Source organism: Dermacentor silvarum, chromosome 2 (genome assembly GCF_013339745.2).
Source record: "Dermacentor silvarum isolate Dsil-2018 chromosome 2, BIME_Dsil_1.4, whole genome shotgun sequence".
NCBI classification, from domain to species: Eukaryota; Metazoa; Arthropoda; class Arachnida; order Ixodida; family Ixodidae; genus Dermacentor; species Dermacentor silvarum.
This window is the reverse complement of record NC_051155.1, coordinates 257,528,348-257,600,178: the sequence shown is the minus strand read 5'-3', so window position 1 is coordinate 257,600,178 and position 71,831 is coordinate 257,528,348. Positions and strand designations below refer to the sequence as shown.

Genomic DNA, 71,831 nt, shown 5'->3' with positions numbered 1-71,831 from the left:
AAGGACACGTGCACAAAGTACTTATTTCCGACTTGAGTATGGAGTGCTGTTTCCTGAAAGCAGAAGTGACACCGTCGCAGAGGACGACCGCCAAGCCCTACGAGGCATGGGCTCTTGTTTGTGGAGACGGCAGCGTCCACACGGCGCATTCCACGTGCATGGCTGGGTGAGTTGGCTTTTTTATGAACATATCTTGCTTGCTATTTACGCTCAGTTATGAGCATTCATTCCTGTCATCTCGATAAGTTTGCATCTGCAACGCGTACAGCGCCGTGTTGGCCTATCGCGTTCGCATCGATGGAGCTTTCCAGCAAGCTGGAGGTTCAGGTCCAGCGAATCAAGCAACATAAATTATAGTGCATGTGTTATGACCGGCAACTATGCTTGTTGGATTACGTTGTAGCTCAGTGTGGTTTGAGCAGTGTCGACAGCGAAAATAATCAAACGATCGCTATCATATTGCGGCACATGTGCGCTCGCGCCATCGATAGGAAAGCAGCGACTGTGTGCTGGCACATACGTCAACTGCGCGTTTGTTTTGGCTTGCCTATCTGAAAAGTGTAGGGCATTGCACGGATGCCTTGCTGTAACATCGATTCTAAACCGTTAGTGAAGCAATTCGAAAAGCCTGCAGTGATAATTCTGAAATTTTCTTCTGTGGAGCCCAATTCGAATTTCCTATTTTCCTTTAGACAAGTGGTCATGGTTTTCTTTGTAAAAATTGCTATGAATGCACAATTTGTTGTTTCCTTGTAGACTTGGAGAAGTCTGCGCACATGTGGCCGCACTGCTTTTTAAGGTGGAGCTGCTCGTTTCGTCTGGGTTTGCGAGTGGAACAACAAGTTTCGAGAGAGTGTAAGCCACTTTGTTGTTTTCGTTTCTATGATTTTTTTTCAGTCTGGAAGGAATTTTAAACAAAATCGGCCTTTATGTTTGTATGTACGATAAAATAAGTACCGTAAAAACACGAATATTGGTCGTACTTTTTTTCAAAATATTGTGGCAAAATGTCGACCCCCGTCTTATATACCGGTCATTTTTTACGGGTTTATACCAGTTTCTTTCATTTTTTTAGATTTTTAAAGTTTCCTATATTCCTTTTTTATCAGCAATGTTATGCACACGTGCACTAGCAGAAGTTTTTAATGGCACATATGTGCATTTTTTCACCATACAAAGTGCATGTAATAAAACTAAATTCGCATATAAATCCTTAATATAATCTTTCCCCACAAAATTCAGACTGTCACACGATTGTCAATCCAAACGAAACAGTTGGTGTCAGATCCCCAAGAAAAAGCAGAAAATCCTATTTCCCTACAGTTTCAATAATGCATCTTGAAGAAATTATATGTAGGACTGTTTTCTCGCAGCACATTCCCACATGTAAATACAGTAGTGAACAAAAAGATATATTTGGCATTTAGGACCTGTGAGTTAATGTGCTCGGTGCATTATGCCAGATGGAGAGCCTAGAGCCTTGCAACATGCACAGCCATGGTACTTTCTTCGCACCGCATAGCCTACCTGCCGTGTGCATAATTTGCGTATTCCAAGAACGTATTACAATGAAGCCGTAGTATCAACCAGTAGTGAAAATATGCGAGCGCTGGTGAGGTACATTTAAGTGACAGGTCGATAGGGTGGCTGAGCAAAAGGTTTGGCATGCTGCTACACGTTTATTAGATAACAAAAAGTTTAGGAAGGGGGCAGCAGTGAGCATTGTGGAATCAATGCCGTGGGAAGTGGAGCTTTATGGCACCTTTAATAACACTCTATCCATCTCAGTGGTGCAGCCAGAAGGAGAGTTCGATAACATTTTGCTTATTGATAGTGCCAGTGCCATAAAACTCTTTTGTTGATACCATGGTGCTCACTGTTTCCCTTTCACGAGCTTTTGTGCGAGTGGATGCATGTGCATCTTCTTTTCTCTCGTCATTTGATCTTGTTATATATTAAACTTGAGTAGTAGCATGCCAAATCTGTTGCTTGGCTATTCTATCCATCATTACGCCGCTTCTGCTCAGCGGCCAAGGCCAATCTCGACCACATAATGTGGGGATGCCCTCAACACTCATTGCCCCCTCCCCTTAATAATTTAATTACTAGTGAGGAGCAGTGGGGGGCTGCCTTGCGCAGCTCCAGGCCCGACGTTCAGGAGGCCATCCTGGGGTGGGCTGAGAGGGTAGCGGAGGACTACCTCGAGTAGACCCCTTCCCCCCTCTACCCCGCTGCCCCTTTCCTTGTAAAAAGGATAAATAAAGTTGTTACTACTACTACTACTATCCATCATTAAAATGTACCTCGCAAGCGCTAACATATTATTACGATAACATCGAAAGATGTTGAAGAGACGAGCCGCCGCGCGAAAGACGACGAAGTGTGTCTGTGCTCTTGGTGCGAGCGATTGTGGGCCTGGCTGTCTGGCTTCTGTGTAAATAGCCTGTAAATAGCCTCTTTCGTCTGTGTCCTTCCACGCGTAACATTCTGGTGGAGGATAGCGATCCCCGTCCTCACCACGGAACTCCGAAGTGGTCGGTACATCGAGCTTGTCACCATGCCCCCCGGTGACGAGACCGCCTCTGCAACGGCTTCGGCTCGCCCGACTACGCCTATCGTCACGGTTGCCCAACATCGCGACCCTGGTGTGTTCTCTGGCCTGGAGGGACAGGATGTTGACGAGTGGATCAAGCTCTATGAACACGCCAGTGCTAATAACAGGTGGGACCCAACGATTATGGTCGCCAATGTCATCTTTTATCTCGGCGGCACCCTACGCGTGTGGCACCAAACGCATGACGACGAGTTCACCAGTTGGGACACTTTCAAAGAACAGCTTCGGGAACTGTTCGGCGACCCTCTTAGGCGCAAGGTTGCCGCGAGGAAGGCTCTTGCGTCTCGTGTGCAGACCTCTACAGAGCCGTATGTTTCATACATCCTCGACGTCTTGGCTCTATGCCGCAAAGCTGACGATAATATGTCCGAAGCAGATAAAGTGGCCCATGTGCTAAAAGGCATTGCCGACGACGCTTTCAATTTGCTTGTTTTCGGCAACGTCTCGACTGTCGACGCCATCATAAAAGAATGCCGTCGCCTTGAACACGCTAAGAGCCGCCGTATCACACCCCACATCACGCGGCTACCCAACACTGCTGCTACGTCGACATGTGAGGGTCGACCGCGTCAGGCCACCACCTGTGACGACGTAACCCGAATTGTTCGTCGCGAGCTCGAGGCTGCCTGTTCCTCAGCTTTCTCCACGACGCCTCCTGATCCGCCAGCTACCACGATTGCGATGATTCAGGCCGTCGTCAGACAGGAATTTGAAAACATGGGTCTGAACTCCGTGTGTTCAACGTCTCAACCTAGCGTTCCCCAGTTCTCTAGTGGCCCTCCTCGCCCTCGGCAGTCCCTTTCTGCCACATCTCGCCGCAACCCGTCCGAATGGCGTACCCCTGATGACAGGCCGATCTGCTTCCACTGCTGTCGCATCGGCCACGTCACTCGTCACTGCCGCAACCGATGGCCACCTCCTCCTCGGACATACGCCACCGCTTATCCCCGCACCTTCGGACCTTCTGTTCCCTATGCCTCCCGCCATGAACCCACTGTCGCTGATGCCCCTGCTCCGATCCGTCGCTACAGCCGCTCGCCCTCACCTCGACGCCACCAGTCTCGTTCGCCCCAACCCCGTCGATTTTCGTCGCCGCCTATCACCTCCCGGATGCCGCCGAAAAACTAGACACTGGAGCTTCTGGAGGTGAAGCTGCGTTGTCGACCCTGCCCTCAAATCCTCTGCTCACGTTGCCTACGAACCAAAACCTTCTTGACGTTGACGTCGACGGCTATCCTGTCACTGCACTGATCGATACAGGGGCCCATATTTCCATTATGAATGCTGCCTTCCGACGACGACTCAGAAAGCTCCTCACCCCAGCGTCGGCACGCGTCGTCCGCGTCGCGGATGGCGGTACTGTCCCTATCGTCGGCATGTGTACGGCACGTGTCAGCATCGCCGGCCGCCACACTCCTGTCCTCTTCACCGTGCTTGCTCATTGCCCCCACGACCTAATTCTCGGACTCGATTTTCTTTCTGCACATTCTGCTCTTATTGACTGCTCTGCCAGCACCCTTCGCCTTGAGTTGCCGATTCTCGCAGAGCCTCCTGATGAACCCCAGTGCCGCTTACGCCCCAAAGGCTTTATTCGCCTACCACCAAAGTCAATAGCCTATATTGAACTGTTGTCTTCCCCACCTGTTCCTGATGGCGAGTACCTCGTCACTCCTCTGCCCGACATTCCACTACAGTATGACGTCACCGTGCCTCACAGTATTCTTACCATTACTAATAACTGCACTCGCATGCCTATCTTCAACTTTGGATTGGCAAAACAAATTCTCCCGCAAGGTATTTGCCTTGCCAACGTTGACTGCCTCGGCGACCATCAAGTGGCAGCTTTATCAGCCGATGGTTCTTCCGCGCTTGGCGAGCCCCTCGCGCCAGCCTCGGGCGCCGATCCCAACATAAAGAAAATGGTTGCGGCGGACCTGTCCTCTACTCAAGCTGAAGACCTTTCCAAATTGTTATCGGCCTACAGAGATATTTTCGACTTCGACGATCGCCCTTTAGGCCAGACGCTCGCGGTCAAGCATCGGATTCCTACTGGCGATGCTACGCCTATTCACCGACGACCATATCGCGTTTCTGCGTCGGAACGCCGAGTAATTCAAAATGAAGTGACCAAAATGCTAGATAAAGACATCATTGAGCCTTCTTCGAGTCCCTGGGCGTCACCTGTGGTGTTGGTTAAGAAGAAGGACGGCACGTGGCGCTTCTGTGTAGACTACCGCCATTTGAACAAAATTACTAAGAAGGACGTCTACCCGCTCCCACGAATCGACGACGCCCTTGACTGCCTTCACGGTTCCAGCTATTTCTCTTCTATTGATCTTCGCTCTGGATACTGGCAGATTGCTGTCGACGACATGGACAGAGAAAAAACCGCGTTCGTAACACCTGATGGCCTATACCAATTTAAAGTAATGCCGTTTGGGTTATGCAATGCCCCGGCCACCTTTGAGCGTATGATGGACTCCTTGCTCCAAGGTTTTAAATGGTCCACGTGTCTCTGTTACCTCGACGACGTCATCGTCTTCTCGCCAACGTTCGACTCTCACCTTGAACGTCTAACAGCCATACTTGATGTATTTCGAAAGGCGAAGCTGCAACTCAACTCGTCCAAATGTCGTTTTGGCCGCCGCCAAATTACTGTTCTGGGCCATCTCGTCGACGCTTCCGGAGTGCAGCCTGATCCCGACAAAACTCGCGCCGTCCGAGACTTTCCGGTTCCGAAGACAGCCGCAGACGTTCGCAGTTTTGTTGGGCTATGCTCGTACTTTCGTCGTTTTGTTCAGGATTTCGCGGCAATTGCTAGACCCCTCACTAATCTTTTGAAGAAAGGCGTACAATTTTCGTGGGGTACTTCAGAAGCCACCGCCTTCTCTCGTCTCGTCACTCTTCTCACCTCACCGCCCATTCTCGCCCACTTCGACCCTGATGCCCCTACAGAATTGCATACAGATGCCAGCGGTCATGGTGTAGGTGCCGTCTTAGCCCAGCGTCAGCGTGGCCAGGATCGCGTTATTGCTTACGCAAGCCGCCTCCTATCACCATCGGAGCGCAACTATTCCATTACGGAAAGAGAATGCCTTGCTGTTGTCTGGGCAGTTGCGAAGTTCCGCCCTTACCTTTACGGTCGCCCTTTCTCTGTCATCACTGACCATCATGCTCTCTGCTGGCTCTCATCGCTCAAAGATCCTACAGGCCGGCTTGGTCGATGGGCTTTGAGGCTACAAGAATTTTCATATTCCGTGGTGTACAAGTCTGGCCGCCTGCACCAAGACGCTGACAGCTTGTCGCGTTACCCTGTTGACGACTCTGACTCCTCCAATACTGACAGTGCTGCTTCCGTTTTCTCAGTATCCCAGCTCCTTCATTTCGCCGACGAGCAACGTCGTGATGCCTACACCAGAGCACTCATCGACCGTTTGGAACACTCTCCGGCCGATACTACTCTATGCCTCTTCGTACTCCGCGACGGTACTCTATACCGTCGTAACCTTCATCCGGACGGCTCCGAGTTCCTACTTGTAGTCCCTAAACACCTCCGCTCAACCGTTCTAGAAGAGCTTCACGACGCCCCAACGGCAGGACACCTCGGCGTCTCTCGAACCTATCTCTCGAACCTACATCTCTCGAACCGAGTACGTCGCCGTTTTTTCTGGCCGGGCCTTGCCCGTTCCGTACGGCGTTACGTCGCTGCTTGTGAACTTTGCCAACGACGCAAGAAGCCTTCCCAGCTCCCCGCTGGTTACCTGCAGCCACTCGACATCCCTGCCGAGCCCTTCCATCGTGTTGGCTTAGACCTTCTCGGCCCCTTTCCGGAATCTACATCAGGAAACAAGTGGATAGCCGTCGCTGCGGACTACGCGACCCGCTACGCCGTAACACGCGCTCTTCCGACCAGTTGCGCTACTGACGTCGCGGACTTCCTCCTCCACGATATCATTTTGATGCATGGTGCTCCGCGTCAAATGCTCACCGACCGTGGCCGTACGTTCTTGTCCAAAGTCATTGACGACATCATGCGTGCCTGCTCAATACAGCATAAAATTACCACCTCCTACCACCCACAAACGAACGGCCTCACTGAGCGTTTGAACCGCACGCTTACAGACATGCTATCGCAGTACGTTTCCGCCGACCACCGTGACTGGGACCTCGCTCTACCTTACATTACCTTTGCATACAACTCTTCCCGTCTCGAAACTGCTGGCTTTTCCCCGTTTTACCTATTGTATGGCCGAGAACCGACGCTACCACTAGACACTGTGCTCCCGTTTCCCACAGCTTCAAGTAGGGATTATGCCTGTGATGCAATCGCCCGTGCTGACCATGCTCGCCAACTCGCGCGTGCTCGTCTGCAAGTGTCTCAAGAAAAACAGAAACAACGCTACGACCTCCGTCACCGTGATGTGCATTTTGCGCCCGGCACCCTCGTGTTGCTTTGGTCACCATCGCGTAAAGTTGGCCTTTGTGAAAAACTGCTCTCCTGTTACACAGGCCCATATCGCGTGCTCCGCCAAGTGACCGATGTCACCTACGAAATCGTTCTAGCCACGCCCACTACGTCCTCCGCTGTGACAACCAGTGATATTGTCCACGTCGCCCGGCTCAAACCCTACACCTCTCCAAGCACCTTGGATATTTAACAGCACCGTGACGGCGCTTTTGCCGCCGGGGGGGTAGTATTACGATAACCTCGAAAGATGTTGAAGAGACGAGCCGCCGCGCGAAAGACGACGAAGTGTGTCTGTGCTCTTGGTGCGAGCGATTGTGGGCCTGGCTGTCTGGCTTCTGTGTAAATAGCCTGTAAATAGCCTCTTTCGTCTGTGTCCTTCCACACGTAACAATATTTTCACTACTGGTTAATACTACAGTTTCCTTGTAATACGTTCTTAGAATACGCAAATAATGCACACGGCAGGCGGGCTGTGCGGTGTGAATAAAGTGCCATGGCAGTACCTGTTGCAGGGACTAATTCCCTAGGCTAGCGATCTAGCATACCACAGCACCAACATGCTGAGCACATTACATCATGTATTTTTTTTACTACTGCATGTTAAACTGTTCCAGGAAGCTCCTGTAATATATAAAAGTAGTATAGCAAGAATTTTTTTGGAGGTGACACTATTGTCAGGTTTGGCACACACAGTGTTTGGTATCTGCCATGTAATCAAGGAGAGACTTGGTGTCTGTTTCTTTTTAGGGTTATGCATTGTGTGGTAAAATACAGATGTATACACTGTCGTTGTGAAGTAACATTTCTTGTAAGTTTGAGCATCCGTTTCAGTGCCCTTGTAGTATTAGCACTGCTGTTACTTATTTAGCCATTTTTACCTTTGTTATACTTCTCTGCAGTCATTTCATTTGCCAAGTTTATAGCAGCAGTGATGTAACATTTCTTGTACAATTAATTGCCCAGGTGGAGCCTACACGGGTTCGAGACTTGAGAATTGTCAAACACCGGCACGGCAAGGTTTCCAAGGGAGTGAATAGGAAGCGCAGTGCTGCACAAGTCCCAAAGGCAAAGTTTCCAGGAATTCTTGACTCCCTTTATTCTGTTCTTCCGAATGCAGCTGTGTTTACAGCATTCTCAAAGTATGCCACACTTGGTGAAGAAACAGACAGTGCTGATGAAGGCGAGATTGCTACAGAACTGCCAGAAAGCTTGTACGAAATGTATGACAAGACATGGGAAACCCTGAATCAATCTGCCAGAGAAGAGAAAATTGATTCATTATTGAAGATGCGGATGAGCCACAGCGATGTCGCACAAATAGAAGAGAAAACAAGAGTGCAACGGAAGTGCCTACTCTGGTTTCAACAAAAATGTGGGCGGATAACGGGATCAGTCTTCAGCAAAGTTGTTAAATGTAAGAGCGAGAGTTCTGCAGCACGCCTAGCTGGCAATATTGCCCAGTCTCCTCTAGTGCTCTATGAAACTCGTCACAGAAAGACTGTTGCTATGAAACATGGAATAGAGCACGAGGAGACTGCAAGGCAGCAGTATGTTCAGTACCAGAGGCAACATCACATGGATTTTAAATGTAGAGACGCCGGCCTGTTTATTTGCGAGGAATTTCAGTTTATTGCAGCCAGTCCAGATGGCATTGTTGAGTGCAGTTGCTGTGGCCGTGGAGTTCTCGAAATTAAATGTCCATATAAGTACAGAGACGTGCCCATCAATGAAATCAGTGAGAAAGGTTTCTACCTAGATGAAAATCGTCGCCTGAAAGATAGTCATGAATATATGTTTCAGGTTCAAGCTGAAATGGCTTCTGCAAATGTCAATTATTGCGATTTTGTGTGTTGTTCGAAGAAATGATTCATCGTTCTGCACATATTAAGGGACCGTGATTTCCTTGCAAAACACATGTCAGTGCTAAAAACATTCTTGAGGCAGGCCGTGCTTCCTCAGCTGCTGTCAAGGAAGAGCACGCAAAATGTGTAGCTCCCTGCAGAAGTGGATTGCCAGATGGATTTCCGATGTCCAAAATGAACACAAGCTCTCAAAAGTTACATTCAGCTGGGTCAAGATCCTGCAAGCATCTCAATTTCCAAACCAGAAGATAACATTCAAGGGGCTGAGATACATAGGAGGCTGAATTACAAGAATGTGGCAACTGCTTCGGCAGCTCAGCCGTTATGAAGAGAAAAGGCCCTTGTCAGGGCCACCCAAAATCAAAAGTGTTCACCAGCATGATTACAATGTAAATTTAAGAGAAATAGAAGAAAAACAATCAGAGTTTTGAGCACAGTGAGCATCAAAATTATCATTGCAAAGCACAGCTAGATTGTGTTTACATGCCAACAGGAAAAATTGCATGCTTCCCCTGCTTTTCACTTTCAAAAGTGTTTACAAAGTGTGTACTGCATTGTAAAATTTTGATGGGGAATAGAATCAATGAATAGTTCCCACGAAAGAAACTGTTGTATTTCCACAAATTTAAGAACTTGTGTTCCTTACAGCATGCCATCAGTTAATCCAGCTTAGCATACACATTAACAACTTCAAAAACAATTAGGATGCTATTAACAAATCCGTGTGTTGTGCTGTCATCTGCTACCACAGGTGCACTTTCTCTGCATTAACCCTCCATGTCTGGTCCTCGGCGTTAGTGATAGAAGTAAATACTTCGCAGCATGTTAGCACAGCAATTTTCATTTGATGAGCATTGGTGCAATGCAGTTTGTGCTCTTCTCAGACGCATGTATGGAAACATCCACAGTTGAGTAAAAATTGGAATGTGCATGTTCATAATGCTCATGCTAGCAGCATCAAGTGCAATGTAAACTGTGGATCACTACTGTGCCTAAAGTGAAAATGTGCCTGTTGGCATTGTGCCACTATTGTCTACAATCAGTGCATACCAAAAACATGTTGCTGCAGTTCTCGGCCACTAGCTTGAGAGACAAAATAGCGCCAAGTGTGGCGATGTCTTTGTAAAACATACTGTACGCAAAAATAGAAACAAAATGGCAATAAGCAAAGTACAAACTTGGAATTTAAAGGCTACATAAACTTGACATTTTCATAGCGCTGTTGCAAATAATCCATGAAGCATATATACCGATAGCCTATGAACACAGCATCACAGGTAAATCATGACAACAATATGTGATGCTTGGAGTCTGAGGGATGAATTCATTTGCCTGTTAATCATTAATGCTCTGGAGTGCTTGCGATTCAGCTTGGGAAATCGGCTAATGGCATGCCAATGGGGTTCAACCAGCAGTTTGCACCGCTAAGGAAAAACCAGTTGTGCTGGTGGAAACTCAACCTGGAGCCTACACTACTCTGCAGGGGCTCAATGCAAAAGGTGGTGATCCAGATTGAAGCACACGTGGCACCATCAGGCTGCAAGCATGAAACTTTATTGAAGAACAACATGTACATGAAACGACAGGCAGCCAATGTTGATATTGCTCAGTGAAGGTTAGGCCTAGTGGAGTCTAGTTTGTGCACCCGCTACCGGAACACATGAACTGAAAAGTAAGCAGTTAGGATAAAGGGAACTGTTTTTATAGTTTAGTTCTGGCCTTAGCGATTTGAAATCAAATACTCTTCGGACAGCGCTGTGCTGAGTCACCGTTCCCGAAGGCTGCCAATCGCATTCGCTGCATAGATAGGTGGGTCTGTATGTTATGCAGACACATTTATTAGTTCCAAAGATGCACTGTTTACCGCTACATGAAACGGTAAACAAGACACGGTGCACACAGTACAGCAGCAGAAACAAACTCCTCGCTCAGTTGCCTACACTGTCGGCGATGGCACCCACATTTTTGCAAGAGAACTACACGACCTATCAAAGAGCTCTTGTGTGAGCATAGTTTTCTCTAATAAATGAAACGCTCAAAGTTTAACTATGATGAAAGAAAAGTGAGAATCAGGTATAACAATCTAATATATATGTATCTGGTTCACAGTCGCCGTTGTTTAAGGGGCTCGACTGCACATATTGACTCGTCTCAGGGTAGACCAATGTGGCTCATTTGCACAGATATATGGTTTGCTACATTTTGACACTATTTCATATCAGTGATCCACAATATCTGAAGCTAACAACGATCTGTGGCTATAGATGTCGATGTAAACAAATGCACGGCTTAGATAAATTTAATATAGAAGGTTGCACTCAAAGGCTCTTCAAATATATGAATGTCTAAAGAATGTGTAGACGAATACAAAAAGCGAGCTGCAACTGCAGAAATCGTCAACAAATTCCAAGACAGCCGTGTCAACAGACGGAACTCGGTGTACTTTTATCGGGTGCACTGTTAACACAACAGTGCAATCAGGCCTGAAATTCTCACCTAGTAGTCGGCGAGTGCTGCGTGGCTTCCAGGAACAGCATGCTGCCTCGGAGAAGCCATAAATCATAAGTGCTATTCGTGAGACGCACAATTGAAGCACACTCAACATAGGCACAGCTACACAAAACAGACAAAAGCTATGGTACCTTTCCAAAATGTTTCCAGCGGCAGAGGGCAGCAAAGGAAAATGAAAAAGGCCAATTACTTGTTCTCGACCAGTACACTGATATTTTGTCCTTGGGCACTGTTTCTAGAGTTACTGAAGGTTTCCTTGAGTAAGGCAAGTGCTATCCAGTCGACGTAAACCAATAGCTGTGGTTATCGCCGTCCTCTTTTCTGACCCTGATATACTGGTGGGGCTGACATAAGATACTAACTAAACCGTGGCATCAGATTTGTAAGTGCTGCAATCAACAGCACAACATCATCTAAATAATCCTTCATAAAGTAAGGCACAGTGTTTTTTAGTATGTGGAATCTCTTCATGCGCCCAATTACTTGTTCGACTATGATGCGCCGGCAAGAAATTTCCCTCGATGCTGTCACTTCAGCTTGGGAAAGCTGGTTTTTCCCTTTAGTGTAGGCTGGGATCATAACCTTAACGCCTAGCACTGCCAGTTCTTCTGTGACATTAAAGCCCCGGTCTGCCATGACTTCATCGCCATAGTCGAGGTACTTGGTGAAATCTGTCTGGAGAACAAGCTGCTTATCACTAATTTTGCCGCCCCAGCACTCCGAAATATACGAGATTAGCCCATTAGGTGTGAGCCCCACCAGTACCTTTATGGTGTTGGAGTTCTTGTACTGAGACCAGGTTGTGCTCTGTGCCGTTGAGGCACTTGCCCTTTCAAGGCGAATCTCTGTGCTGTCAATAATTACTCGAACGTGACGAAACCTCTGGCATTGAAATATTTTCGGTTGCCATGCGTGAAATGCCACATCGTCTGGCCACACAACGAGCCCTTTTAGCTCACTCACTAGTGTTGTGAGGGCACTTTGAAATATTGTTGACACATAATTTTTATTTATCTTAAAGAGATCCGCCAGAAAGCACAGGTGAATATCAAGGCGTAGCCTCATCAGCACGAGCAAAACCTGGTCTTCATGGCTCATCGTTTCCACAGAAGGGCAAGCAGTTCTATATACAGACACAACCCATGCAAATGTCTCCTTATTTGGCAGGCCTGTGTAGTATGCAACCTTTTCAGAGTGCCCGGCTATGGCAGCATAACCCCATGCAGCAGCAGCACCGTTCGCTTCTGAACTTCTTTTTGCTCGAAGGTCTCGAAGTTAATTTTCCATGATTAAATAGCGCTCCTGCAATGCATTATATGCTCGACATTTCTCCGGGTATTTCTCTTGCATGCGAGCCTGCAGGTTTCTTGAAAATCCACCCATGTGGTGTGATGGTGCAGGCAACTGTGCTTGTAACAATTGCATGCTCTCTGGCAAGTCGTTTGATGCCTCATCATCTGAAAAAACAAGTTCACAATCAGTAGCCATTGGAGACTGTCAATATGCTCTATGTTGCTGATGAGAAACAGTTTTGAGAAATAAAGTGGCGCAAGCTGCTTGGTTATCATGGTTAGTGCAGTTATTTGCAGGTTATTTGCATGGGGGCATTTGACATCAATGTGACCTGCGCAGCTGTGTGTGATAAAGAACAGCGAGAAGTAGGATTGCGAGAACAGTGATCTTGTTACGATAATGTCATCCATGAAGCCATCCTTAGTGCGTTAGAAGCAGTAGGACTTGGTTGTAAGATATATATGTGGGTGTGCAGCTACTTACAGAGATCATTCTATGGTGCACACAGAAAACGGCCCGACATCTGAGCATTACGGTAGCCTAGAAGTGCCTCAAGGCGGAGTGCTTAGCCCAACACGTTTCAATCTAAGCCTCATTGGATTAGTTGACAACCTGCTAAGCACCGTACGACTTTCCATCTATGCGGACGACATCTGCATTTGGGCATCAGGTGTAACACGACTTCAGCTTCGCGCTCGGCTTCAGAAGGCAGCCACAATGACATCTTGCTACCTTCGTCAACAAGGATTTGAAATTTCATGTGCAAAGTGCGCAATGCCACATTCACCAGGAAGCCGATGTCCGCTTACGGCATATCAATTAACAGACAACTTATACCGTACAGCAGAAGTCGCAGGTTCTTGGGTGTCGTAATTGACAGAGACCTGTCTTGGACTTCACACGTGAATTACGTGAAAAAGTGGCTGACTGCTATCTGTCACCTGTTGTTCCTCGCATAAAAAAGTTGGGGAGTATCTATACACGGTATGTTACAGCTGTACGTGGTGTTGTTCGTTGGATTCCTGCGGTACAGCCTGCTTGCAATATTCAACACCTGCAAGACTAACTTGCGTACGATTCAGAGCATTCAAACCCAATCCCTTAAGATATGTTTTGGCTTACGTGCACATCTATACCGATGGATCGACTACGTCGTCCAGTTCTGGTGGTGCGGTGGCTATACCAACGCGAGAAATAACACTGCGGTTCAAGACATCACATCTCACGACCTCACAGCGGCAGAACTAACGGCTCTGCGTCGTGCACTGGAATTCATTGAGTCTGAAAGACCTGTAAAATGGGCTATGTTTTCCGGCTCAAAACCAGCATTGTGTATGCCGGTTTTGGTAATTTTTACCAGTGTTGGCATTGTGTATGCTCTGTGTTATATGTGCCGAAGGCAACAAGACACTTAATTGTGTTTCACTGCACATGTTCTTGCCTGAAATAAAACTGTACAGTGATTTGGTTTTTTGACTTTCCTTCATGGTTACAAATGTGCTATAACAATGCATGATATTCCAGACATACAAAGAGGTAACAAACACGCTGTATATATGCTACAAGCATAGAAAGGTTATCAAACCAATAAACGTAAAAGAAATGCACATTTCTACACAATGACTGAGCATGACATCATAGCTCACTACAAGTCAGCAACACACTATAGTTTTAAGTCAAGTAATTTAAAAAGGCTCTGAAACACATTTTCTTGAAACCTGAGCAACATGCTTTCTACCAACCAGCGTTTATTGCGCCGGTACTTCATGTGAGAAAGGGGAGGGAGTACTTGCAGTCGCATCGAAACATATGTCTCAAAATTTGGAGCGCACAAGCTTTTCAATGAATAGAAAAGTTGCAATGCTTATCAGGATTTTTGAAGGCTATGAATTGAAATGACAAATTAAATAGTCAAATGAAACTTGGTTATACCACTGAGAAAGATAACCCAGTTGCTAACAAGTGGCCAAGCATTTCAATGTTGCTGTGATGCAACTCAAACTATTTGTAAGCATACTTTACTGGAATCATGCACTGCAGGTGTAATGTGGCACCAGGGTGCAACCAGCAGCACACAAGCACAAAGTGTTAACGTAATTGCAAGGCTGGAAAGATGCACAATGAATTCCACTAAAAAATATTAGTGCGCGAATGACAGATGTAAAAGATGCCAGTATGAAGGGCAAGCATGCATAGTCACTTCAATTGTGAGGAAAAACTAAGTCAAATGTAGGGGAGTTGCACACAGTTGCTTTTAGTACAGTAGTCGGATTTTGCTGCAAGAATGCTATGTCATCATTGCAGAAAGCCTACACCTTCACGGACTACAAAATAAAAAATATTGGGTGACATATAGCTGATCTGCGAAAACAAGCTCTTGTGCAGTACAACCACCCAAATAATATACATAATGACGCGTGTGCTCTATAGGTAGACGACAACGACGATGGGCACATTAACGGACTCCGTCTAGTGCAAAGACAATGCAAAGAGCAGTTATATGAGGCCTGAGTGGCATTTGTCATGTACATAGCAAAGTCGTCTAATGTAAAGCAACTACTGCTTACCAGTGCTGTCTGGTTCCATCTCGTCCTCTCCATCTGATGAACAAACAAGCAATAAATGAATTGATACATCATTCAGCTCCAATAAGCTGTGTTATCTAGCAGCATCATAAGCACAATATCAGATGTCCTAAAACTGAAAAAAGCACACAAATTTTACTAGTGGCAAGACTTGCAGTAGGACATTTCTTTGCCTAGTGAAACCTACAGATAACAATTTTGTATATGGAGCTGTCTGGATTGGCACCTGAGGCAACAAAGTGCCATGTGTGAAAGCTGGGCCAGTGTTCAAGGCAAAAATGTCGGTTAAACGCAGGAAAATTGAGTTAACTCGTTCCAGCACGCCTACCGCACTCGACTGCTTCTACTAGAGTGAGTGGACGTTTCTGCAGCAATGCAATATGTCTTCCCCAGCAGAAATGTTGCAGCATTCTCTAGTGAATCGCAGATAATCGGAGTGACATTTCCCTGATCTGCGAAAAGCTGCATCTGTGAAGTCAAACCACACGCGTCACACACATAGAAGGCAAAGAGCAGTCATGTCAGGTCTGCGTGACATTTGTCATGGCTACACATAGCTAAAAGCTTTGATGAAAAACAATATATGGCTTACCAGTTGGATCCGGTTCGATGTCTCCCAAAAACAACGTTGATGTGACAGCATCTCCATCGGATTCTGCCAAAAAGAATTGTGATGCAATAAGTTCAAACGAGCTGCAAGAAGCTGCGCTGTGCAGCTCGTTTGTCCTCGTCCTTGTCAGTGTGTGTTAGCGCAGTTAAAAAATTATACCATGCATGTCAACCAACTAGCCCGACTTGGAGCTCTACAGCAGTACAAACACTGCAACACACGTTAAAAATGAGACAGGAACACAAATTAAAAACAGCTGCCTCGCTTGTCATCAGGACCCGAGGCAACAAAGTGCCATGTGTGAAAGCTGGGCCAGTGCTCAAGGCAAGAATCTCGGTTAAACGCAGGAAAATTGAGTTAACTCGTTCCAGCACGCCTACCGCACTCGACTGCTTCTACTAGAGTAAGTGGACATTGCTGCAGCAATGCAATATTTTTTAACTGCGCTAACACACACTGACAAGGACGAGGCAGACCTTGTCAAGGACGAGGCAGACCTCGTCCTTGTCAGTGTGTGTTAGCGCAGTTAAAAAATTATACCATGCATGTCAACCAACTAGCCCAACTTGGAGCTCTACTGCAATATGTCTTCCCCAGCAGAAATGTTGCAGCATTCTCTAGTGAATCGCAGATAATCGGAGTGACATTTCCCTGATCTGCGAAAAGCTGCATCTGTGAAGTCAAACCACACGCGTCACACACATAGAAGGCAAAGAGCAGTCATGTCAGGTCTGCGTGACATTTGTCATGGCTACACATAGCTAAAAGCTTTGATGAAAAACAATATATGGCTTACCAGTTGGATCCGGTTCGATGTCTCCCAAAAACAATGTTGATGTGACAGCATCTCCATCGGATTCTGCCAAAAAGAATTGTGATGCAATAAGTTCAAACGAGCTGCAAGAAGCTGCGCTGTGCAGCTCGTTTGTCCTCGTCCTTGTCAGTGTGTGTTAGCGCAGTTAAAAAATTATACCATGCATGTCAACCAACTAGCCCGACTTGGAGCTCTACAGCAGTACAAACACTGCAACACACGTTAAAAATGAGACAGGAACACAAATTAAAAACAGCTGTCTCGCTTGTCATCAGGACCCGAGGCAACAAAGTGCCATGTGTGAAAGCTGGGCCAGTGCTCAAGGCAAGAATCTCGGTTAAACGCAGGAAAATTGAGTTAACTCGTTCCAGCACGCCTACCGCACTCTACTGCTTCTACTAGAGTAAGTGGACATTGCTGCAGCAATGCAATATGTCTTCCCCAGCAGAAATGTTGCAGCATTCTCTAGTGAATCGCAGATAATCGGAGTGACACTTCCCTGATCTGCGAAAAACTGCATTTGTGAAGTCAAACCACACGGGTCACACACATAGAAGGCAAAGAGCAGTCATGTCAGGTCTGCGTGACATTTTTCATGGCTACACATAACTAAAGGCTTTGATGAAAAACAATATATGGCTTACCAGTTGGATCCGGTTCGATGTCTCCCCAAAACAATGTTGATGCGACAGCATCTCCATCGGATTCTGCCAAAAAGAATTGTGATGCAATAAGTTCAAACGAGCTGCAAGAAGCTGCGCTGTGCAGCAGCAGTACAAACACTGCAACACACGTTAAAAATGAGACAGGAACACAAATTAAAAACAGCTGCCTCGCTTGTCATCAGGACCCGAGGCAACAAAGTGCCATGTGTGAAAGCTGGGCCAGTGCTCAAGGCAAAAATCTCGGTTAAATGCAGGAAAATTGAGTTAACTCGTTCCAGCATGCCTACCGCACTCGACTGCTTCTACTACAGTAAGTGGACGTTGCTGCAGCAATGCAATATTTCTTCCCCAGCAGAAATGTTGCAGCATTCTCTAGTGAATCGCAGATAATCGAGTGACACTTCCCTGATCTGCGAAAAGCTGCATACACGCGTCTCACACATAGAAGGCAAAGAGCAGTTAGGCGAGATCTGCGTGACATTTGGCATGGCTACACATAACAAATTTGAAACAACTACTGCTACATGCTTTCATCTATTTCTGTCTTGTTCTCACCTTCTGCTTCCGATGACAAAAAAACGTATGCGATAATTTTCTTTGAGTTGCATGTACCTTCGTTATGCAGTAGCAGTATAAGCATTTCCCAAAATGAGAAAACACAAAATTGAACCAATGTGGCTGACTCAGTGTGGCTTGTCCTCAGTTTTCTGAAAACTATGGCTAGCATTTCTGAATAGAAAGCAATTAACTTACCTGCTTCAGCGTTCGCCTTGTCTCGGCTGGCATAAGCAGCATAGGCTGCTACAACGCATCCTGTGTGGGCCGCTGATCCGTGGTTAGAAGCTGCAAAAGTGCATCAGTGAGCTGAATCGATGGATAACCTTTGGCGGTAACGGAGTCTTTGAACCATTGCCAACAGGGCGTACCTAACGTTCTATCATTGACAGGAAACACTTTTGACAGCGCTGTAATGTCGAATTCTTGCGCGTCATTAAATCATCATAAGCTGTCATGTTGCCAAGACAGAAACATCTAGATCGCTTGACCACCGCAGCAAACGATATGTATGCAGTTGCGAGACTGGGGATGTTATAAACACCACACGCCGTCATGCCTGCGAGGAGTCGCACATGTCGCGAATATTTGATGATGCCAGTCTTTCGATGTCTCATAGGTCCCGCGAATAACAAACTTTAGATTTCATAAATGGGGGGAAAATGCCGCGTTATTTTATGTAGCGTGAGAGAATGCATTCCTTTAGGGCTGAGTGATAACCCGCCGCATACTTCAGCAGAGGGCACGCGAAATGTGAGCATTGCCGGCCTGCAGCTCGCCGCAACTGTACGACTTCGCAACCGCCACTTACCCGAACAACGTTTCCGCTTCAACGTCCGTTCGTATCTGTCGCATTTCTTTTCTTCAGCTTCGCGGTTAGCCTTCTTGAAGGCAAAAACGTTAGGTGCCCAGTCCGGGTGGTTCGGGAATGGAGACGGAGCGCCTGAGTTGATAAGATATAAATGCAGGGCACTGTAACAGTTGCACGAATGTAACAGTAGCGTGCCTAAAAGCTCTACGTAACAAGAGAATCTCACTTACCAGTGATGAAATGTAGGCCGCAAATCCTGCTGCTGTCCGAGGGCTGCCATTTTTCTCGGCGCACAGCTTGCACCCTTGCCTTGCAACGAGTGTTTTCTTTCGGAAAACGAAAAAAACCGACGCCGCTGCCTTTCGCCGCGCGCTTGGTGCATCCAACAGCGCAACAACTAACCACCATGCTAAACGTGGTAGATAGACGGCCGCAAAACAAAGCAACACCAGCGTAAAGTTGCGCTCGCCCAGACCCACTACACACGGAGCACTTAAATGTTATTGCGATAGCAATTATATGGACACTCCAAAGCAGATTTCTGCCGTCGGCGTCGCCGTCGCCGTCGCCGTTGCCGTCGCCGTCGCCGTCGCCGTCGCCGTCGCCGTCGCCGTGAGGTTCCGTATGACGTCAATGGAGATGAAATCGTCGCCGCGCGCCACCGAACGCTGTATGTGCGAGTGAAAGGGCGCGAGGGACGCGCGCTTTCACGGGGAGTGAACGCACGGCGGAGAACAAACGCGCGTTCTGTGCCGTGCTCCCTTAAGGGCTGCAGAAGTAGGCGTCTCTTTCCTCCTTTACAATCACCCTATATGTAGAGCAAACGCGCCTTCTTGTGACGCACGAAAGGCCGTGAGGGGGGGGGGGGGGCGGGGAAGGGAGGCGACGTTTAGCTGCGGCACCAAGTGCCTATTTATATCAAAGGCTCCGGCAACAGTCACCAACGCTGCACGCGTTTTGAGCGAACTCGGGCAAAACGCCGACGGCGTCGACAACAGTTCTGCGTGTTGCCGGCGCTGCTGCATGTCCAAGTTTATACAGCTCATAAAGCTAATATCATTACTCCGTATAGCTCTCTACTAAGTTGCTATCGCAATTGATGCTTCGCCTTTCGGGTGAAACTGCGACAACTTTTTTGCCAACCAGCCGTAAACTACAACCACCCACGTGCGCGTAAGGGTCATGTGACATGACGTCATTCGTTCTGTGTGACGTACCCCAGGAGAGGTCTATTAAGCGTCTCTTTCCTCCTTTTCAATCACTCTCTCTATATATATATATCTCTAGTCTCTCTCTCTCTCTCTCTCTCTCTATATATATATATATATATATATATATATAGAGAGAGAGAGAGAGAGAGAGAGAGAGAGCAAACGCGACGACTTCCGTCGCGCGAAAGGCCGTGGGGGGACGGGAGGGAGGGAGGGGAAGCGACGTTTAGCTGCGGCACAAAATCCGTATTTATATAAAAACGTTGCGAGGCGAGAAGGTGGTAAAGACTTTCGACGCTGCTCGACAAGTTTCCCGTTCTGATCTCATTGAAAACCTCCGAGCCGCCCCCAGAGGCCCAGGCAACAGTCACCAACGCCGCGCGCGTTCGGTGCAAACGCAGGCAAAACGGCGATGGCGTCGACAAGAGTTCTGCGCTTTGCTGGTGCTGCTGCATGTCCAAGTTTATACAGCTGATAAAACTACTATCCTTACTTCGTGTAGCTCTCTACTAAGTTGCTATCGCAATTAATGCTTCCGCTTTCGGGTGAAACTGCGACATTTTGTTTTTTTTTTGTTTTTTTGCAGTCGTGTTGGCGAAGGAACGCGGGCTGCCGTGACGAACGTTACCATTTTGTTGGCGTTCGAGCACGGAGCTGACTGAGCACCTGAAGCTAGGTTAACAGCGCGTTCGCAAAGCTTTCTCTTCAACGACGGAGGGCTTTCAAATGCGTAATACTGTTTCGCAGAATGGCGCATAACGAGGTATAAAACTTCGCTTTTACCGCGAAGCTATTAGTGCGACTACACGTTCTCCAGAACATTATATGGGTCTTTTCATCCTGTCCTGGATTAACTTGATAATATACGGCTTTTATATTATGAGGAAAAATACAGCATACACTGGGTGACGTGGAGTACATTCTTCAGTGTGTCGGTTAATTTGAGGGGATAAATCAAAATTGATCAGCCCTTGCTTTCTGTTTATTAGGGTGCCTCATATGAAACGCTTACAAAGATTCCCCGATGCCCGAGAGAACCAATTTTCTAGCAATTTAGCATTTGTAGAAAATGGAGTGTACATTATGGATGCCCTGTACCGATTGTTCAAGGTACGTAGCTTAATCAGGGTACATTGAACATTGACAGAATACTCGTGTTTTATGAGTTTTCTTTATTTCCTTAGCGTTGTCGCGTGGTCACTCGCCAAGCTGTGGACGTGGCGCGTTGACGGCGAACCCTCGTAGGCCCATCTCTTGGTATGGGCATCGGCGGTAGACATGGCCGGCTTCCCCGCAGTGATAGCAGAGCGGGCGGTGGTCGGGGGCGCGCCAAATGTCCGTCTTCCTCTGGTAGCTGCGCTGGGCGATGGGCGGGCGTGCTGGCGGCGGCGGCGGTGGACGACGGAACTGCGGCGTTACGGGGCCCTGGCGCGAGCGCGGAGGAGGGCCTTGATGACGGGCGACGGCGGCGGATGTCATCGCTTGCGGCTGTGGTTGAGGCGATGCCGGAACTTCTGGCACTTCCAGTGACCGCTGAATCTCTTCTTTAACTATGTCAGCGATCGAAGTCACATGAGGCTGCGACCTTGGGAATAATTTCTGCAGCTCTTCGCGTATGACCGCTCTGATCGTCTCGCGCAGGTCGTCGGCGCCTAGCGCTTGAGCTTCGGCGTAGTTTGTCAGTGCACGGCGGTTGTATTGCCTGGCTCGCATTTAAAGCGTCTTCTCGATCGTTGTGGCCTCCGAAACAAATTCTGTCACAGTCTTGGGCGGGTTGCGCATCAATCCGGTGAATATATGCTCTTTGACGCCCCGCATCAAGAACCGAACTTTCTTTTCCTCAGACATATCGCGATCGGCGTGGCGGAAGAGGCGAGTCATCTCCTCCGTGAAGATCGCGATGTTCTCGTTCGGCAATTGCACTCTGGTTTCTAATAAAACTTCGGCCCTTTCCTTTCGCACGACATTCGTGAAGGTCCTCATGAAGTTCTCACGAAATAGGTCCCACGTCACCAGGGTGGTCTCTCTGTTCTCAAACCAGGTCCGAGCAGCGTCATCCAATGAAAAATAAACATGGCGCAGCTTGTCGTCGTCGCTCCATTTGTTGAACGTCACTGTCCTCTCATATGTCTCCAGCCAGGTTTCAGGGTCTTCAGCCGATGATCCACGAAAGGTCGGTGGCTCCCGAGGTTGTTGCAGCAGGATGGGGGACGCTGGTGCTGTCATTCTTGTCGTAGACTTGGCCTTGATTGCTGTGGCCTTTTCGGGAAGAAGTCCGTACTCCGGCAGAAGTCCTTGCTGCCTACGGCTAGCTCGCTCGTCCTTGGCGACTTTGGCGTTGTCCTCTGGCTTCGGGCTTGGATCGCGGCTTTGCGGGGGCGTTCGGTGCATGAACGAAGTAGCACCTCCACTAGATGTCACGTAGTTGTGACGGTAAAGAAAACAGTCGTAAAACTGTGTATGACGAAACTGGTTGTTTATTGGGCGAACCTGTGCCCACAAAAGCAAGCTACACTCAAAGCACAACGATAGCGGCGAACACAGTCGGCGATCGTCGAAAATCTGATCAGCGGCGAAACGCGTCGGCTTTTATACCTGAGTCATCGAAGGTTCCAGATTAATCCCTGATGCCCGCGGGTCTTCCAGAAAGTTCTAGACAATTCGCGTCGGTCATACAATCAGATAACATAAGCGTCGGTGAAAACACGCCACGGAAAGAGGCATCGATAACGTTCTAGAAACTTGCGATACAGGCGCGTCCTGCGCCGAGCGATAAGGTTTAACATTTGTTAGCCGGTGGAAAGCGGTCACCGGTGAAAGATAAACATGTATACGTGTCAATACGATCAACGCAGTAGGATTGTCCGACTTCCACAGTCAACAAAACGATGCACGTTTTTTACGCTGTTTTACGATGCACGCATTACGTTGTTGTTAGCGGGTGACGCGTAAGTGAAGTTCATATTACGTAGGTCAATTACGTCTTTTGCAGTAAAATGCGTATACGACCATTCAGAAACGTCAAGAGTGTGCTTCACGAATGGCGCAGAATTCATACCGCTGTTCGGGGAGATTATAACTGCCAACAGAACCAATTTTTATGAAAATAGGGAGAAGATTATGCCCGATCTTTGTGCGAGGTATACCTAGATAAAGTACAGCCTTTATAAAAAGCTTCCATCAGCAGATGCTCGAAGGCGTTATGCCACCGCTAATTATTTAAAATGTTTCCCAGCATCCTAGCAGGGACCATGTCATGGATAATGTATGGTCAAAGTTTAATGTTACTGGTTCAAGTAATCCTACTCACCTGTGCTTAATTAACTGATAAGTACTTCTGGGGCGCGATCTTGTACGCGTTCCAAAATGGAACGGAGGCGTTTCGTTCCATCGAGCCGCACACGATTGGTCAATTTGAACGTCGCGGTTGAAATTGACCAATCGTGTGCGGCTCGATGGAACGGAACGCCTCCGTTCCATTTTGGAACGCGTACAAGATCGCGCCCCTGGACTAAGGTTTCGTCTTTAGATGCATGAGTGCACAGGTACTACAATGCGAAAGTACGTCAAACAGCTTCAATCTAGCAATATGGGAGGCGGGTACTCAGCGTCTGCAACGTTTAAAGATAGCTGTTCATCAATTTAGCTAAACAATAATCAAAACATCTTATCTTATTAACTTCTAATTCGTGTGACACCCTGACTATAGGAGTGTTTGTCAGTTGACCTTTCGTATATGGTGGCTGTGTTGGGCCGCACTTTTGACCTTGCGTGCGAAAACGCAAATTTAACTTTCTTGACGTTCATGCTTAACCGATTCCCCCAGTGCTCAAAAAATTCCCCCAGTACTCGTATTTAAATTTTAGAGTTGTTACGGTTGATAAGCCGTTTGCTTGAGTAAATGGTTCTGAAAGCAAGTGCTCCTTAGCGGACAGTTCTCGAAATAAACATTCTTATCTACGAAGCAAATAATTATCTGCAGCCTTCTCTACGCTTTTGCAGTTAACTTCACACCATCGTTTACTGCTAGTATCAATACCCCCCGACTTGGATAGACGGTTGTGAGGCATATCCAGAGATAGATTTAAAATCATAAGCGTTTCGAAGACCTTCAGAAGTGTAGTATCGTCGTATGGCACAACATTACAATAGTCCACAAAAAGAACTGTCGTCTTTAATGACGACAAAAAACCATATATTGACGCGAAATAAGTTTGCAAGTGGTGACACTGGCCCCTTGAGGCGAGAACGACGAAGTTTGTGGTTGCATGCGCACTCTCCGAGGATCAGCTATTGCTAAAGGCAGACGTTTTTTGCCATTCTGTCGCTGGTGAACTGTTTTAGCTTGTACTAGCTGGGTGACAATTTTGGTGGAGGTGCTGGGTACGGTAGATGTCAAGATCTCCGGAGCGTACCCCAGAACTAAGCCCGGCGAGTAGTTCAGCCGAGCTTACCCTTGTGCACGTACGTACCAACCGACGTCTCCAGGGACTCCAGCCACAGCACGGTCTGCTACCTGAACGAACTAGAATGACGAACCAACCACCTCCTGTCGCTACTGCAGCATCGCACGTGGTCGTCAATCACACCCGGACGCAAGAATCCGTTCCACGGAAGTGCTTCAGAGGACGCCGAGGACTGACTTGACCATTTTGACCGGGTTGCCAACCTCAACGACCGGACCCAAGAGCGTAAGCTACGCTACGTGTACTTCGCTCTTGATTCCGCGAAAGCATGGTTTGAGAACCACGAGGCGACACTTACGTCATGGGAGGAATTTCGTCGGCAGTTCCTCAATGACTTCGCCAGGGCGGACAGGAAGGAGAGGGCGGAGTTAGCAATGGTGGCGAGAATTCATGGTTCGTATGAATGAGTGACGGCGTACGTAGAAGACAGGAATCGGTTCTTCAGACGTGCGGACCCTTCTATGATTGAAAGCAAGAAGGTGCGCCACCTAATGCGTAACGTCAAAGAGGAAATCTTTGCTGGCCTCATTATAAACCGCCGACGACACTTGCAGAGTTCCATGACGAAGCCACTACCATAGAAAAGGCCCTTCAACAGCAGGCCAGGCAATACAACCGCGACGCCGTGATTTCAAGGGAGCTCTCTGCCGTTACCCTCGGCAACGACATCGGCCCCTTGCGAGAACTCATCAGGGCTACCATCAAAGAGGAACTGCAGATGATGCAGATGTAGAAAAAGACTAATAAACGTGCGCAGACGGGCACGGCGAAGAGAAGAAGTTGGAACGATGAGCTCTCTGTCTGGTTTCTTCGCGTCTCGTTAGTTTTTCTACATTTTGGTGCCGAAAACCTCCGTGCGGACTCGTTACCTTCATCGCACGTCTTCAAGGACCTTCTACTCTACCGCTTCGCGCTGCGGGCCGCGAGGACTGACTAGATAACGCATCGTTCGTGATCGGCGTGGAGACCAGACAGCTATCATGAGCTAGTCCGATGGATCGCCTCAAGACCAAGCGATCGGCTCGACGAGCACAGAATACAAAGATTCTGCAGGAAGCTCGGTTGCTGCTTACAGATCCTACCGTGGACAAGCCCAAGCTTTCAGGTATTTTTGACCGTCTATCTGCTAGTAACAACGAACTCTCGAAACTTAACGATGCACTCGAAGAGCACATTGCCGACGATGAGCTCGAAGCAGAATACGTAACTGCTGCAGATTATAACGATCAAGCTATCAGCATGCTTGCCGAGATTCGTTGCAAGATCGACGCTTTGGAACGCGCGGACAGTACAGCGGAGACTGCTTCTCAGAACTCAAGCCCGACAGTTCCTCATGCTATGCCCAGAATTGGCCCAAGGCTACCGAATCATGATATGCCAACATTTAAAGGCGACATTCACAAATGGGCAGCTTTCTGGGAGCAGTTCGAGCAGACTGTTCATCTCAACAATGCTATATCGACCACGACCAAGTTTTTCTATTTACGGCATTATCTCGCCGGGGAAGCGGAAGCGGCCGTTGCCGGTTTACCGACTTCTGAAGCTTGCTACGCAGATGCCGTAGAACTTCTCAAAGAACGTTTTGGCGATCGTAAAAGGATAGTGCAGCACCACCTGACAGCGCTTCGCCATCTACCTCATGTAAAGTCCGGAAGCGACGTACGCGGCCTCAGGCAGCTGTATGATTCCGCGCAACTGCATATCCGCTGTCTGACTGCACTAAACGTACCCACTGTCAGTTTCTCGGCAATGCTGATTGATATTTTACAGAAGGCATTGCCATACGAGATTGTTCTTGCATATACGCGAGGAAAGCGGAGTCAGACTTTAAGACAACCTGAGTCTGATACGAACGTCTCGGAGCCAGTACTAGCAGCTGCAACATCGGAAGCGGAGTTAAAAGAGCTGCTCATGTTCACACGTGTTGAGGTAGAAAGCCGAGAGCAGTGCAACACATCGCCGCAACGATCTGTCGATAACCGTGCTGGGAAAACTCGAGGCAGCAGCACCGCTTCCATACTGCACAGTGCATCATACAGCTGGAACGAGTGCTTCTTCTGTCGATCTAAGAAGCACGGTACACGCTCCTGCGACGCAAACCTATCTCTTGTTTCGAAGAAAGAGAAGCTCGCTAAGAATAACCGCTGTTATAGATGCGCATCACGAGGTCACCAGGCACGGTCTTGTCATGTCAAACTCACGTGCTCAGCTTGTCACGGAAGACACGCCTCGAGTATATGTGACCCTAACTACAGAAAGAAAGACACTCCAGCGGAAACTTTGCAAACAGCGGTGGCTTCGGGCAGCACAGCAGGGATTGTCTCATCGCAATCAGTAATGCTTTGCGACAGAGATTCCACAAATGCTTGCGCAAAGACGGACAAAGAAGTGTACCTGCAGACTTTTCGCGCTTTTGTCGTTAAAAATGACAGGTCCAGATAAATCAGAGGGATTCTGGATGGAGGCAGTCAGAGATCATTCATCACAGAAGATCTCGCTGTGAAACTACAACTGCAGATATTGGGAGAAACCCGAATTGGGGCGTTCAACACGTTTGGCAACGCATCCCCATGTTCTGCTGAAATACGCAAGGTTGTTGAAGTACCATTGCGTAGTCAACACTGCTCCGACATCCATATTGTTCAAGCAATTATAGTTCCAATTATCTGTCACGACATTGCTGCGCCGACAGCTGATAACAACTTCATTCAGAAGCTGCGATGTGAGGGCAAATTTCTTGCTGACGACAAGAATTTTCTTGAAGCGGAGACTGAGAACGGCCTCAACTTGTTGATTGGAGCTGACCATCTTTGGAAAATCATGACGGGAGAAGTTGTCAGGAGCAAAGAAGTTCAAGGATTGATCGCAATCAACACGGCACTTGGTTGGACACTGCAAGGGCCGAGTCGCCAAAAAGCCTGTCTTGACTGCGACGTTAACGTTATGGTCTGCGTTCTGCGAGTGGACACAATTAGAGACAACGAAACAGCGCTACCTTGGAAAGAAGACCAGAAACAGCTACTTGGAAGCAACCATGATACCGCGCTCACACATAAACAAAAACTGGCAAAGAAAGTATTATTGGATGAAGAAAGTATTATTGGAGCGATACGACACAGTCACTAAGGAATACCTGGAGCTAGGGTACGCTGAAGTGGTACTTAAGGATGTTCCTATTGATAGGGCCACCTATTATATGCCATATCGGGAAGTTATGCGAGAGAAATCGCTGACCACCAAGCTCCGGTTTGTGTTTGACTCATCGTCACACGCTCAAGGCTTCCCATCCCTCAACGACTGCTGCGATAAAGGGTTCAACCTCAACCCAGAGCTTCGACAAGTACGGCGCTCATCATGCGATTCGAAGCATTTTCACTGCGCCATGTGGACAGATTCAACGAGCACGCTGAGCTGCATCCGGGATGACTACGAGAAGTTGTGTCAGTCTGTAAAGCATAGAGGGAAGGAAATCGCCGAAGCTGCTGACCCACTGCAATGGCGTTACTGCCCAGGAGAAGACAACCCGTCAGATTAATTGACTAGGGGCGTATCTTTAAAGGTTCTACGTACATGTCGCGACTGCTGGAAGGGACCCGAATAGCTGTCCCGGCCAGGATCGGCCTGGCCTGCAGACTCAGACATGCGCACACCGATCTAAGAAGAGTCAGAGTGTGACACGCAACATGTACTGATTCAAGCACCGGAAAAAGTGGACACCCTGATGGACGTAAGGAAGTTTAGCAAGCTGCAGAAGCTCCTGCACGTCACCGCCTGGGTATTTTGGTTTCCGGATCGAAGCAGTCGTACTCAAACGTCACTAGGAGGAAATATTTCGACAGAGGAGCTAAACTTGGCTGAAATGTTCAGGTTATGTCGTGTAAAGCTCGAAGTATTCGCGAATATTGAACACCTTCAGCTTAGAGACACTGTCCCGAAACACTCTGTACTGCGCGATCTCCACCCTCACCTGGATCAAAGCGGGCAGCTTCGACTTAGTGGCCGACTTGAAAATATTGACGCTACCGAGCCCTTTCCAATATGTCCTGCGCACTTTCTTGTCGGGCATTCATTTTCTGCCTCCCCAGAGCCAACCAACAGCGACTACGGAGCTCTAAGTGCTGAGTCTACGCGACGTGACCTCATCGAGGAGCCTATATTCTCTAGAAGTATTTGGCCACTGGGACGAGTCATGGATATCTTCCCTGGCGAAGATGGAATAACCTGAGTCTGCCGTGTGACAGCTCAAGATGGCAAGTTTACAAGAATACCAGTGCAGAAATCGCACAAGCGTGAATTGGACTTCGCTACTGGGGGGCAGGAGTATGTAGAAAAAGACTAATAAACGTGCGCAGACGGGCACGGCGAAGAGAAGAAGAGGTTGGAACGATGAGCTATCTGTCTGGTTTCTTCGCGTCTCGTTAGTTTTCCTACAGCAGACTACCGATGCCACTGTGGGACAACTTTCCATTGCGGAAATGGTGCGCGCCGAGGTCCGACAGGCTGCCCATGTTCCTGGACAGTACGAGGCACCACAGCAGGGAGCGTGTGCTGAAATGAATCACGCTAAAGCTGTACGCTGTCCACCATCTTCAAGTGCGTACAGCATGGTAAACCCCGCTAGCCAATGGAGGTAAGCTTCAGGCCTCGCAGTCCACCATACATCACCAAAGCAAGAACTAGGAATAGCGACGTCTGGCGCACCAAAGACTACAAGCCCCTTTGTTTTAACTGTGGCGAAGCCGAGCACATCTACAGAACGTGTCCTTATTTATCGTCATTATCGTCATTATCGCCTTATTTAACCTCTGTGGATTCTCGCCGAATGCACCTCGTCCGCGACCTGGTGAGTGGCCGCCAGAAATATATTTTCGTCGCCAATTGTCGCAATGTTGATCAGCGATGGCAAGAGCCCCGTTCGTCGTCTCCTCATCGTTACAGGTCACCCTCACCAAGTTCAGCCTTCTCTCGCGGCGCTCCCAGACATCACTCGCCTAGCCCGGTTGGTCGCTAAAACTGCGTTCGTCGACTGTACGCAAGATACTCCACTATGACGACAACGACGAAAACAGAACGAAGCAGACGTACAGACGCAGTCAAACACCCTACGAGAGGTAGTAACGTCGAACATTCCCGTCACCCTAGACGACGAAGAATTAACGGCGTTAATCGACACTGGAGCGGACACCGCAGTTATGAGCATGGGCCTTGCCTGCAAGCTGAAGAGTTTCTACCGAGTGAATGGGGTTTCTACCGAGTTTCTACCGAGTTTCTAACGAGTGAGTGGGCTTAGCACTGCAGGAGGCCATCTTCTAACCCCAGTAGGAAGATGCACAGCGCGAGTGAGCATTTGTGGGTTTACGTACCTCGGAGATTGCGTTATTCTCCCAAGTTATTCAAGGGACCTAATTCTGGGAATGGACTTTCTGCAGGCTAATGGAGCCGTGATTAACTTACTAAAGTCGTGGGTAACGTTTTCGAAGGCGCAGGCCTTAGCAGGGAGCAGCACTGACGACACTTATGTCAACGCCTTGAGGATTGTCGACGAGAACATCGCGGTGCCGCCAAGGAGCAGCGTATTGACCCTTGTAACCTGCGACGCATTCGACGACTATAAGGGTATTACCGAGGAAAATATCCTGCTGCTGCTCGAAAGACACATCTACATCGCCCGGGGCCTTGTTCGATTGCTGAATAAGTGCTCGCACGTTTTTCCGACGAACTTCTGCAATTAGTATAAGCACGTCCCTCAAGGTACAGCTGTAGCATTCCTGAACGACATTGCTGACTTGTCCGACGTCGGCAGGTTACAAGTCACTACACCGGATGCAACAACTCACGTCAGCTTGAGTACCCACGTCCACATTATTGCTGACTTAGCAGATGTACAGAAGGATCAGCTGCTGGGCTTAGTGACAGCATTCTATGGCTGTTTTTCCACGTACTCTAAAGTCCAGCGCACCTCCGTTACGCAACACCGGATAGTTACAGAGGAGTCGGCGTGGCCTGTTCGTCAGTATCCGTACCGCGTGTCGCCTATGGAGCGGCAGGCGTATAAGCGTCAAGTTCAAGAAATTCTAAATTATGACGTCATCCAGCCGTCGACAAGTCCGTGGGCATCGCCTGTCGTACTTGTAAAAAAGAAAGACAACAGACTCCGTTTATGCGTTGACTACAGACAGCTTAACCGAGTCACCAAACGCGACGTTTACCCCCTGCCACGGATCGATGACGCTTTGGATCGTCTGCGTCATATTCAGTTCTTTACTTCGTTAGACCTAAAGTCAGGGTACTGGCAAATCGAAGTGGACGAGCATGACCGCGAAAAAACCGCCTTCATGACTGTCGATGGGCTATACGAATTTAAAGTCCTGCCTTTCGGTCTCTGTTCCGCTTCTGCTACGTTTCAACAAATGATGGACACTGTACTCGTTGGATTAAAGTGACAGACGTGCATAGTATACCCAGACGACGTTTTTGTGTTTTACAGCACGTTCAATGAACATCTCGCGCGGCTACGAAGCATCCTTACCGCAATACGCAAGGCAAACCTCACCACTAATTAAAAAAAAAAAAAAACTTTTTGTGCGCAAAACAGACAAGGATGAAGAAAATGAGCAACACAAGGACGAGCGCTTTCTAACAACTGGTTTTATTTTCGAAGACCCACTTGATTAAAAACCCTCAGGTCTTCGTGATCCAGTCAACAGAACACAACAATAGCGCATATAACAACACAAAAATGCCATGAATCAGCGCAACCCGGTCAACATAAAAACAGCAATGCGCAGCAATGCGTTTCTGGATCGCGCAGATCTGTAGGCTTTTTAAGCAAGTGCGGTTTCGAAAATAAAACCAGTTGTCAGAACGCGCTCGTCCTCGTGTTGCTCCTTTTCTTCGTCCTTGTTTGTTCTGCGCACCAAAAGCTTTTTTTAATGGATCTGTTCCAACTAGGCCGACTCGCAGTTATGCCTCAGCATCAAGCCTGAGAAATGTTACTTTGGCTTCCAGGAACTCAAGTTTCTAGGCCACGTGGTCAGCTCCCAAGGTGTCCGACCAGACCAAGAAAAGCTCGCTGCCGTTTCCGAGTTTCCTCGTACTAAAGAAAAGAAGGCTGTTCAGTGGTTCCTGGGCCTCTGCACTTGCTACCGTCATATCGTTGAAGGCTTCTCAAGGATTGCTGAACCTCCCACAAGGCTGACGCCACACGATGTGTCATTTGCGTGGACGGAAGACAAAGAGCAGGCCTTCACCGATTTGTGCAAACGCCTTCAATCCGCTCCAGTGCTGGCGCATTTTGATGACACCGCGGCAACTGAAATTCACATAGACGCAAGCAACGTAGAACTCGGGGCTATTCTGGTTGAATGGCAAGACGGCGCAGAACGTGTAATAGCGTACGCGAGCCGTAGTCTTACAAAAGCAGAACCTAATTATTCAACCACCGAAAAAGAATGTTTAGCAGTCGTGTGGGCCATCAGCAAGTTCCAACCTTACTTATACCGCCGGCCATTTCGAGCGATCAGTGACCACCATTCGCTGTGCTGGCTTGCCAATCTACGAGACCCGTCAGGTCGCCTTCCTCGTTGGAGCCTCCGCCTCCAGGAATACGACATAGCTGTTGTACTACAGATCGGGCCGTAAGCATAGCGACGCTGACTGCTTGTCGCTTTCTCCTATTCCCTTGACGTCCTCCGACTTGGAGCAAGATTTGCCGTTTCTTGGTGTCGTCGACGGGGTGCGCATGACTGACTATCAACGTGCAGACTCTGAGCTACTTCCTGTCATTCGATATATCGAGGGAACTGACGTTGTTGTCCCACGCCCACTTTCACGAGGATTGACGTCGTACTGCCTGCGGAACGATGTCCTGTACAAGAAAAATTTCGAGAACCGCCAGGAAACTTTCCTTCTCGTCGTTCCGACGGCGCTGCGCGAGGAAGTTTTGCTGGTGTGTCACGACAATCCCTGTGCCGGCCACTTAGGCTTCACGAGGACATCAGCGCGCATACGGCAGAAATACTATTGGCCACACCTATTTTCGTCGATTCAGCGCTATGTGAGAACGTGCCGTGACTGTCAGAGGCGTAAAGTCCCACCCGTCAAGCCTGCCGGCTTCCTTCAGCCTTTGCATCCGCCTCCGCCGCCGTTCCAGCAAGTGGGAATGGACCTTCTTCGTCCGTTCCCCACGTCATCTTTGCAAAACAAGTGGATAATCATGGCAACAGACGAACTCGCTATGCGGAGACAAAATCTGTGCCGCGGGAAACTGCTGCTGAAGTTGGCAGCTTCTTCATCCACAACATCGTCCTTCGTCACGGTGCAACCGCTGTACTCATTACTGACTGTGGTGCAGTGTTTACAGCGGAGTTATTGCAACAAGTCGTCACGCTGACGCACACCGACCACCGAAAGACCACAGCCCATCATCCCCAAACTAACGGCTTAACAGAGCGTCTCAACAGAACATTGGCCGACATACTCTCCATGTACATTGATGCGGAACACTAAACATGGGATGAAATGTTGCCATACGTGACGTATGCTTACAATACCGCTGTGCAGGAGACCACCGAGTTTACACCATTCGCCCCCTTTTACGGAGGTCGTGTTACAATCCCCTTAGACGCCATGCTCTCGGTAGACCACGGAGCCATGAGTAATGACACCACTGAAGAGTTCATCGAGAAAGCGGAGGAAGCTCGCCAGCTTGCTCGGAATCGTATCCGCATCCAGCAGAATACCGACGCCTGCGGTTACAACCTGACCCGACGGAACGTCCAGTACTTACCAGGCGACCGCGTGTGGGTGTGGACTATCCGACACCGTGGGCTCTCGGAGAAATTGTTGCGCTGCTATTTCGGCCCTTATGAAGTTGTATACACGCCGCCTCAGTGATGTGAATTACGAGGTGGTGCCTCAAAGCTCTGATCCTGGTTCGAGCCGACGCCGCCACGTGCTGAAGTCCTCCACGTACTACGGGTGAAGCCGTACTATGCACGCGAGCGATAAGCAATCCTCACAAACCGCTTCAGCATTGTGTACGTTCCTGAATGTTGCTTTTTGTAGCGTCAGCTACACTGGCTGAGGTTGAGCAGTTTCGCGTGGCTCCTGGAGAGCCGTGCTGCGCATGCGCGAGAAGCAGTGACGTCACACGGCGCACAGCTGGCGCGCCCGGCGTTTGCCCGGCATTTGCGCTGGGCGTTTGATCGTTTGCGCTTGATGTTTGCCAGTGTGGTATAGCCACGGAGAAGGAGAGCGAAATTGCTGCTCAGCGGCGCAGAAGAGCGGAGAAGTTTAACTCATCGTATCCCGAAGTAGTTGCCTGGCAATTAACGGTTGAGCGTAGGAAGAACGAACAGAAGAAGGCTGAACGTACCGCGGAGACACCGGAGCAAAAGGAGGAACGTCTAGCAAAGCGGCGTCGCCAGAATGCTGAGCCGCGTGCCCAACCATCTCAGCAGCAGCAACAACAAGACGCCGTCGATGACGTCAAGGTTCACCGATTGACGACTATACGGTGCAACTTAGCGAAAGCGCCAGTGCGACTCGGACCTTCGAGACGGACTTTGTAAACAATCCGTTTGTATATGTCTGCGACGTGTGTGAAAGACTGTGGCACATGAAAGACTTGACGCCGGGAAGTAGTGCCGTGCGTGAAACGTTGAGTTTAGTGGTGCCGCCTGAGTGGGGTGAAACCGTGGCGCGGGTTTGTACAAAGTGCAAGAACTTTCTCGTTAAGCAGAAGATTCCACTCTATAGCGTTACCAATGGGTATCGTTAGCCGCCCATGCTACCAGGTCTACCGGTTCTGAACGTTGTGGCCGACTTAGCTCACGCTACGTATATCCTGGCATAGCCGAGCTAAGCCACTGCCAATTTTTTTAGGGGCGAAGCTCCTTATAGCGGCACCCGTTCGTCCCCGTCGTCGTCGTAGTAGTAGTAGTGTGTAACCAGTCTGAGAAAAATGAGAAAAAGAATTCCTAAGTTGTGTGCGTAGCGCGGAATCGAACCATGGACCCCTCGCTTCCGAGCGCGCGGCGTTAGCCCACTACGCCACGAAGCGGACATGGGCACACGCACCACGATGGCAATAAATACCCAACATTAACGAAAGGCCGCGTTTCTAGCGCGTTTCTAACGCGTTTGTGCTAGCGCGTTACGGCCCGTGTAAGAAGCTGGTGTAAGACGCTGTGGCCTCTCCGCCTTACCTTCAACGCGTTTCGAACGCGCTGCCCAAAGCGGTGGCAAGTCAAGTTCAAGTCGAGGAGCGTTTATGAATACGGGGGGTATACTCTCTCAGCAGTCATGTGATGGCGTCGGCAAACGCGGTGCACGTTCCCGCATGTGTATATGGCTGCGTAAGACGCTGTGGCCGCTCCCCCTTACTAGAGAGTACTGCACGTTTCTAACGCGTTTGTGCTAGCGTCCCCTTAAGCGGGAGATCCGATGATTCCCTCCGGAGCTTCGCCCACTCATCATCATTCACCCCGTGGATATGCTGTGATTTTTTTTAGGGGCGAAGCTCCTTAGGGTGTGGGTCTGTCCCTCCTCTGTAGTATTTCTACTCTGCCAACAACCGCGCTCGTCGCTCACCGCACCGTCTCTTATCTCCACACGGCTCTGACCTTTATGCACTGTGCATTCGCCGCTCAGTTTCTGTTGAAGCGATAGACCACATGTACCTTCGCCCGCTGCAGCGTATGGGCTTGCTGCCAGCGTTTTGACAGTCGTTGTCTGCAGTCATTCAGTGTGATCTATTCTTGTTTGTGCGCGCTCACACCACGCTTGTTGATTCAGTTAGTGATAGTCGGGCCACATTTTCCAACGCACGCTACACATGTAATGCTGCCCGGATCGGCAGTGCAGCGCTACAGGTGTGTCCCTTCGCACGCGCGCTGCCCACGGGAAGCGCTTCTCATCAACACCACCGTTTGACACGCGCCTTCTCGTGGTCATCGAGTGTCTCTTCATGTCGGTCTACTTACGCCGCAGCACACCTGCTTACTTAATCAGCTCATGTTTACTACAATTCATATTGCTACCAAAGCCGCTCACCTTACTTCGTATGACATTGCTGTGTTGCTATCGCATTCATTGCTTCGCCCTTAGGGCGAAACTGTGACATTTTTTTTTCCATAAAAGTAGACGTGGCTACCTATACTACGACGACGACGACTACTACTACATACTACAGAGGAGGCTCAAACCACTACGCCACGAAGCGCACATGGACACACGCACCACGATGACAATAAATACCCAACGAAAGACTGCGCGTTTCTAACGCGTTTGTGCTAGCGCGTTACGGCCCGTGTAAGAAGCTGGTGTAAGACGCTGTGGCCTCTCCGCCTCACCCCCGTATTCATAAACGCTGATGGCGTCGGCAAACGTGGTGCACGTTCCGGCATGTGTAAACGGCTGCGTAAGACGTTGTGGCCGCTCCCCCTTACTAGAGAGTACTGCACGTTTCTAACGCGTTTGTGCTAGCGTCCCCTTAAGCGGGTGATGGTGCAATTATAATGAGGGGCGCTGTTATAAAATAGGAATGACGTCACATATGGCGCGTGTCATTGGTGGAAGTCAATCGTTCGATTTAGTACGGCGAGACTGGGCGAATTACACGGAAGATTCACGGTTTACCGATGATTCCCTCCGGAGCTTCGCCCACTCATCATCATTCACCCCGTGGATATGCGGTGTTTTTTTTTTTTTTTTGTCTTTTCGTGTTGGCACTCTTGTCCATAGTACTCGCCCGCTGCCCTTGAAGGAACCGGGTCGGTCGCTATTGAGAGGGGAGAAATGACGCGAAATAAGTTGGCAAGTGATCACACTGGCCCCTTGAGGCAAGAACGACGAAGTTCGTGGTTGTGCACGCGCTCTCTGAGGATCAGCCATTGCGAAAGGGAGGTGTTTTAACGCGATAGCGTTTAGGGCCCCGTGTCGCCGAAAATCCGGCGTCGGCAACCGGTGTGTGATCGCGGGTGTTGGAGAAAATCATAAAACTACATCGACCGCGCAGGCCCTCCACTTGGTGCAAGGTGTTGGTTAACAAAAATTGAATTTCTCACAGTCAAATCCACCAGAAAAATGGTAAAGTACGACTTAACCATTCGGCGTCTGATTCGCCGTCGGATTGTTTACCAATCGGTGTCGGATTGTACTTGGAATGTACGAGAAAACCTAATTCTGCTACGAGGAAACTCAAACACAAACCCCTTTTCCAGCATTTCTACCAGACCTGCGCGCGTCGGGGGAATAGCAAACAATTAATAAAATTAAAAAGGTGCTAGGGCCTTCACATTTTAATATAAGACCACTTTATTGCCCCTGGAAAAACGTCTTTCCAGCAATGCGCTTCAGTTTAAAAGTGAAGCCGACTTTAAGGTGATCGGTGTAAGTTTCGTCTTTGGAAGCTGGCTTTCCCACGTTCAGTGTTGAAGTGAATGAAGGCTACTTGCCGTATGCGAACAATCCGATGCGAACGGTTCCCGATAACGCTATCGCGTTCTACTCTTAAAGGCGAAGCTTAAGCGTCCCCCAATGTTTTTGCCAATCTGTCGCTGGTGAACGGTTTTAGCTTGTACTAGCAGTGCTTGAGCGACTTCCCCTTGAATGACGTTGCGCAGAGTGGAAGGCAAAGGACTGGCAGGCACCTGGGTGAAGGGTACCAGGGACAGCTGTCGGGCGACTTCTTTGCGCACAAAGGCTTTGATCTGCGTGAGCAGCGACGCCTGGTCGGAACCAATGGCCAGGCTGGCGATTGACGCATCGGTTGCAGGAGAAGGCCTCGTCAAAGCTTGCTGCTTGCGCAGCTCGCCGTAGCTATGACAGAGGGTAATAACGTCGGCAACACTGTTCGGGTTCTTGGCCAGGAGCATTTGGAACGCATCATCATTAATGCCTTTCATGATGTGCTTATTTCGGTCTGCTTCTGACATGGTGGCATTGACGCGTTTGAACAGATCGACACAGTCTTCGATGTAACTGGTGGATGTTTCACCCGTGTCCTGCGCGCGTCGGTATGATCATACCGCCGTTACAGAAGTATTTGGTCATACCGCCGTTGCGGACGGCGGTATGACCAAATACTTCTGTAAAGGCTGTTTTGAACGTAGACCACGTTCGTAAATCAGCCTCGTGGTTCTTGAACCAGAGATTGGCCACGCCCGCGAGATAGAAAGCGACGTTCGTTAGCTTGGTAGAGTTGTCTCATTTGTTATGAGTGCTTACCCGCTCGTAGGACGCAAGCCAATCTTCAACGCCGTTGTCGTCGGTCTCGCTGAAGATGGTATAGGATCGCGCTGGCGGATAGCCCCAGCACAGAGAACGGGCGGTGACGGGAGCGTCTGCGGTTCGGCGTCTGGCATGGTGGAAGGTAGCGTCCGAGTGCAGAGTTTCAGGGTGGTAGAGTTGAGGGGTACCCAGCACGTCCACCAATTATAAAGGAGGTTTATTGGACGAAAGGCTGATGACGGGTCGAGCGTTTCACCAAGCGCAATCTCTAAGCTCGAGCCTCTGCAGCACGCGATTCTGTTGGCAATCCTGCTGCCGAAGTCCAGGCCTCCTTCTTCATTACAACACACACACACACACACACACACACACACACACACACACACACACACACACACACACACACACACACACACTATATATATATATATATATATATATATATATATATTGTGCTGGAGATTATCGGTGCCGGCACAGTGAAGTGTGAAAGAGGAAGTCGACGAACTAGTAGTGCGCGCTCGATTGGCTTCCAGCTCAGACTGCTCCGTCTTCTTGTACTTCGCTCGCTCAGACGCCCTGTGAACTTACAAGAACATCCCGTGACATTTGGTGGAAGTGCTGGGTTCCCGCCTTCCCCGACCTGAAGCTCCGCAGCCGTACGTTGTAATCTGCGACCACCATGACTGACGACGCCGGCCCTTCGCAATTCGCTCCCGCCCCGCCGGCTGCCGTGTGTTCTGGTGCGGTACGTCAGCGCGACCCTGCCATCTTCAGCGGCACCGACGATCACGACGTGGAAGACTGGCTTGCAGAGTATGACCGCGTTAGCGCGCATAACAAGTGGGCTGACCGCGACAAGCTGACAAACGCCATCTTTTATCTGACTGATGTGGAAAATCTGCGGTTTAGAAACCACGAAGCCGAGTTTACAACCTGGTCAGTTTTCACCGAGATCCTCACTTCGTACTCCGGCCGTCCCGCTGTGCGTCCCGCTGTGCGCGGTCTTCGGCCGTCCCGCACCGTTTGCGTGGTCGCGCTCAACAAAGCGGTGAAACCTTCACGAGCTACATTGAGGACGTGATATACCTATGTAAGCGCGTGAATACGTCCATGACCGAAGCCGATAAGATAAGGCATATTATGAAAGGCATAGACGACGATGCCTTCCATTTGCTCGTGGCCAAGAACCCTACGACAGTTCCACAAGTAACTGAGCTCTGTCAAAGCTTCGACGAGCTGCGCAAGCAGCGCCTTTCCACCCGTCGCACCAGTTTGCAATCCGCGGACCTCTCGGCCTTGGAGCCTGGCTGCCTTAGCGCTGATCACTCCGGCTTGCTGCCGCATATTCAGCAATACATTCGGGAAGAAGTGGCTCGCCAGCTATCTCTTGTGGCGTGTGTTGATGATCCTGCTTCCACACTAGAACTGCCGCTCCGTCGTGCGATCCAAGCACAGGTTTCTGAGGCGCTCCCACCTCCCTCTGCACCTCTGACTTACGCTGCCGCTCTCAACCTACCTCCTCCGCGACCGATGCATATTACCTTCAGACCCGCCGCTACTTTCTACTCGTCGCCACTTCCGGTACGCCCGGTTCACGTGCCCTTATCGCCTTCCGGACCTTCTCTTAACCCTTGGCGTACTCCGGACAACCGCCCTATCTGTTTCGCATGCGGTATTCCGGGACATGTTGCGCGTTTCTGTCGCCGCCGTGGACTTTATTTTCAAGAGCCTTCGCATCGTTCTATCCCTGATCCCTCGGACTCGTATTCTCGTCGCGCCGCCTTCAACTCTCGTCGGTCTCCTCCTCGCCGCCGTTCCCTTTCACCCATGATTCGCCGTTCCAGCTCTGGTCAGGAGGAAAACTGACAGCCGCAGTTCCCGAGGCAAGAACTGCACCATCGTCAAAATCTTTCTCCTCCTAACAAAATCGCAATATTTGTCGAAAGCGTCGCGACAACAGCTCTTGTCGATACAGGGGCTGCCGTTTCTGTCATACGTGAAAACCTCTGCCGTAAACTCAAGAAAGTGACGATTACTGTACCAGTTATTTCCCTACGCACGTTATTGGGTTTGGGGTGTCGTGGTCTATCCGAGTTCGACGTCAAACTGCGGGTCTTGCCTACGCAGCCGCTGCTACCAGTTGTTGGGGCTGAGGACGGACTTGAAGGCAGGAACATGTTCTCATTGAGAACGGAGAGTATTGGGTTTATTTACACTATTTACATCACGAGTACGAGAACGAGACGGTCCGTCTCATCAGTCTAGCTTGACTGGGTCGGAGCACCCCACATCGAAGCACTGGCTACATCTCAGGGCCGATGGGAGAGCACTCTCAATGGCCCCAAAAGTCTCCTTTAAAACCCCTCTGTCCAAGCTGCGGTCCCGCCATCCTCCAATCGGAGCGTCGAAAGTCGCCGATGGTCTGCGTAGAGGGCGAGGGTGCGCATAATCCCCCGGCGCCTTCGTTGCCCGACCACATTCGGAGAAGTGCCCTCGGGCACACACTGCTCACTTCCCCACATAAAGGAGGGGACACTCGTGGACAGGTGGCTTCGCACCTGACTTGAACTGACGCCTCTGTTCCTGGAATGGGCCAGCTGGTCTGTCGAAGCGGCCGTGAGAACGCGTCTACTTTTCCAAGAGTCTCCTCTTCCTATAGTGTCGAGACACGTACTCTTTGTAAGGTGTAGAGACATGGTGGCGCCGCTGATCTTTTCCCGGCGGGACGGCTTTTCAGCCAACCGCTGGTCGCCGAACGTAACAACGTCAAGCTCGCAGCAAGTCAAGCCTTCGGCCGCATGTACCGCTCATGTTATGATTCAGGATGAACTATATGTTGTAGAATTCGTCGTTCTATGCCGTGCTTCGCATGACGTTATTCTGAGTTGGGACTTTCTTTCCGCACATCATGCTGTTGTCGACTGCACTCGCGCGCAACTGGCTTTGTCTCCGTTCCGTGACACTACCGTCGACCTCCCGAACCGTTCTCCTAAAGTGGTCGTTACCAGTGACGTCATTATCTCTTATTTTTCTGCCGCCTTGGTGCCCGTCTCTTGTGACTCTGCCCCCGCCACGACAGATCTTTTTACACCATCTGAAGATTGTGCGCGTCGACGGAACCTTCTACTCCCGTTTGCAGTCGTCACACTCACCGATGGTTCCGCTGCCATTTATGCATGCAATCCATTTCCCCATCCTTCAACTCTCTTACACGGTGAGTGTATCGGGCGTCTCGACACTCTTGACGTCATTAGTCCATTTGACCTACCTTCCGATAGGTGGCCACTGCCTATCGGTGCCGTCACCTCTGCTACCGCACCAGCCTCCCGTTCCCCCGAGAAGAAAATAAACTTTATTAAAATATCGTGGAGACCAGTCGTGCCTCGAAGGTGGAGCCGTCCGGGGCCCCATAGGTAGCAGCCACCGCCTCGGCACGGTCGACCAGCCATTGCGTTCCCCCGATGGTTTCTTGCATACCGTCGACGACGCGCTTACGCCCGCTCAACGCAGTGAAGTTGTTGAACTTCTTGAGCGTTTCCGGGCTTATTTCGACTTCGGCCAACCTTCCTTGGGGCGCACGTCAGCGGTTGTTCACCGTATTGACACCGGTCACCATGCTCCGCTGCGCCAACGTCCATACCGTGTTTCCGCAGCCGAACGCCGTGTCATTGACGAACACGTTGACGAAATGCTGAAACGAGGTGTTATCCAGCCCTCCCACAGTCCTTGTTCGTCTCCGGTCGTGCTGGTGCGGAAAAAGGATGGCTTAATCAGGTTTTGCGTCGATTGCCGCTGACTCAACAAGATTACGCGCAAGGATGTTTATCCGCTACTGCGCATCGACGACGCCCTGGATTGCCTACAGGGAGCTGAGTTCTTCTCTTCGCTGGATCTGCGCTCCGGGTACTGGCAAGTGCCGATGGCTGAAGCCGACCATCCAAAATGGCTTTTGTAACTCCTGATGGATTATACGAGTTCAATGTAATGCCTGTCGGCCTTTTCAAAGCGCCTGCAACTTTCGAAAGAACGATGGATGCTATTCTCAGGGGTCTTAAATGGCCCACATGCTTTTGCTACTTAGACGACATTGTGGTCTTTTCTACCGATTTTGATACGCATCTCTCCCACCTTGAGCAAGTTCTTGCCTGGCTCACGTCAGCTGGGTTGCAGGGGCGTAGCCAGGAATTTTTTTCCGAGGGGGGGGGGTTCATCGGCCCGATCGGGGGGGGGGGGGGGGAGGGGCAAGCGTCTGTTTGCCTCTAAGTGACGTGATCGATAATAAATATCGGTAGTTTAAGCACACTCTATGCATGTATATCAAAGACATGGGACTCCCCCCCCCCCCCCCCCTCGCGTGTGTGTGTGTGCTAGAGCACTGCACGGGCTCGGGCTTACCCGAAAGCCCGGGCCCGGCCCGGCCCACGGGCCGGGCCGGGTAGAACTGTTTTTTCACGGGCCCGGGCTCGGGCACGGCGTGTGCATTTTTGACCCGGACCCGGGCCGGGCTCGGGTTTTTTGACGCGGGCCCGGGCTGGGCTCGGGCTTTCTGGTGGTGTGCATGTAACGTGCAGTGAGTTCTTCTCGGGCGACTCAAGTCTGAAAAACATGATTTTTCGGTCTCGGGCCGGTTTCGAGTCGGGCTCGGGCCGGGCTCGGGCCTAAGTTAAAGGGGTGGCGGGCCGGGTGGGTAACGTAAATTATTTCCGGGCCCGGGCCGGGCCCGGGTTTCGCCATAAAAGTTTTGATCGGGCTCGGGCGGGCCACCCAACGCAATAACGGGCCCGGGCCGGGCCCGGGCTGAAAAAATCGGCCCGTGCAGTGCTCTAGTGTGTGCTTGTGAAGAAATTAAGTAAAAAGTAATGTAAGCTCAGTAAAATACAGTAAGTACGACAGGTACAGTGGGCGTTTGGAGCAACCGTCTCTCATCGCGCCACTGAATGGACCAGTCTTCGAAAACGCATCATTGAGACGACCCGCCCGATCGGAGAAGACATCATTAATTGTTAATCTCCGTTAAGCGTAGATGGCGTCGTCCTCGTCGGGGCGAAGTGCGTTTCACAGGTCAAGGACGGCTATACATGTGAAAATGCACGTGTTACCAGGCTATACCTACTCCCGTAGCAATAGCTTGTTCGCTGCGTCTTTGCGCTAGAAAACTTAAATACGCGCAAAAACGAGTAATGCTTTTTTTTACGAAGCTTTCGTCGCCTTGCATTTCCTGCGGCAAGTGCATGGGCCGCTGTGTCTTCCGCTGTGTGCGAGCGTGCAGCCGTCATTTGCCTTTACGTCAACAGATTCAGATTGTACAGAATATTTCACCGCACTGCATAGTTATGGCATGTGTACGTATTTTAAGTAGTGCGTGCGAGTCATTTCTGCTTCACTTAGGCCGGTGCAAACAGGAAGCGGCCTTGTACCTCACAGAATCTCGACTGATTGGTGTACTAGTGATGCAGGAATGAACTCCGGTCTTGTTCAGTGCATAGTGCACATAATCAATTTCTCAGGACGCGTGAACTCCGACGAGAACTGTCAGCGCCTGCAACAAGAGTTTACTTACGCTGTACTGCGCACAGCAGTAATCCATGCTTGTCGGCTGTCTGTTTCGTGCATTCTGTTGCGAGTCGGTGGAATTTCACTGCTGGCATCAACCCTTTCGTGTGTACATTGCTGGTTTGGGATTCCACAACACAACAGCAACTACCAGCCTTTCGTAATTGCTGGTTTGGGATTCAGCAACACAACAGTAACTACCAGCCTTCCGTAGGGGCGCAATCGCAAACGAGAGACGTTTTGCGCTGCAGACTACGCGGCCTAACCGGCACCTGAAGGGAAGCGGCGGAAATGTATACCGGAAATTTCGACCACCTGGGGACTTTAACGTGCACCTAAATCTAAGTAAACGGGCCTCGAGCATTTTCGCCTTCATCTAAAATGCGGCTGCCGCGCATTTGTTGTTTCAGAATGCGGCCGCCACATTCGCGCCCAAAACCTCACAGAGTGTCAAGGCCTTGACAAACACCGTGACAGTTTTTTTTTCCATATGCAGACATGAGTCGCTGTAAATTACCAACCCAAACGGAAGCGCCCAGGAATGAAAGTGTGAAAGTAGCACCGGTTTCTTGAAATATGTCAGCGCGAAGCGACGAGAGCAAAGGGTGGGTTAGTGGGGGGGGGGGGGGGGGGGGGGGTGCAAAAAAATGTGGTTGATCCCTCTTATATAGGAATCGGTATAGAACACGAAAGTGAAACGTGTCTTCACAGAAGTAGTGTAATGTTTATTGCACATTGATATATAATGTCTATTGGTGTTTTGTGGCTAAAGCGCCCTTAGGCGTTGATGCACCCACGCTGACGCCTGGTGGCACGTCTCCTCCATCACGACTACCAACGTCGATGACCATGAGCAACCGTCGTGCATATGGAAGCTGCACTACGCTGCACACGCTAGCACAACGCGAAAGACGAAGCACGTAACTGACACACTAATACAACGCGCAAGACAAAGCACGTAACTGAATCGTCACCGAGTCAAATCAGCGCGTACAGCGCGTCGTAATTGCAGCCTCCGCGATCAACTTCAGAAACATTTTCAGAGCTAATTGCGGAGGCCACGCTCCGCTGTGCTGAGCACGGTGAACGCCACCTAGGTGGCGTTGGTAGTGCTTCTTGATGCGAGCGTCCCTTCGAATGCTGGCATCGAGGCGTCGTAGTGCTGAGACCACCGAAGCGTTCACTGTCGGTGCGCGTTAGTGTCATAATGCAGTACTTCTCTTTTCTGCTCGTAGGCGGCGGCACCGCCCCGAGCAAGAGCGCGGGTACACGGAGGAGTGTTAGATATATAAGGCGCGTCTGTGTAGCTCTCTGCAAATGCGTTTGTGGCGCAATGGGTTAAACGCTCGGCGATCTATCGTCGCGGACCGAGAGGTCGTGGGTTCGATTTCCAAATTTTGCATGTTTGTGGAACTTTTTCTTCTGGTTTCTTTCTTTGTATTATGTTCGTGTATATTGTAAGCTGACGTATTTCCGTGACGGAAATACGTCAGTGAAGTCTTGGTGGACCCCGGCATAAAACACTTTCGTGTTAAAAATTTCGAAGGGGGTTTGAACCCCCCCAACCCCCCCCCCCCCCCTTGGCTACGCCACTGCTGGGTTGCAACTCAATTTGAAAAAAAAAAGTCATTTTGGTGCCCGTGAGCTTAGGATCCTAGGCCATGTCGTCTCGAAAGAGGGAATTCTGCCTGATCCTGCCAAACTTCGCGCCGTTGCTGAGTACCCCAAGCCCACTACTCTAAAGGAACTACGGAGCTTCATCGGTTTGTCTTCCTATTTCCGGTGTTTCATCCGTAATTTTGCCTCGATCATTGCTCCTTTGACGCAGCTTCTTAATGGCACGTCAGACCTGTCGGCTTGGAACTCGGAGTGTGACGACTCATTTATGAGGCTCCGCCGGCTCCTCACGTCCCCTCCACTACAGCGCCACTTCGACCCCAATGCGCCTACTGAGATACATACGGATGCTAGCGGTGTCGGACTTGGCGCCATTCTCGCCCAACGCAAAGATGGCTTTGAAGAGTATGTTGTCGCATATGCCAGCCGCACCCTAACGAAGGCAGAATCAAACTATTCTGTGACGGAAAAAGAATGTTTGGCGATTGTTTGGGCAATCGGCAAATTTCGTACTTACCTTTACGGCCGTCACTCGCCGTGGTTGCTCAGTGGCTATGGTGTTGAGCTGCTGAGCACGAGGACGCGGGATCCAATCCCGGCCACGGCGGCCACATTTCGATGGGGGCGAAATGCGAAAACACCCGTGTACTTAGATTTGGGTGCTCGTTAAAGAACCCCAGGTGGTCCAAATTTCCGGAGTCCCCCCAGTACGGCGTGCCTCATAATCATATTGTGGTTTTGGAACGTAAAACCCCATAATTAAAAATTAATTAATTTACGACCGTCAGTTTGACGTTGTCACTGATCACCATGCCTTATGCTGGTTATCGTCCTTGAAAGATCCCAGTGGCCACCTCGCTCGTTGGGCCTTACGGCTTCAAGAGTATGACATACGTGTCACTTATCGCTCTGGACGCAAACATTCAGATGCCGACGCCCTATCCCGTTCTCCGCTACCTCCTGCCTCTGTTTGCTCCTTAACTCCCACCTGCGATTTGTCAGCTCTTACCTTCAACGACATGCCGGCCGAGCAGCGTATAGATCCCTGGATCTCTCTACTGCTGGACTTCCTGTCTCACCGCTCACCTGCGTCTCTCTCACGCGCCGTACGTCGTCCAGCACACCAATTTGCCATCCACGACGACCTTTTGTATCGACGGAATTACCTCACCGACAGCCATCGATGGCTGCTCATTATTCCCCGTCATCTGCGCTCACACATCTGCGCCGCTTTGCACGATGACCCCCAATGTGGCCACGCGGGCGTCTTCAAAAAAATTAATTAAAATTAAATTATGGGGTTTTACGTGCCAAAACCAGTTCTGATTATGAGGCACGCCGTAGTGTGTGTGTGAGTGATTTTAAAAGGAAGAGAAGAGAAAAGTACAGCGCCGTAACTGCCTCTCGGGGGAGGGCACCTCAACAGCGCTGTACAGGGAAGGGGGTGAGGGACATATAGTGACAGGCAAGTGAGAAAGTGGGGTAGAGGGGAGAAGAGAGAGAAAAAAAAAAAAAAAAACGAGCAGCAAGGCCAGGAGGTGAAGGCGGCTCGACTCACAGCCGAGAGCGCAGGTCGGCATCCTCCAAGAAAACAAGTAACGACGCGAAGGCGTGTCTGGCAATGGAGGGGTGTGTGGCTGGGAACAGGAGTTGCCGTATGGTATCCGCGGGCAACCCGAGGCGATGGTATGCCGCGACAAGTGCGTCGCGCTCCGATGCACGCGCGGGGCACTGGAGGAGGGCGTGCTCAACCGTCTCGACGTCGGCGCACTCCCCACAGGACGGCGAGCCCTCACCCGTCAGCCGATGCAACCTTTCGGCCGTCCGGGCGCAGCCGATGCGGAGTCGCAGGATGAGAGCGCGGTCTCGCCGGCTCAGGCCTCTGCGGGGCAGCAACCTGGGGGGAATGCCGCCGGCGACGCGAGGGTCGGGGTGCTGCGTCCTCACATAGCCGGCCACGGAGTGGCGGGCGACGTCAAACCGCGTCACGAACCGCGACAACGGGACCGACGAGGAATGGGCCTCCTTTGCGAGCCGGTCTGCTTCCTCGTTTCCCTGCAGGCCAATGTGAGAAGGCACCCACTGGAACACGAGGTCGCATCCCCGCTCGCAAACGCCGTCAAGCTTGCACCGGAGCCGGCGAGCGAGCGTGGGGCCGTGATCTTCTCCGGCCAGAATGGAGAGCGCCGCTCGTGAGTCCGTCAGGACGGCCGCTCGCTGAACAGGAAGCTGGAGCAGCAGCTCGGCAGCCAGGTCAATGGCGGCCAGCTCGGCATGCGTCGACGACACAGCACACAGGACACGGCACTGGAACTGCGCCGAGAGCTCGGGGGCAACGCACGCCGCCGAAGCCGCGCCGTCCCGGAGCACAGAGCCGTCAGTGTACACCAGCACGCGGCCGGCGAGCTGCTCCTCGATCACCGCGGCCGTCTCCTGTCGCAGGGCGCAGGCGGCGGTGTTGCGCTTTCCCCGGACCCCAGGCACGGTGATGCGAATGTCTAGACGGCGGCGGCGATGCGGAGGGGGCGGCAGCCACGCACACGACGGTCCCGCGCCGATAAGGCTGGCGAACTCGACGACGCGGCGCCCCATGCCGGAGTTGGGCAGGGAACGAAACCGGTCAATCAGCTGCTGCCCGTGTGACGAACGATGCAGTCGCTCAACGTGGCCCAGCGCCCTCCCCACGGCGCGCAGGGAGATAGGGGTCTCGCCAGCCTCGGCGAGTGTGGCGCCCACTGGTGACGTGTGTGGGAGGCACAGGAGTTGTCGAACAACGGCTCGGTGATCCATGTCCAGTGCCTCCCACTTCGCTGGGCTGAGGTCAGCGAGCGGCAGGCCGTACAGTAATCTCGCCGAGGCCACCGAATTGTAGAGTCGCAGTGCCAAGGTGGGGGAGCAGCCCTGACCGCGGGCCAAGAGGGTGCGCGCGGCACTCGCCACCCGTTTGGTTCCCTTGCGCAGGGCAGCCACTGCCGGCTGCCACTTGAGCCGGTGGTCCACGATGAGGCCGAGATAGCGCACTTTCATCCGCCACGGGAGGCTCTCACCGCGAAGGGAGAAACACGGCGCCGATCGGTGGGCCCCGTAGCGTGGATGGACGAGCATCGCCTCGGTCTTTGCCGCCGACAGAGTGAGGCCGATGCCGCGCACGTACTCGTCGACTGCGTCGAGTGCCGACTGTACACACCCGCGCACAACACTGCCCCTGGCGGTGGGACCACTGGCGAACAGCGCGATGTCGTCCGCGTACACCGCGACACGGACCTCGTACTCCGGCAGCTGAGGGATGTAGTCGCCGATGCGCGCGAGCGCGAGATTGAAGAGGAAGGGGCTCAGTACACTGCCCTGCGGCACACCAGTCGAGACGGCGCGCGGCTGACTGAGCGCTCCCCCCACGCGCACACGCATCGTACGGCCACTGAGGAAGGCCCCCACATATGCGAGCAACCTCCCGGAGACCCCCATGGCACACAGAGCGTCGAGAATCGTGGCGTGCGGCAGCTGATCGAAGGCGCTCATGACGTCGAGGAGGACGAGGTAGCTAGCGTCACCGCGGTGCTTGGCCTCCTCGAGCGTCGTGACGACGTCAGCCAGGGAGTCGGCAGAGGCACGAAGACGGCGGAACCCGCTCTGCTCGGCAGCCAGGATGTCGAGAACCGCTGCGATCCACTCGAGGCGCCGAAGAGCCATGGCCTCGAGGACCTTGCCCGCGGCAGACGTCAGCGACACCGGTCGATACGAGGCAGGGTCGCGCGGTGGCTTGCCGTTCTTGAGCAACGGCACTACCACCGCCTCGCTCCACTCCCTCGGGATGACGCCCGATCTCCAGACGGCGTTGTAAGCGTCCAGCAGGTGGTGGAGCTGGTCGCTGTCGAAATTCCGCAGCATCTGGTAAGTGACGCCGTCGGAGCCGGGTGCCGAGCGACGCCTCCGTGACGTCAGCACCGTGCGCAGCTCGCCGATGGTGAAATCAGCCGTGCACAGTGCGGAGATCTCTTCCAGGGTGCCAGCCGCCGGGAAATAGCGCTGGGGGGCCATGAGCTCGCGCCGGGGGTGGTGGTGCGGCTGGAGGATCCCCGTCGGTCTGGTCGAAGCCGCGGTTGGAGGGCAGAAGGTGGCCGCGAGCAGCTCGGCGAGCTGCGCGTTGGTGATGCCGCGTGCCACCGCGATGGAGAGTGCGGGGCAGCGCGGCACACGGGGCCGGAGGACCGCACCCAGGATGCGCCACGGGCGCGAGCGCGCGCGCGGGTCGTCAAGCGAGCAGCACAGGCTGGACCAGCTCGCACTGCGGCGCTGCCGTGCATGGCGGCGGCAGACGGCGTCCAAGCGGTTGTAAACAGTCCAGTGCTCCCGCTTGTCGGTGCGCACGGCTTTGCGCTGTGCCCTTCGGCGCGCAGCTCGCAGGTTTAACTGCTTGATGTCCGGCACGGGTGTTCCAGCCGGCACCACACAGCGAGTCGTGGCCGCGCGCGCACACTCGGCGATGTGCCGAAAGAGGCCGCACTCCGAGACTGGCACTGCAGCACACAGTTCCCGGAAACGCGGCCAATTCACAACACTGTAGGACCTCGTCGGGAGGTCGGTGGTGGCGCGAGGCACGAGGAAGATGGGGAAGTGGTCCGACCCCCCCGTGTCGGGGTTGCGGCGCCAGGCGTAGTGGCACCGGTCCGACACCAGCGTGAGGTCGATTGCACTCCCCGCACAGCCACTGCGCACGAAGGTCACCGCTCCGGTGTTGGCGATGAGTAGGCCAGCACGGAGCACACTGTCCAACAAGCCGCGGCCACTGCAGTCGATGTGGTTGGAGCCCCATGCCGTGTGGTGCGAGTTAAAATCCCCGCACACCACGAGGTCCCCCCCAACACGGTCAGACAGGCGGCACACGAACTCAGTGTCCCAGCGCCTACCAGACCGCACGTAGACGCTGGCAACACATGTGTCGGTGGCGCCGACGCGCACGGTCACAGCCACGCACTCCACATTCGCGCAAGGCAGGTCGCACACGTTCACCTCGGCCTGGGCGAGACCAGCGCGCACGTAAAGAGAGGCACGCGATCGGCCGGCCGGGTGGGAGGGGTCAACACACGGGCTGGCCGTGCATGACGCCTGCTGGCAGCTAGTGGCACTGTGGTACGCCACAAAGCCCGGCAGGTTGAGCTCCCCCGCGCGCACGTACGTTTCTTGCAGAGCAAGAACGTCGCACCCGTCGATGAGAGCCCCACCCGCGAGCTCGGGATGACGGCAGCGCATCGAACGCACGTTCCACTGAACGATGCGCGGCCGTTGTTCCCTGGGCGTACTAGCCATGCTGAACCAGGGCGTCATGCATTGCCAATGCCGCCACACACATGTGACGCGCTGGCGAGTCGGCGGGGGCCAGCTCGAGGAGGGAACGAAGTGCCGAGGCAAGCGCCGTCAGCACGAGCACGCTTGTATCCGGCGCCGTCGCTCCGGGGGGCTGCACCGGGTTGTTGTCGGTGACGGGCGGTTCACCCACGCCGCCGCTGATGCTGCTGTCCGCTTGTGTGCCGCCGGTGAGGGCCGCAGAGTAGGAGAGCCCCGGCTGCCGGCGCGATGAAAGTGGCCTTGACTCCGTGGCCCGCTGGCCGGCGGGTCGTTGCTTGGAGGAATCAATCACTGCTGTGCCGCTGCTCCGCGCGAGCTCCAGCGCTTGTTTACGCGTGATGCGCGGCTTGGAGCTCGCGAGAGTGGCAGCGACCCTCCTCTCAAGCTGCCACTGGGGACAGCGCGGTTCCGTGGCGGCGTGCGGGCCCCCGCAGTGAAGACAGCGACGCCTGTCCACCGTGCAGGAGTTCGTTGGATGTCCGCCGGCGCACTGCAGGCAGCGAGGGTCGCGCGAACACGTCACCGTCGCGTGGCCGAAGAGGCCGCAACGGCCGCACTGAAGCGGGCGCGGCAGGCGTGGTCGCACGGCGCGCCGCCGTCGAAACAGCAGGACCTCCTCGGGGACGACGTCGCCGGCAAACCGCAGCGTAACGACGTCACCGCTCCTGGCGATGGCGACCACCGGCACCGAAGACTCGAGGCCCTCGAAGATGGTAGCCCCATCGAAGGTGGGGTCCACGTCAAACAGTGTGCCTGTGCACGTGTTCAATATGAGGGCTTTTGCCCTCACGCGCACATCACATATGACGCGGACCTCTAGCAGAGCCGTTAGGTCCTCGCCCGGGAGCGTGTCGACGGCCACGACGTTCCTCCGAAGGTTAGGGCGGACCCGATGCGCACCAGGAACTCCGGACAGGAACGCCGCAATGGCGTCACCCGATGCCGCCAGGAAGTGCGACCTCCGGGCCACTGGTCTGTAGAGTACTGTGTACTCGCGGGGCGGGAGGTCGTCATCAGTGACGTGCGGTTGGAGAGGGGCCACGAAAGGGACAAAACGTAGCCGCTTTTCCCTTCTCGGCCCTGTAGGGTGGTCGCCCTGTACCCCGCCACAGGCAGGAGGTTCGGAGGGCTTCGGGTGGTCCGCCAAATCATCGGCAGATGCGATGGGCTGCTCTCGATTGCGAAGGGTGCCCTTGTTCTTTCCCTTCTTTTTCTTCTTTTTCTCCTGGCTGGCCACGCCGCTGAGAGGGGAGAGGCGAGGCTCGGGGAGAGAGGGGGCGCGTGGAGAGGAGGCCTCGTTCTCATGCGTATCCCTGCTCTCCTGCGGGCCGCTGCCCCCGGGGCTGTCGTCTGATACCAGAGCCGGAGAAGCGAGCGGCGGCTGGGGGGTGACGGGGGCGGCTTGCGAGGGGGAGATCTCCTGCGCGAGGGAGGTCGGCGCGGGCGCGGCATGGCCGTGGGGAGGGAGATGAACTCTTTCTCTCTCCTCCTTGGACGGCTCCGAGGGGGAAGATGCCGGGGCTGGCGGGCTGCTTTTTGCCCGCTCCGTCTCCGCGCTTGCCTGCCCGTCGACAGCGGCCGCGGGCTTCTCCGAATCGGTGGAGTCACTCTGCTCATGGCCGACGCTTGGTAACACGTGGGGGGCAGGGGGAGACGAAGGCGGGCGGGTGTCATGGCGTTGGGGGAGACCGGTGGAACGTGGTTCCCCTTCGGTGGTGGATGGCTGCTCCTTGTCGACAGCAGCATCATCAGACGATGTGGCGTCGCTCTCGCTCTCGGGGGACAGGGTGAAAGCCGCCGGTGAACTTGTCGCGGTGTCGTCCGCATGGATAGGCGAGTCGGTAGGAGACCTGAGGTATGAGGCTGTGTCCGAGTCGGTACAGCCAGTCGCTGAGGAAGCGCTCGCAGAGCTAGTGGGTGATGACGGCGACGAGGAAACGGCGTCGTCATCTTCGGCGGGGCTTTCGAGCTCGGCCTTTTTTGGCGCGCGTCTCGCTACCCTGCGAGCACCACGGGCTTTCCTGGCGGCGCCCTTGAAGGAGGTGGGCGAAAGCCGCTTCGGGGTCCCCTCGTGGTTGCCCTGGTGGGGGTTGAACATCCGCGCTGCCTCCTTCAGCAGGAGGTCCAGGGCGCGCGAGCGGGCATGTGGGGGGCCAGGCCGGAGCTCGGCCATCCCCCCAAGGAAGTCACCCATCTCCGGGTGAACTCAGGCGGGAGAATTAATGCACTTGCCCATGCCTGCTCCCCTGGGAGCCCTAAAAAGGGCTACGCTCGAGAGCGCGGTCTTGGGAGAAGGCGGACAAGTGCAGGTGAGCGGGCCGAAAAAACAACAAAAGCGGGAGCTGCAGGTGGGTCGACCTCTCCCTTCGGCTGTCAGTCTACAGTGTGCACGCCGTAGTGGGGGACTCCGGAAATTTGGACCACCTGGGGTTCTTTAACGTGCACCTAAATCTAAGTACACGGGTGTTTTCGCATTTCGCCCCCATCGAAATGCGGCCGCCGTGGCCGGGATTCGATCCCGCGACCTCGTGCTCAGCAGCCCAACACCATAGCCACTGAGCAACCACGGCGGGTGGGCGTCTTCAAAACGTATTCCCGTCTTCGTCTTCGATTCTACTGGCGAGGCATGTACAGATTCGTTCGCCAGTACGTCCGTTCATGCGCTACGTGTCAACGCCGCAAGACCCCTCCTCAGAGTTCTGCAGGTCCCCTGCAACCTTTACCCTGCCCGGCTCGACCATTCGACCGTGTTGGGATTGATCTTTACGGCCCCTTCCAAGCACTTCGGACGGTAACCGGTGGATCATTGTTGCCGTAGACCACCTCACACGGTACGCCGAAACATCTGCGCTGCCGGCGTCCACCGCGAAAGACGTCGCTTGCTTCCTTCTTCGCCACCTCATTCTGCGACACGGTGCACCACGTGAATTATTACGTGACCGTGGGCGCGTCTTTCTCTCCAATGCCATCGCGGCCCTGCTGAAGGAGTGCAACATCATTCATCGCACCGCTTCCGCCTACCATCCACAAACTAACGGCATGACGGAACGTTTCAATCGTACGCTTGGCTACATGCTTGCGATGTATGTGTCTGGCGATTACTCCAATTGGGACCGGGTTCTTCCTTTTGTCACTTATGCCTATAACCCTGCCCCGCAAACTACCACCGGCTTCAGTCTTTTCTTTCTTCTCTATATGGCCGAGAACCTTCCTGCCTCTTGGACACCATTCTCACCTACCGTCCTTACGCTTCTGAAGTGACACCTGTTTCATAAGCGGCTGCTTATGATGAAGGATGTCGCCAACTAGCCCGCTCGTTCACCACCCAAGATCAGTAGCGCCAAAAATCACGCCATGACGCATCCGCTCCTAGTGCCCGCTATTCACCCGGAATGCTTGTTTGGCTTCGGGTTCCGGCTACTTCCCCCGGCCAATCCACTAAGTTTTTGTCAAACTACCACGGTCCCTACCGCGTACTGCAGCAAGCATCGCCCGTGAACTATGTCATCGAGCCGTTCGCGCCGTCTTCTGATCGCCGTTGCCGAGGGCGCGAAATAGTTCCTGTAGCACGGTTAAACCATGTTACGACCCGCCGATGCTCTCTTTTCCCTAGGTCGCCAGGATGGCTTCTTTCTGTGCGGGGGGTGATTGTACTGGAGATTATAGGTGCCGGCACGGTGAAGTGTGAAAGAGGAAGTCGACGAACTAGTAGTGCGCGCTCGATCGGTTTCCAGCTGAGACTGCTCCGTCCTCTTGTACTTCGCTCAGACACCCTGTGAACTTACAAGAACATCCCGTGACAATATATATATATAGATGTATTTAAATCCAAATTCATCTCATCCTCACTGCTTTCTAGTATATATGTGCTTTTCTTCTCTATGTCCTGTATGCCACATGTGTACGGATGACTCATTGTGTTGTTTCCTTCTTTACAGCTCATATATTCTCTACGCTTGCAAGAATAAACTTCGCCCACATTGGACTCCAGAGCAACAACGTTACTGCAGTTCTTTCTATGCAGGTGTGTACAACAGTGCGCGTTATGAAACAGCTGGGACATATCGAGAAATATTTATCAGTATAGCAAGTATGCTGCCCTTTTGAATGTGTATTTCGAGCAAGGAGAGATTAATCGAAATAGTTATCCGATGCTCTCTTACACACCCATATATGTATATATATATATATATATATATATATATATATATATATATATATATATATATATAGGTGTCTCCGCGCCAATTCACGACCAAAGAATAGGTTTGCGCCATGTACTAAAGCAGGGTTAGAGTCCGGTGGGTAGCTTCCATGACACTCGACACTAATCCTTTTCTTTCTTCATCATTTGCCTCAGTTCAGTGTTATATCAGGCAGTCAAAACATTATTAACCCAGTATTGTCATCACTGATGCTGCCTACTCAGTAGTTATATTGATTGGCTGGAAATTCCACCATTACAGTATTTCACAACATGTCGTAATTTGACCATGTCCAGTCAGCCCAGATCAGCACCCTTGTTGTCAATGTATGCTGAGGTATGCTGAGATAGTATTAGCGTATTTGACAATGTTATATCTCCGGATTTCTCCTATGTATAGCCATAAACAATTCATGCAGTATCTATGATAGCAACTGATAAATCCTAACAACCAATTTTATTTGTGAGTGGTCAAATTAATATACGATTTAGCCATGTGTTCCACATCTGAAAAAAAGCTGCGGGTGCCACTTATGATAGGGTAGTGAATATGAGAGCAGGATGTTTGTGAAACATTTTGATAAGCTCCGATTCCTTCTTCATATAGAATTAGCAGATGTACGTTGGTTCTGCTGAAACAAAGATGTGGGCGTATATAGTTCCACATCTAGGTAAACCCAACGGTGTGTACTACACGGTCCTGTATATTTCGCGTAAGGTGTTTGAAAGAAAAGAAATTGCGCTTACCGCTGCACTGTTTATGTTGCAAAACGATTGCATTTTTAGTCTACGTCGCTCAGTGTAACACTCGCGACAGTTAATTGCCTGGTTTTTAAGAAGAATGTGCAAAGTTGCCTTGGCTTATGGAGATGTGAGCTGCTGCGGCCACGGCGCAAGCCTAATTTTGTGTTGCCGCCTGCCGGAGGCTGCAGAAAGCAACCGGATGATTGCCGCTTATTGACTGCTCCTCGAACATGCAGCAGCCCTCCTTGAAACACTGCTTTCTGCAGCTGCCGGCAGGCGGCGGCATAAGTTCATGCTTGTGCCGTCCCATGAACTTAAATTAATCCGTGCCTATCGCATTCACGTAAGCTAGACACCGACCTCGGCATGCTCAGCCGTTATGTGCGGCAGTTGCGATGCCACACAATGGCGCCTCAAAGCAACGCAGTGCTTGTCCACCTTTGCGTCTTATAATTCCAGTTTCAGTTCAGGCGGTTCCCTCACCCGTCGCTACCGAAGGACATCCCCAATTACGCTGGAGTCATTGGTCTAATCCTCATGATTGGCTTCTTGGTGCCTTTCTGCCTCAGGGTGCAAGCAATGGTTCAAGAGAATGCCAACGGGCTCAAGGTAAAGTACCGGTGGTTTTTCTCGCGACCAATAGCAGCGTCAAAAGAAAGGAGTTTTTGACTCGTCAGTTTTACTAAACGCAAAGCTCAATCGTTGTCATTCCAGCTGTCTTATCATCTGCCAGGGCGTCAAGACGGGATAGTTGGTCGCAGGAGCTTGTATGCGCAGTGCAAAATTCAAGAGTACATGCACACAGAAAAAGAAAGGAAATATTTCGTCCCGTCTATTTTGTTTCTTTCTCAGTCTGGGCGTCTTCTTCAATTGTGCACAGTGAATATGACCGCAAATTTTGTAGTCAATATTTGCGGATCTAAACTATACGAACTGTCCAAATGTAACGAAATACTCCTATTGACGTTTTTTATCACGCTTTGTTCCTCATTTCCATGCCAGAATGTACCTATGACGCTAAGTGTGGAAGACCATTGGGGTTCATGCTCCTTGGTATCTTCGTGCTACCATTGGATGGATGACAATTTCTCCTTTTCATGAACTTTCCTCCACCTTGCCGATTTCCACAGAACTTTATTGCCATATGCAGTGACTTTTCGCTGCAAGTTAATTCGCCCTCGTGCTTCATCTGCTAGCCTCCTGATTAGCTCAGATGATAGAGCAACTACACAGTCTTGGTCTAGGGGCGTTCACTCTAAAATATAAGATAACCAGGAGATCGTCGCACGAATTCGGGCAAGAAACCCGCACGGGTTTTCTTTGCAGGTTGGTGCTCCCGTTCATGAACCTTGCTAGCTTCAGCTAAATTCATTTGCCATTTACAACGCCAGATTCCGCCCAACCCTGGCGAACACAACTTGCCACGGCAGCACAAAGTGTGCAGAGCAGAAAAATAAATAAATAAAAAGGAAAGCCACAACAGACGATCTCCACATGCTTGCGTGCTTCGTGCTTTTCGCAAAAAAGAATGCGTGACTAGAGCACTGCACGGGCTTGGGCTTACCCGAAAGCCCGGGCCGGGCCGGGCCGGGTAGAACAGTTCTTGCACGGGCTCGGGCCGGGCTCGGGCACGGCGTGTGCTTTTTGACCCGGGCCGGGGCCGGGATCGGGCTTTCTGGTGGTGTGCATGTAACGTGCAGCGAGTTATTCTCGGGCGTCTCAAGTCTGAAAAACATTACTTTTCGGTCTCGGGCCAGATTCGTGCCGGGTTCGCGCCGGTTTCGAGTCAGGGTGGCGGGCCGGGCCGGGCGGGTAACGTAGATTATTTCCGGGCCCGGGCCGGGCCCGGGTCTCGCTATAAAAGTTTTGATCGGGCTCGGGCCGGCAGCCCAATGTAAAAACGGGCCCGGGCCGGGCCCGGGCTGAAAAAATCGGGCCGTGCAGTGCTCTATGCGTGACTGGTGGTGTGAAATGATAGTGCGGCTAGTATAACACACTTGTTTTTAATCATTTATCCTAGTTTTTATTACTGTAGAGCATCGTACGCCGAGCGTGACAACGGACATTTGCGTAGCGCGCATGCGGGGGAAAATAATCTGAACGGAGGGTCCCGCGAGGCGCGTAATATTTTTAACCCGTGGTTTAAAGAAAAGAATCAACGTCGCTTATTTGGGGCACTGTTCCGTGCATTCCACCACTTCTCGACGCAGTAAAGATTTAGTTGACATGTAGCACTGTGCCCTGTGTGCTTCTCGTCTTGCGCCTCGTCTTGTGGCTCGCCACATATTCCTCAATCAAGAAATACGCAACCACTAGCCCACCTTTCGTCTTAGTTGCAATAGACGGCCAATTTATTCGCGAATATGACTCTTTCGGCACTTTCCTTGGACTTTGTTCTGAAACCATGGCCTTCACTCTCCCATGTACTCCCGTGTTCTTCAATAGACGCCAAATAGAAACGATAATTAGCACGAAGCAGCAAACAAGAAATACTCCTGAAACAAACATTTGTTCTCTTCTCACCGCCAGTCTTTCTTTTCTGCATATTCCACATTGCCATTCCACGCTTGTTAGACCAGGGACGTGCTCTTGCAAAAAAAAAAAAAAAAAAAAAAAAAAGATATCACGGCATATTCACGAAGTGAATGATGATGAGTGGCGAAGCACCGGGGGATCACTCGGGTAACCATGAATCCCTCCTACATTGCCCACTCGAACATGCAAATGAGTGACAACACAGGTGTACAGTATATACAATGTTGCTTTATTGGTCGTATATGGTATTGAGGTGCGGACTTCGTTTTCCCTTTATTAAGACTGCCTTGTGATCAGTGCAGCAGCACGGCGACGCCTGCAGGCGGACCCAGAGGCGGCGAGAGCGCGGGAAGCGGCGGCAAAACGCCGGAAGCGTTCTCTACCTGAGGTTGGTTGGCGCCGATGCTCGGTTCAAGCGTGAGCTTCGCGAGCCCTCAGCTCCGGGTCCGCTTGCCGGCGTTGCCGTTTTGCTGCAGCTTCCCGCGCCCTAGACTCCGGATCCGCTTGTTGTCTGCATCGCCGTGCTGAAGCAGCTTTTCGAGCCCTCGACTCCGCTTGCAGCAGTAGAGCCGCCACTCTCGCCTTTTTATCCATAGCGAGCGCGCCGTTATCAGAAGCGACCGTTATCATCCATGGCTGAAGAGAAAGAGAGCGCGTGTCGGGAACGAGCGCCTATGTAGCCCTTGTGCACCGCAGCGCCCCTAGCGGACTCCATGCAAAGCAGAGCTACGGAAGACGACGACGAGGGGGGGGGGGGGGGGGGGGGGGGGACAAGGCTCGGCCCTAGGGTGCTTCGCCCCTAATATCACACGACTGGCCGTTTCACTTGCAGCGAAAATGTGGATACACGCAAATCGCTAGCAGAAACCGGTCCTGCGCGGTAACAGTGTGTGGCGTACGTGACGAGGGTTCTGTGGTATGCGTTCGCGGCTGGAAGAGTAGCGTTGGCGTCAATAAAAGTCTGAGCACGTGAAATCAACATCTCGCGGCGAGCTACTCGCCGCAACATTTCGCGTTGCATGATAGCAGCACGACGTGAAACCGGCTGAACAGGTTGTTTGTCGATGCATTCTCAGTTGCGTGCAATTGTGTGTCCCAGGAGCTCCAGCGGCTGATGGGGCTGTCGGACGCGGCGTACTGGTCGAGCCACTTCTGCTCGCATTTGTTGCTCGCTCTTCTGCAAAGCGCCGCGGCCGTGCTCTGCATGCTTCTCGTGGCGGGCCCCGACTCCGACGACGCGTTCCTGGGACGCGTCGACCCATGGCTACTCGCGCTCACTTTCTCCCTCTTCTCGGTTATCTTTTCGCTGCACACCATCCTGGTGGCCTCCTTCTTCACAAATGGCAAGTACACACAGTTCGCAATATATGTACGGGGTGACAAGTTTTAAGTTTGCGGAATTCTGAAAAATCGCCTGTGGCAGATAGCATAATTGTGGTTCTTGAGCGGGATTATTCGTAGAGGTGGACATTACCAGCACATTATTATCAGAAAACACATATTGAACTAATTAACAAGAATTAGCTAGTTAACTTCTGAATTACTTTACGGCACATCTTGCAATCTTACGAATTGTAGCCGGTGAGTTTGCTAGACGTATCCACTTGAAACGAATCTACGGAAGGACACCAGTTTCGAGATATTATTTCCCAAAGTGTGGGACGAAATACATGACCGTTCCACTTACTTTTGTGCTTCAAAGCATAAAAGCGTTCTGTTAAAGAAGTAAGTGGAACAACAGTGCTTTTTTACGGCGAGTTTGATGGCGCATATCTCCTAACTGGTGTCATTCTGGAAATCCATTACAAGTGGACACGCCTTGCAATCTCATCGGCTACAATTCGTAAACGGTAACACGTGCAGTAAGGCAATTAATTCAGAAGTGAATTAGTGATGTTTGAAAATTAGTCTAATATATGTTTTGATTTCTCGTAAAAGTAATGACCGCCTCTCTGAATAATCCATCTGTATGACTGGAACTATGCTATCTGCGACAGGCAATCTTTAAAAATTCCAGAGAAACTAAAAATGACCACATCGTATAGTTCGCCTCCCAACAGAGGTGCGAGCAGCGCCGTGCATGTGTTGTCGCGGTGTGCGTCGGTTAGAGTGCTTTTAGCGCCCAGATTGTTGGCGACGCCCCCCCGCTCAGCTGTAGAATATCGATGGTATGGGTGCACAAGAAAGGCTTCAAGCACGGCTCACCTTTACGGGGCGAACAAACCGGCACATCACTTTGCGAAAACCACGCCATTTGCCAGACTCAGCTGTAGGTGCCATCTGCGTAATGCGAAGCATTATTGATTACTGCAACCGTTGTGTAGTGGCAGTAATACAAGCAATAAATAGTAGAAGCAATAAGCAAAATGTAAATACAAGCAACAAATTTAAAATGTAAATACAAGCAACAAGCATCAAGTTCTAGAAAGCAAACAATAAATGCTAAAGTCATTTATATCGAGAAAGAAAATAAAGGCGAAAGACAAGACATGAACTGTGAATTATTATGTGAATCACTTAACATAAAAAATGCATGATAATACAATCGAGATAACCTACAAGATGGTGCTATGTACACTGCACCAATAATTACTAGAATGCTAATACATGATAATAATAAAAATTTATGCCTACCAATGACACTTACAGTGGAGAAAAATTATTTCAATACTCGAAATAAAACGTAATCTAGGACAAAAGCTGTGCGTGAGTATTTAGGTCTGGTCGTTTTTCTTGAACGGGTATTTTTAAGGGCACTTGAGAACTCTGTTGTTTCTTTTACTTGGCGTGGTATCTCATTCCGGACTTTCACTCCATTAAATTACACTAGTCTCTCTGCATAGACATTGTTAGTTGGCGGAAGATTGAAATTGTTAGGCGAGATGAAGAAAATATTGATTTATTAAAGGGGTTATTACGCCATGGACAGTAGCAGCTGTTTTATGTTGTAAGATATCAAAAGCTAAAATTTCACTTTCATGAAACAACGGCGCACTATGTTCGTTATTATTCTAAGTGCCCGCTTCTGTAGCTTCCGTATGGGTTCAAGGTATGCTTTAAATGTCCATACCCATGAATCGACGCGATATGACAGGTGACAATGAAAAAAGAAAGTGAAATAAAGACTGCGGAGAATATTAATCTTAAAAATATTTCTAGCAATTAGCAGCATATTGCACCCAGACCCTAATTTAGCACATACTGAGTTGATATGACTTCGACAGTTTAGGTGGCTGTCGAAAATTACATCCAAATATTTGAAATCTGACATCTGCTCAAGACTGCAGTTGTTTATTGTTAGGGGAACGGATTCAGTATTCAAAGGTCTGTAACAGGAGCGAAAAATTGTGTATTTAGTTTTCTTTACATTGATTGTTAGTTTGTTTACTGAAAACCACTCACAAATGTTTTTTTTAGTTCTCCATTCGTTTTATGTTCCAGTTCATATAAGTTGTTAGCAGTAACTGTGATCACCGTATCATCTGCGTACATTAGCATCTCCACGCAATTTATAATGTTTGGCAGATCATTCACGTACAGCGAACACAGTAAGGCTCCGAGTATGGATCCCTGCGGTACTCCTGTCTTTATGTTTTGTACAGAAGATGACAGATTGCGCATTAGGACCATTTGTTGGCGTTCGCTTATGTAACTAGAAAATAAGTGCGAAAATTTCCTGCAGCAATCGTAGTATTTTAATTTTATTAGAAGAATCCCATGGTCTACCGTATTTAAACCTTTCTTTAGGTCAAGGAAAACTACAGCTGCAAGCAAGTTATTGTGGAATGCCGCGTTAATTTTTTGTGCTAAAGTTAGCGCAGCTGTTGAAGTGATGTGACCTGAATCCACGTTGCACAGGGCAAATTACATGATGTTTTTCTAGGAAGATGCGCACACATTTTGCAAGATTTTTTTAAAAATATTAGTACTGCTCAAAACAGATATGTATAACTTGAGGGATCTGAGCGATCGCCGTCTTTATATTGTGGGGATGCGCGACTCTCACGCGTCTCCTGTGGTCCGGCTTCACCGCGCGGCTGGATGCCGGAGGCGGTCGTAGTGGTTGCGGCGCGTTGCGAGAGATGGCGCGAGTGTTGCGATGCTAACGCCACCGAACGGCGGGGTGACTTGGGAGAAAAAAATATCACAGTTCCGCCCTAAGGGTGAAGCAATGAATGCGATAGCAACACAGCAATGTCATACGAAGTAAGGTGAGCGGCTTTGGTAGCAATATGAATTGTAGTAAACATGAGCTGATTAAGTAAGCAGGTGTGCTGCGGCGTAAGTAGACCGACATCAAGAGAGACTCAATGACCACGAGAAGGCGCGTGTGAAACGGTGGTGTTGATGAGAAGCGCTTCCCGTGGGCAGCGCGTGCGAAGGGACACACCTGTAGTGCTGCACTGCCGATCCGGGCAGCATTGCATGTGTAGCGTGCGTTGGAAAATGTGGCCCGACTATTACTAACTGAATGAACAAGCGTGGTGTGAGCGCGCACAAACATGAATAGATCACACTGAATGACTGCAGACAACGACAGTCAAAACGCTGGCAGCGAGCCCATACGCCGCAGCGGGCGAAGGTACGTGCGGTTTATCGCTTCAACGGAAACTAAGCGGCGAATGCACGGCGCATGAAGGTCAGAGCCGTGTGGAGATAAGAGACGGTGCGGACGAGCGACGAGCGCGGTTGTTGGCAGAGTGAGATGGATCACTGCGGTGAGATGGATGACCAGCGAAGCTGTGCTATGGTGGGAATTAAGTATTTCCCATTATGACTATTAAGATGTGATGGTGTAATTGGTTATTTGAACTATTAAAGAATGAGAAATATGTATGATCCGGTGGTTCTCATTTATTTAGTGACCACAGAGACCATGGCCTTATGGTCGCTACGGTACACCGCCATAAGGTGTACGGCAAAGGTTGGCGCGTTCTTCATAAACACGTCAACAACGCCGTGAGTGTTTGGTTAGAACCCGGGCAAAACGCCGCCGCCGTCGACAACAGTTCTGCGCGTTGTTTGTTTGACTGCACACACCCGCTGTCAAAACGCTGGCGTGAGCAAACGCGCCAGCAGCAGCGAGCGAAGGTTCATGCGGTCTATCGCTTCAACGAAAACTGAGGGGCGAAAGCACATCGCATACAAAGGTAGGAGCCGTGTTGCAGATCGCTTTCAAGATACGGTGCGCGCGACCGCCCGGCGCCGCGCAAAGTACAAGTTGCTCGCAGAGCAGTAGCCGCAACCCCTCCCTCCCGCGCTGCCTTCCCGCTGTCCTCGTTTCGCGTGGGAGATTGAGTCGCCAGTTCCCCTTGCACCCGGTTGCAAGATACGCATTTGGTGCCGCAGCTAAACGTCGCCTCCCCTCCCTTCCTGCCTCCTTGCCGTCCTCCCCCCCCCCCCCAACGTCCCCCCCCCCGGCCGTTCGCGCGACGGAAGAAGTGGCGTTTGCTCTCGGCCGTAAGTTCGCTTCCCGTGAAAGCGCGCGAGGGACGCGCGCTTTCACTCGCACATACAGCATGCGGCCAATGAGAGTTTTTTTCTACATCCGGACGCGACCATCGAAGTCCTTAACAGCTTCGCAGTAAAATCCCGGGTTTCTAGTACTAAAAGAACTGTGAAAGTTTCCGACTGGTGAAAATTCTGTAATGCCAGACGGCGTTGGATCATCCAATGCTCTGATGTACAAATACGTACCCCTAACTTCTGTGGATGTTGCGCATTTCCTTTTTTGCATACAAACCAATATTCGGTGGAAAAAGTCGCAACGTGAAATATCAAAATATTGCTATGGTGCTTGTTTGTCACTGCTCTCGCAAATTTTTTCGTGGTGTCTAGTCACACTAAATTTCATACAAATTTGTATCCTATGCAACTTGCCTCATTCCGTTTTATCGACAAAGTAAAATGAACTTTACATAACAGGGGTGAAGTAAGCTGTGTTCCCTCGAAAACCATAATTTATCTGCAGATGCACAGCTTAAGTTGTGATTTAGCGTATATATGGGACCTAACGGACAGTATTTGGCACCTATGTGTAATGACAAGTTAAGTGTCTGCAATAGGCGGTCTCTCTTGCGGTTAACATTATCTACAAGAGCGTGTAGATTATGTAGGTGGTGGCGTGCAGCAGAGGTAGAACACCCGGCTTTTTATCTGAAGGTCGTAAGTTCGAATCCTCCTCCAGTCCACTACATTTTCAGGCGTGGAGTTGCGCCAGACACCGGCAAAAAAATGTCGCCGAGAGCTAGTGGGGCTATACTAGTCCAGGTGACCCAAATTAGGAAGGCACACTAAGCTTCAACAAAGTCACTCCCTCCCCAGAACAGGAATTGACCTCCCTAGTGCAGTATTCGGCCACTACCTCTCTCATGACTCCTACAATTGCCCCATGGCCCTCATTCCCCAGCGGCTGCGGAGCACCTGACCAAGGTGGCGGTCAGACCTGCTACGCGGCAGAGCGTGCTAAGAATCTCTGGGTCCGGACAGGCCGCCGCTGGAAACTGAACCTGGCAACGTTCAGCACACACACCTTCTCGAGTGAGGCTAGCTTAGCAAGGCTATTTGAATAATTTTCAGGTATTGCCTGGGATGCTATTGGCCTTAGTGAGGTTAAAAGAACTGGTGAGGCTTATACAGTACTGACTAACGACCACGTACTCTGCTACAGAGGTATTCCAGATAAGAGAGAATTCGGAGAGGGACTTCTAGTCCATAAGGACATAGTGGGCAACATTGATAAATTTTAGGGCATTAATAAGAGGGTAGCCGTCGTTGTAATAAAGCTGAATAGGAGGTACAGAATAAAGGTAGTGCAAGCCTACGCCCCAACCTCTAATCACGATGATGAAGAAATAGAACAGTTTTATGAAGATGATGAATTAGCAATGAGAAAGGTGCAAACTCAGTTTATTGTAGTCATGGGAGACTTCAATGCAAAAGTGGAGAAAAAGTAGGCTGGTGATCAAGCAATTGGCAACTACGGCATCGATTCTACATCGATTCTAAGAGCCCTAGAGGAGAGATGTTGGTAGAATTCGCGGAAAGAAATAGGCTCCGAATAATGAATACCTTCTTCAGGAATCACAGCACCAGGAAGTGGACCTGGAAAAGCCCTTATGGAGAAACAAGGAATGAAATAGATTTCTTACTCTCTGCCGATCCCAGCATAGTGCAGGATGTAGAAGTGTTAGGAAGGGTAAAACGCAGTGACCATAGGTTAGTGAGGTCTAGGATTTATCTCAATTTGAAGAGAGAAAGAATAAAATTAGTCAAGACGAAACAGGCCAACCTAGACGCAGTAAGGGTAAAAGCAGACCAATTCAGGCTGTGCCTGCAAACAAATATGCAGCTATAGAACAGGAGGATGAAGACAACATAGAGGTAATGAATGAAACCGCAACTAGGCTGATCTCAGAAGCAGCATTTGAAGTGGGAGGTAAGGCACCAAGGCAACCAGTAGGTAAGCTCTCCCAAGTAACAAAGGACCTAATAAAGAAGCAACAAAACTTGAAAGTATCAAACTCGAGAGACCAGATAGAATTCGCTCAACTATCAAAACTGACCAACAAGAACAAAGTAAGGGATATTCGCAATTATAACGTGGAAGAATTGAGGAAGCAGTAAAATATGAACGCCGCATGAAATGAGTGAGAAAAAAAACTTGGCATAGGACAAGGCAAAATTTATGGACTGATAGATAAGGAGGGTAATATCATCAGCAATTTGATGACATAGTAAAAGCAGCGAAAGAATTCTATATTGACCTGTACAGTTCCCAGAGTAGCCAAGCTACTTTCATTTCAAGTAGTGATGAACAGGATACAGAGGCTCCTTCTATAACTAGGGATGAAGTTAGAATGGCCTTGAAAGACATGACCAGGGGGAAAGCTGCTGGATAAGATGCAATAACAGTAGATTTAATCAAAGATGGAGGAGATATGCTTGAAAAGCTTGCGGCCCTTTATACGCAATGCCTCATGACTTAAAGTGTACCAGAAAGCTGGAAGAACGCCAACATTATACTCATTCATAAGAAGGGAGACAGGTAAAGAATTGAAGAATCATAGACCCATTAGCTTGCTTTCAGTATTGTATAAAATATTCACGAAGATAATTTCCTATAGAATCAGGGCATCACTTTACTTAAACCAACCAAGGGAACAGGCTAGCTTCAGGAAGGGATATTCTACAATGGATCATATCCATGTCACAAATCAGGTACTAGAGAAATCTGCGGAGTACAATCAGCCTCTCTGTATGGCTTTCATAAATTATGAAAAAGCATTTGATTCAGTAGAGACACCAGCAGTCATTGAAGCATTGCGTAATCAAGGAGTACAGGAGGCATACGTGAATATCTTGGCAAATATCTACAAGGATTGCACAGCAACCTTGGTTGTCCACAACAAAAGTAGAAAGATAACTATCAAGAAAGGGGTGAGGCAAGGGGTCAGGCAAGAAGTATTCAAACTCTTAGACTGAGAAGGCTTAGGAGTGAGGATCAATGGCCAATTTACCTCAGCAACCTTCGGTTTGCAGATGACATTGTCCTATTCAGCAATAACGGGGACGAATTACAGCAAATGATTGAAGAACTTAATCGAGAAAGTGTGAGAGTGGGGTTGAAAATTAATTTGCAGAAGACAAAAATAATGTTCAATAGCCTGGCAAGGAAACAAGAATTCAGAATCGCCAGTGAGCCTCTAGAGTCTGTAAAGGAGTACCGTTTATCTAGGTCAATTACTCACAGGGGACCCTGATCATGAGAAAGAAATTTACAGAAGAATAAAATTGGGTTGGAGTGCATACGGTAGGCATTGCCAAATCCGGACTGGTGGCTTACCACTATCTTGTACAATTATTGCATTCTACCGGTGCTAAATTATGGGGCAGGAACTTGGAGGTTAACAAAGAAGCTCGAGAACAAGTGAAGGACTGCACAAACAGCGATGGAACGAAAAATGTTAGGCCTAGCGTTAAGAGACAGGATGAGAGCGGTGTGGATCAGAGAACAAACAGGGATAGCCGATATTCTAGGTAACATTAGGTGGAAGAAATGAAGCTGGGCAGGCCATGTAATTCATAGGATGGATAACCTGTGGACCATTAGAGTTACAGAATGGATACCAAGAGAAGGGAAGCACAGTCAAGGATGGCAGAAAACTAGCTGGGGTGATGAAGTTAGGAACAAGTATGGCTTTTTGGGCTAGTTGGTTAGATACATCAGAGCTGGTCATAGCGCTAGAAGACACGGACAAGAACGAGAGAACAGGACGATCGCTAACTTTCAACTGAGTGTTTATTTCGACAAAAAACCGTATTTGTAGGCCCGCATACAGAGAAGGCCCAATCATCGCACATGAAAACCAGCCGCATCCAGGAACGCAAATTCATTTGTAGTCAGCGCAACTGAAGGGGAGCTGATGCAGCTATCACCGGCCCTCGCTATCAGAGTGGCTTCAACAACCTCTCGCGTAACTTTATCTACATTTCTATACAAAACGGAACACTCATTGAAGAAGGGTTTGCACCCACAATCACTGCAATGCACAGAAACGTGACCATCTCGGTTTCGGTTCAATTTTTGTTTGTGTTCTCTTAAGCTATCATTCAGGCACCTCCCAGACTGCCCAATGTAAACTTTCCCGCACGATAACGGAAGGTGATACACAACATTCTTTACGCACGACACAAAAGGGGTCTTATGATTATTTTTACAACCTTCGCGTTTCTTGGCAAACGAAGGGATCAGTGGCACTGCATAAGCTAAGCAATTTCTGCGGAGCGGAAAATATTACATGTACTTCAACCTTTCGTCCAATCTTCTTTAGAGCGTGTGATACGTTATGCATATATGGCACAACAACCTTTTTCATGTTGTCACTACTGCTCACGTGCGTGCCATTCTGTTTCTTTAGCTTCCTTAACGCACTTTCTGCTACTGATATAAGTACATGGTTAGGGTATCCTGCGTCCAATAGACGTTCTTTTTGTATGTAAAAGCTGCTAGACATTTTATGGGGGCATGATTTGCGGAACGCGTTGTCAAGACACAGATTAGCGATTGATCGTTTCACCAGCTTAGAATGTGATGAATGATGCGGAAGCAGCATCTTATTGTCACGAGGATGATATTCCCAACAAATATGATGATCGAACAGAAAAATTCTTAAGTCTAAAAACTGAATGGAATTATTGACTGGTAGTTCATGTGTTATCTCCAGATTGTCAAGACATCGAGAACAAATGTTAACTACATCATTTACAGATTGAGTGGAATTAAACAGGACTAGGTAATCATCCACATATCTAAATACTTTGGTGATCTTCACCGCTGACATACAAGTTTCTATAACTTTGTCATAATGGGCCCGGAATATATCACTGAGTATGGGTGCCAGACACGACCCAATGCAAGCCCCTCTCTTTTGAATGTAGATGTGTCCATCGCACTCAACGTAGGTTGATTGTAAATAAAACGTAAGAAGTTCTAGGAACCTACTAGCTGATATGCCTGTCTTAGTCTGAAACCCAATAACTCCAAAATGATCAATGCATTCTTCAACACATGCCAAAAGGGGGCTTTGGGGCATGGAGTAATACAAGTCCTTCACGTCAATAGGACAGGCTGAAATGCCCTTGTCACAATTCGTTCTAAAGAACTGCACCACATCACTCGAGCTTCTTGCAATGAACGGATCATCGATGTTGTGGGAATGCGCGACTCTCACGCGTCCCCTGATGTTGTTTTCCCCGCATGTCTCCTGTAGTCCGGCTTCTCTGCGTGGCTACCGGCGGTGGTTGCGGCGCGTTGCGAGAGATGGCGCTAGTGTCGCGATGCTAACGCCACCGAAACGCCGGGGTCAATTGGGAGAAAAAGGTCGAGGGCTCTCTCTTTGGCTGGGGATCGGCGACCAACACGCACGAACGCTTCGCGCGTGCGCCGGCCCGCTTCGCGCGACCGTCGCGCGAGGCTTAAAGCGGGACACCGGTATGGACGAACACGGATCGTTCGAGGGCGCCACCGTTCGCGTGACTGTACACGTGAACGACTAGGCGATGGTGTCATAGCATGGGGCGAACGTATTCGCTCGCTATCGGGTCGCGGTGAGTCGGACTTCCTTGATTTGTCGCGCGCCCGTGTGAATGTTCAATTGGTTGTAATTCGGCTAGTATGTTTTAGTGTATGAAAGGTGCAATAAATGCCCTTTTGATTGTTTGCACTACTATGTGTCGTTCCTTTGTCCCAAGAGCACATGTGAGACCCCACATCTGGCGCCCAACGTGGGGCTCTTGGGGCATCGGACGATAATTTTAACAGTTTTGCTCGGTTCGAGATGTTTCAACCGAAGCGTAGTCCTAGCGTGGATTTTGATCGCTAGTGTCGGCGGTGTGCTTTCTTGAGTGAGGCGACGGTTGCTGTAGCGTGTTTGAACTTTTCAACATGCTAAGCCTTTTCGCGAGTGTTTTGAAGTACACTCGTCGGTACGAGAGCCACGTGGTCTGCATCCTGGGAGAGCGAGGCCTAGCGCCCGCGGAGCATTGGCAAGCCTGAAGCGAGTGAGTACGGAAGCCTCGTGGGTGGTCCGAATTTCTTATGTAAATAGCTTCTTCTATATCTTTGACTTCGGAAGTCGAGGCTCAGGGAGCCGGGTGGCCGCGGGCCACGGGTGCCGCTACGGGCTGACTGGTATTGCGGCCTGGCACCGGGCGCTCCGACACCGTCTGGGACGGTGGGCGCCGTCAACTCGGATGCTGTGTGCACCGAGCGGAGTAGGACCACCTCACAGAGCTAACGTCTCTTCGCGGCTGCCTGTTCTTGTGCCCATTTTGGGTGTTGTTTTTTTTTTTTTGGATGCCGGTTGTTGTCAAAGTAGCGACGCATTAGGCCTAAGGCTTAACAAAGCCGCCTGTCGCACGTTGAGGGACACAACCTGGTGGACCGTGGTGTTGAGGTGTCGCACATTGCTTCCCTCATTAGTTCGCCTAGCACGAATTGAAATTCTCGTTCGACTCAAGAAAGTAAGCTTTGTTCACGTGAACTTAGCATCTGCTATGCCGCCCGAAATTTTGCTAGCCGAATTGAACATCGTACCACGTGGGCGATGCGTATGCCGAATTCCTCTCCCTTGCACTACTTTAGTGTTTGTCGAGTGCGTTGAGTGTACGCAGCGTGAGCGGAGTCACTCCTGGTTTGCTGTCACCTGCACATCGTCAGCGCTGCTGCCCCGGACTACAATCGAGCTACCCCAGGCTTTGGAGATGCCTGTGGTCAATGTCGGCGCAGCGACTTCGGCGGCCGCCAATGTCCGGCTCGCAACCCTCGGCGGCTGGGAAAAGAGCCGGCAGTCACCAACGGCTACTGCGGCTCTAGTCAGCAGGGCGCGAGCGACGCTTGCTCGTGCCGACTTCTGCGTCGCCGTTTCCGGAGTCCTGGGCTGGAGTCGTGCCATCGAATCTGCAGACGTGGTGCTGTGACCAACGGATGCCAGCGGTGAACCCCAGAGTCAATGTCGGCTCGCACGTTGTGGATAATGCGTGGACATTTACTCGGCGGCGCCACTGTCGCATGTACTAACTTTTGTTCGCGACGCGCGCGTTGATAGGCCTTGTGACATGTTTCGCCGGCGTATGTGTAGTGATTTAAGGTTGGGGGGATGTGGGAATGCGCGACTCTCACGCGTCCCCTGATGTTGTTTTCCCCGCATGTCTCCTGTAGTCCGGCTTCTCTGCGTGGCTACCGGCGGTGGTTGCGGCGCGTTGCGAGAGATGGCGCTAGTGTCGCGATGCTAACGCCACCGAAACGCCGGGGTCAATTGGGAGAAAAAGGTCGAGGGCTCTCTCTTTGGCTGGGGATCGGCGACCAACACGCACGAACGCTTCGCGCGTGCGCCGGCCCGCTTCGCGCGACCGTCGCGCGAGGCTTAAAGCGGGACACCGGTATGGACGAACACGGATCGTTCGAGCGCGCCACCGTTCGCGTGACTGTACACGTGAACGACTAGGCGATGGTGTCATAGCATGGGGCGAACGTATTCGCTCGCTATCGGGTCGCGGTGAGTCGGACTTCCTTGATTTGTCGCGCGCCCGTGTGAATGTTCAATTGGTTGTAATTCGGCTAGTATGTTTTAGTGTATGAAAGGTGCAATAAATGCCCTTTTGATTGTTTGCACTACTATGTGTCGTTCCTTTGTCCCAAGAGCACATGTGAGACCCCACAATGTGCAACATCCTGAAGTAATGAATCCTGAAGAAAACTGGCGAGCACTTTCTGCCAAGTACCTCTCTCTGACACCATCACTCTAAAAGGCCAATCCGGTTTGTGAGTTTTCACAGAAAACATGACTTTCAAGTGAAGGTCCTCACTTTTCTCCAAGCGCTTCCCTAGCCGGGCTAGGTTGAGGCGAGAGCACAACTGCTTCCCTCTAGCCTTTACTTTCTTTAGTGACACCTCATCGCATCTTTTCATTACAGATGTTACTGCTTCAAAAGCTTTTGATGCAAACTCACCCTCAGTGAAGACAACAAAACCACCGGAGATAACACATGAACTACCAGTCAATAATTCCATTCAGTTTTTAGACTTAAGAATTTTTCTGTTCGATCATCATATTTGTTGGGAATATCATCCTCGTGACAATAAGATGCTGCTTCCGCATCATTCATCACATTCTAAGCTGGTGAAACGATCAATCGCTAATCTGTGTCTTGACAACGCGTTCCGCAAATCATGCCCCCATAAAATGTCTAGCAGCTTTTACATACAAAAAGAACGTCTATTGGACGCAGGATACCCTAACCATGTACTTATCAGTAGCAGAAAGTGCGTTAAGGAAGCTAAAGAAACAGAATGGCACGCACGTGAGCAGTAGTGACAACATGAAAAAGGTTGTTGTGCCATATATGCATAACGTATCACACGCTCTAAAGAAGATTGGACGAAAGGTTGAAGTACATGTAATATTTTCCGCTCCGCAGACATTGCTTAGCTTATGCAGTGCCACTGATCCGTTCGTTTGCCAAGAAACGCGGAGGTTGTAAAAAGAATCATCAGACCCCTTTTGTGTCGTGCGTAAAGAATGTTGTGTATCGCCTTCCGTTATCGTGCGGGAAAGTTTACATTGGGCAG

General features: G+C 50.6%; 2 protein-coding genes across 2 annotated transcripts; both read right to left on the bottom strand.

The window, feature by feature from the left end:
- Positions 1 to 12,462: 12,462 nt before the first annotated feature.
- On the bottom strand, positions 12,463 to 37,403 carry LOC125943597 (uncharacterized). The gene is made up of 10 exons (XM_049663065.1): positions 37,119 to 37,403; positions 28,036 to 28,119; positions 19,019 to 19,097; positions 18,789 to 18,920; positions 18,176 to 18,265; positions 17,402 to 17,464; positions 16,740 to 16,802; positions 15,926 to 15,988; positions 15,316 to 15,348; positions 12,463 to 12,912 (listed from the first exon to the last, which is right to left on the bottom strand). Exons 1-10 carry the CDS (start codon positions 37,401 to 37,403, stop codon positions 12,731 to 12,733), a joined length of 1,074 nt encoding a protein of 357 aa, XP_049519022.1. The 3' UTR covers positions 12,463 to 12,730.
- A 12,767-nt stretch (positions 37,404 to 50,170) lies between these two features.
- LOC119440813 (protein piccolo) lies at positions 50,171 to 52,411 on the bottom strand. The gene has a single exon (XM_037705690.1). The coding sequence runs from the start codon at positions 52,409 to 52,411 to the stop codon at positions 50,171 to 50,173; it is 2,241 nt and encodes a 746-aa protein (XP_037561618.1).
- Positions 52,412 to 71,831: the final 19,420 nt, after the last annotated feature.

Excerpts from the sequence above, each read along its gene's own strand:
- LOC125943597 (XM_049663065.1), bottom strand. The coding sequence starts at position 37,403 with ATGTCAGAAGCAGACCGAAATAAGCACATCATGAAAGGCATTAATGAT. Across the intron at positions 18,921-19,018 it reads CGGCCTACATTTCATCACTG|GCGCTCCGTCTCCATTCCCG; the intron begins GTAAGTGAGATT and ends TTATCAACTCAG. Across the intron at positions 12,913-15,315 it reads GATGGAACCAGACAGCACTG|ATGATGAGGCATCAAACGAC; the intron begins GTAAGCAGTAGT and ends TTGTTTTTTCAG.
- LOC119440813 (XM_037705690.1), bottom strand. The coding sequence starts at position 52,411 with ATGGGTGACTTCCTTGGGGGGATGGCCGAGCTCCGGCCTGGCCCCCCA.